Genomic DNA, 60818 nt, shown 5'->3' with positions numbered 1-60818 from the left:
TAGCAGAAGGCACAGCATGAAGTCAGTATCTATGCTATATGATGTCACTCTTCTGTCATTTAGTGAAGCTGCATCCCACGGCCATAAAGGTACCAAAGAAATTACAACTGTAGTGCTAAGCAAATGTAGTTATCCTTCATTCAGTTATATTCACAATGTAATTTAATTATAACTTTGCTAATGGGAAAAGAAAGTAAAAACTAGTAACGTCTTATTTGAAATGTCCAAGCTCTCTTGTGTTCATTGGCCCACCAATCTCTTAGTGCAGTGGTTCCCAACTTTGGGTGCCCAGACATTCTTGGAATAAAACTCCCAGAAGCCTTCACCACTAGCTGTGATGTCCAGGAATTCTGGGAGTTGTGGTCCAAGAACATCTGGGGACAACATTGAGAACCACTGTCTTATTGTTCTCCCTGCTTCTTAGAAAAATATACACTTGTCTTCTATTGCTTTATCACCACTAGTAGGAATCATAGGAGGATCAGCTGCTTGGCTATGGCCACAGGCTGTGATTTAGCAATTACTCCCCCAGTCCATAACTAGTGTTGGTAGAATGAAATGGATATATATGCATAAGATTTGCCTATATTTCTGAGAATTTTCCCCACTGTATCTCTAGCACAATAGCTAGCATCTGCTAAGTACATGCCTCACACCTCTGCCTAAAATCCTTGTCTTTTCATATTGCGAATTATGTCTGCACAGTCACATATGGCTGATCAGGATTGTGCTCATCTGTTTTGCACATGTATAGAAATTGTACTCATGGAGAAACACAGGAAATGAAAATCTATTTATATGGTTGAACATTTGTTTTGATCTTTTCCATGTTTCTATGACCTCAAAAAATTCAGTGGTGCCTCGCATAACGAGCGCCCTGTTTAACGACAAATCCGCATAGCGATGCGGATTTTGCGATCGCAAAAGCGATCGCATTGCGATGTTCTAAATGGGCAAACATCGCATTGCGATGATCAGTAAGTGTTTCGCTTACCGATCTTTGCATTGTGATGTTTTTTAAACAGCTGATTGGCGGTTCCAAAATGGCCACTGGGTGAAGAAAATGGCCGCCCACAGCATTTTCGCGCGGTTTCCTCGCTTACTGGGGTGGCGAAAATGGCGGCCGGATGGAGAATTTCCACATAGTGGTGAGTTTCCCCCCATAGGAACGCATTAAACAGGGTTTAATGCGTTCCCATGGGGGTTTTTTGCCCCGTATAGCGACGATTCCGGATAGCGACGATTTATCCGGAACAGATTATCGTTGCTATGCGGGGCACCACTGTACTCTATATGTATATGCAAATATGCAATGATTTATAGCAGGGTCTCAAACATGCGGCCCGGGGGCCATTTGCGGCCTGCCGGACAATAGTTTTTGACCCCCGCCTTGCCTGCCCCCCCAAAGCGCCCACGTGGTCAAGAGTCAAAAAAAGCCTCACCTCACTCACCAGCTCTCTCCCAAGACAGTGCCTCTTGCACCCTCCATCCAGAACTGCAGCCTGCCAGCCAGCCCGCCTGTCTGCTGGCTGGCAGGCTGCAGTTCCAGATGGAGGGTGCAAGAGGCGTTGTCTTGGGGGAGAGCCGGCAAGCGAGGTGCACTGCTGGCCCTTTTCCCCTAGCACCCGAGCTGCCGCCGAGTGATGCCTGAAAGCGGAGCTCACTCCTAGCCCATCCTCGAAGAGTGCCTCCAACAGCACCTCCAACAGCAGCTGCCGCCACCACTGCCTCTTCCAGGGAAGCGGCTCTTCAGCGCCCGGCGGTGCTTCCTTCTCCTTTTCCTCCTCTTCATCCTGCTTCAGCCACCTTAGCTCTGGAGGCTGCCTGGGCTCGTCTCACAAACATTGCTCCCCTGTCGTGCTGGGGATAGCTACTGCTGAGTGCACCTTTTTTTGAGGGGGGTCTTCGGAACTGGGATACAGTACAGTAGTTGCTTGCTCCGCTTAGCAGAAAATCTGATGTGGCCCAGCCTCAGCCGGACTCTGCCTCCAGCGGCCCCCAGGTAAATTGAGTTTGAGACCCCTGATTTATAGGGTCTATAAACTGCAATCCCAAATCAGAGCTTGGAAAAGTTACTGTTTTGGACTATGACTCACAGAATGTCTAGTTAGTATTTTACAAGCCGTGCCCTCAAAGAATGCAGTAGGACTTACATTTGAACAAACATAGAATCCCTCTACACAACTATAAAACCAACAATGCAGTTTTACCGCGAGCCAAACAATTGACAACTGTGATTAGACTGAAGAGGAGGCAGCTGAAACAGCACTGCCTGAAATTTAGATACAGAGGTGACTTCTGACAGAAATCTCTTCAGGGTTGGGAAGAGGAATCTGAATGCTGAATCCCTCCCATTATTGGCATGTATAATTTGTGGCCCAACAAGCTGAACAAAGCCTCCAGCCATGAACTGCATCCTGCTGAGCGATTCAACCAACCCAGTTTTTCTGTCCCAAGCAGGCAACAAAATGGGACATTTGATCAACCCCTTGGTCCTCCATCCTACACACATAGTTATTTATTCAATTGCACTGAATTCAGTGGGTTCTAAGTTGTACAGACAGTGCCTGGCATATCTTTATACGCCAAGAATAAATAGGCCATACGTAAGGGTATAAAATAAAGCAAATCAGTCCCATATATGCTTAACTCAAATGTATCTCTAAATGTATGTCTTTGCACCCATCCATGTAAGACATATTCATGCATTCTTCTTTTGTTGTGGTGGTTGCAAAATCTCATGCCAGAACTGGTCAAGTGGGAACAAAGGAAGGGAGGCTGCTGCTTTTCTTGTTTTTCATTCATTCCCCTGTTGCTATCTACAATGCAGATCTTCAGCTGGTGGAAACTGGTATAGCGCTATAGCAACATTTGTTTGCAAAAGACAAGGGTCAAAAATAGTTAATGTAAATATATAACAGATATATCATAAGAAATAAAAGAAGCTGCAATTTTCATTCATATTTCTTTTCCAGTTTTCCAGAAAAACTAAAAGTCTCACACTGGGTCTTATCAAGAGTTGGTTTAGACAAGTATTTTGTTTTAAAATGAACAGTTAAATTACACAGGCAAGGAAGATTCTCCCAAAGCTTGGAAAAGTTAGTTTTTCTACTACAGTGTGTAAATCCTCAAGCCAGCAAGGCCAGTGGCCAGTAATTCAAAGAAGTAGCTTTTCTAGCCTCTGAGGTCAGTAATATACTGTTGTGTTTTGGAAACAGAGATGGCTGCCATGGCAGGTAACCACTAATAGATTTATATAATTTGTGCCTTTCTTTAATCCCTTTTAAAAGCCTTTGATAGCTTGTGGCTGTTAAATCATCACACCCACACTGTTTTGTGGCATTGTCAATGGGTGTTCTCCTTACCTATAAATCCTGATATGGATTCATCCCCTCTCTCACACACAAATTGTTCCTTGTGAAATATTGCATAGATTTGTAGGGGGATGGGGGACCTTAAGTAGTTAGGGATCTTTCTTAGCAAGGGCATCCTGAACAATTCTAGGCACTGTAGCACTTAAGCACATCAAAAGTCTAAAGAGGCCATCAGAAAGAATGGAATTGAAGTTTGCATTAATTAAGATTTTAAAAGGAATTCATTCAACTTATATGCCAATATCCTGTTGGGTAGGCTCTGCCTGCAGAGTCAGAATGACATTGTCATCAGTGGCAGAAAAAGCTCCTTTTTCAGTTGCGGGGTGCGTTGAGAAACTGGCAAATAAAAGGCTGATGCTTTCAGTGGCACTTGAAATTTGAACCTGTTAGTTTGTGCTGGGTAAGTGTGGACCTGAAGAAAATGGAAGAAATTGCCCATTAATTAGAAGAGTTTTGCCAGCTGTGTCTTATCAGTGTGTGAGAAGGGACTTCCAGGCTCATAAAACATTCTCTTCTGGTAACAAACTACTTAGGGAGAACTGGTTTTGACTGCGAAAAGGCAGGGGAAAGGAGTGAAGTTACTTTAGCAAACATTACTCCATTCTGGAAGTTTCAGGGTGACTTGGGACCTGATTGGCGGAATACACTCAAAAGGTCTGAAAAGGTGGATGATGGGTATAAAAATGATATGGGGAATTTGCTAAGTCTAGCCTAGTTTCTCTGAGGAGAATGATATGCTCACCAACTGTCTTGCTAATTGATATAAACTCTGCATATGATCCGGAAATATCCAGGAGTTTGGTTCCAGTGTAGTTTAGGATAGTTAGCTTCCTTATATTCGGTGGGAACTGTTCTGGAATTGCCCTTGCCATCAAATCTTTTGAAGGTGCATTTGCTTCACAAACATTTTGACTACTTTTGAACTTTTTCAAACTGACTTTCTGAAAATAATTGTGACTTTATTTCTTTTTCACTTTTTGCAGCATCAACATTAAAATATTAAAAATCCCACAGCAGATTAGTTCGTCTGGAGGAAGAGGGTTTGTTGATACTAAAGAAGGGCCTTTCCCAGTGCCTCTACTGGATCCCTTTAAATTTTGCGGTTGTTTCAATGTTTCAACAGGCAGGATTGGTGTGCAACTTAAAGCATGTAACCTTGTGAACTTTGGTAACTCCCTGGAGGACTGAGGAGTCAGGGTCAGTGTGTTGGGAGACGGTAGTGGGCAGGAAAATTTCCCCTAGACATTGGTTTTTAATCTGACGTAATGTACTGCTGCTGCTGACATTGTTCCGGTTGTGCAGGTGAACTTAACAGCAGGATTTGTCCTATCGACAGAGCAAATGATCAAACCATGTGCACATTACTAAATTTCCTGTCATCAGATGAGAAATGTCAAGGTCAGATTCTTTTATTATTATTATTTTCAATTTACAGAGAATGTGTAATTTAGTGTATCACTAAAATGTATATATTTGGGGGAGGGAGGGAATCTGTTAATCAGTTAGAAAATACATAGGAAAATCCTAAATACTTAGAAATTTTCACACAGGAAGACAAAATTGTTGGCAGGACTGTGAGAAATAAGACAAAATGGAAACTGTCTGAGCTTTACGTCTTTGACTGTCAGCCTGTGCATGGTCTTTTGGTGAATTTCAGAGCTTGGGACAGCTCTTTTATAGTCAGGTTGGCTGAAGAATTCTGGGTCATAAAACAAAAAGTTCTGATCTACAAAAACCGCAAAGTCTTCCCAGGATCTTTCAAAGATCCTGGGAAGAATCCTACCAGTTATGCTGGCTGGGTTAAGTTCACCAGTATAAATTCAGTGGCAAATTGCTGCTACCGAAGAGGTCAATGCCCAGATCTGCAGTTGTGCATCAGATACATTACCGTGCACGTAAAGGTAAAAGCCTGCTCTTCCTCCTTAACATGTGATGACTTGCCACTGAAAATTATGATGATGGACTCATGCCAGCAGAATTTTTCAGTGGGATTCCAGCCATGCTGAATAATTCCTGAAAGAGTTGGATGAGATGTCCAATGAGGTCCATTCCAATGCCACAACACTATGAACTAGAAATGGTTAAGGAAATGACATCATTTTGGTTTATTCCCTTTCTCTTTACTGTCTGGAGCAGAATTCTTGAGACGTTAGGGGTTGTAAGATGTTCTGTATTTATTTGGGGGTGGAGGATTTGCCCCAGGCAGCAGAATGTTGAGGACAACAAATGGGTTGCTCTGTCTTTTTCCCCTCTGTCTTTTCCCAGACTGTGTCAGAGAGAAAAAGTCGCCCTCACGGAAGCAGCAGCAACACTACTCATTTGCCCACATCTTGCTCCCGCCATTAAAGGTGAGCCACGGATCACTATTTAGGCAATATAACTCTGGGCATCCTTTTCATTATGCCTTGACTCCAAGAGGACTCCTCTGAGCCAGGCTCATAAAGCCAAATGCACCCAGTCCACAGCCTCCTCTTCCATTTCCACTGGGGGCAGCAAGAAGTGGCTGAAGATGGTGGTGGTGATGCTGCTCTCTGGAGGCATGTTTTTCTTTCTGGCATGGGGGGGAGAGCTTGGATCACCACTCCGTTGGGAGTAATATTGCCTCTTCTATGCTTGCTTCTGCAGTCTTCAATTTTGCATTGTCCATAATTTATTATAAAAGCACCCCATTGCTATCATGCTTTTCCCCTTCTCTACCCTGCAAAGATGTCTAGAGACTCTCTACCTCTGCAGTACAAAGATCCACATCCTGTGGTTATATGATTAATCCCTGTGTTTTATGTTAGGTGTACATACCACAGTCTCCACCTGACCAAACCAGTATATGAAAATTGCAATCCTCTGTAATTATGGGACTAGCAGATCTGTTACTGTGGGTGCAGGAGAGCAGACAAAGGTATGAGTTCAGCCCTTCTCTGCTTACTTTGGTTTACTTTTGTGAAGGCCTCAAATCCTTCAAGTCAGAATTGCTCACCCAGTGTGGACTTACTCTCAATTTTAGATAGGCTAGGCAAGGAGCAGAAATGCAGGGCATGGAGATCATGCAGTTCTTGGGCATCCTGTGGTATGCAGATGTTTTTTTTTTTTGAGCTGCAATCCAGTGGTGTGATTCCCTTACAGCCTGAGATCTGGGAATGGCTATGAGTAGGGGGAGGATTTCTATGACATTTCACATTTTCTCTGCAACCTACCTTTTGAACCCATAAGCAAATCCAAACATGTTTATGAGCAACATGGCCTTTCTCACCAGATTACTCATGAACATATTCAAACTCACCCATAAGCTCAAAGATAGCAGAAAAAATGGCATGTCACAGAAATCCTCTAGATATGAACAATGTAACAGATGATGCTTTTGTGATGCAGCAGGGGCAGACCCTTCAGCAACACTTGCAAGACACTCTCTCTCTCTCTCTCTCTCTCTCTCTCTCTCTCTCTCTCTCTCTCTGTGTGTGTGTGTGTGTGTGTGTGTGTGTGTGTGTGTGTGTGTGTGTGTGTGTGTGTGAGAGAGAGAGAGAGAGAGAGAGAGAGAGAGAGAGAGAGAGAGAGAGAGAGAGAGAGAAGCAGTGTAGTGTCTCTATGCATTTAAAGGTCAACATTTGTTTTGATGCAACAGCTGCAACACCGCCTCCACAAAGTATAAATCATATTTAAATGGGACATCCTGAAGCCATGAGAATGGGTGCAAAAATCGAGGGTTGCCAGGCTGCCAGCATCCCATTCCTTGAGATTTCAAGGCCAAAGCCTGTGCTCCTGCAACTACATTCATACGGAATGCCCTGGCAAGTGTTGAGAGTAGTGGTAGAACTAAGGTTTCACATAGGACATACTGGAACTTCCATGGCATAAACATGTGTGAACATGGTAGATACAGAGATGATGGGTGTGTTGACTGCTAACTCCTGCAGGAACATGTATGGCAACAGACAGGGAGAAGATATTCAGGAAATGCAAAGGGGCAAGAGTTTGCAACAGAATTTGAAAAAGCTAATTTTTAAAACAGAAAAGCATATTCTCCTTGTGCTTAAACCAAAATGCAAAGCTTTCTCTGCCAATCTTGCACACCAAGATTTCTTAGTGTGCAAGAAATCAAGTGGTTTTTGTGATTTTTTTTTGTTGGCATAGACAACACTTGAGCATTTTTTTTCAGAAAAAGAGCAGAAAACAGAAAAGAAAAAGCACAACTCTCACTGTGTCTCATCCACCAAAAGGAAAATCTCTCTGAAATGTTTTGTTCTTGCTTGCAAAGACTAAATAAGTGAAGATTTGCATGTCTACATGGGAACCATGTGTGTATGTTTGTTTGTTAAGAACATTTATTAGACCTGTTCCAGTCTTGGCTAACAATGCCAAATAGTCTAAACTGGCAATAGTAAATTGCAACATCAGGTTAAGTGCCCCGTATGAAATAGATGCCTGTATACACACATATAACAACATCTTAAAAATCCTGGGTAAATAAAGCAGTTTTCACCTGGCATTGGTAATAGAATAAGGCCCACAGCAGACGACCCTTTCCTATGGAGCCTGCAGAATGAAATGCCTGTTTTATTCTATGGAGTAGGCTAGCCTGCCATGCTTTGCTCTGAATTACTTAGAAGTGCCCTGCTGCCTCCACCCACCTGCAGTTCACCCCAGAAAAGCAGCGAGAAGACCCAAGATCTGTGAGTCTTTATTTAGGAAGGGGCAACCACCACCTAAGGCTCTCTGGACGCTACTGAGCCCTGTTCTTGCCTCCAGAATTAAAGTGTGTGGTATAAACAGGCAAGGTGGCATCCTTGGGTAATCAAAGTATGCAATTAAGCCACATGTTCTGATTCACAAGTTTATGAGATTAAGGATGAGGGAGGAGGAAGACATCAGTTAGCACTGGAAAGAAATACAAACATGTTTTCTAGGGAGCTTGAAACAAAGTTCCATATTTGCATGCAGCCATTACGGTTGCCCATGAATTCTGTGATGGCAAAAAGGAGTCCCACAGTTTCAAATAAAATTAAGTCCCCAAATTCAAGGGGAGAGGGTTGCCAGAGAGAGAGAAGACCACAAAGCAGAAATCATAGAATAATTGCGTTGGAAGGGGCCTGTAAGGCCATTGCGTCCAACCCCCTGTTCAAGGCAGGGATCCAAGTCAAAGCAGATCTGACAGATGGTGGTCCAGTTTTCTCTTGAATGCCTCCTGCATTGGAACACTCAACACCTCACAAGGTCCTTGGTTCCATTGTTGGACTGCTATTCTTTCTCCCTCAGCTTTTTAAAATGGAGCTACAGCAATGAGGTATCATTGGCTGAGAAGGCCCCATTTCCTACACCTTCACAGCCAGTTTCACAGGGGTGTGGAACTGTGGTGTAGTGGAGCCAAGACTCACAGGTCAAAGCCCTGGTACTTTTTGATCAGCAAGAATGGCATTGACAGGTTCATTCATTCATTCATTCATCTAGACCACTCAACAGTGAAATACTATTGAGGGCAGTTTATATATGGTTGGATTATTTACAAGTAGGAACTAAACTTCTAACAAGAAAAAGTGTGTCAAAGAAGCAAGAGAGGCAGACAGCCATATTTACACTAGTTTTATTCTGCTACCTCTAGGAATTTATATGCCCAATCTCTCTTCTTTCTACATTGGTTGAGATAGGGCTCCACAGAATCCCAAGTAGTTCACTTTGTGATTTCTCCTGCCCAGATACCTCTTAGAGAAACATTGTCCACAGTAAAGGACAGCGACATTAGCAGGGGTGGTATGAAAGGGATTATTCTTTTGTTTGCTACTATGTTTGTCATTCCTTGCCTCACTTGACAGAGAAACGGTAGCAGGTTTGTCATATATTTACCATATGGGCCGGGCTTCACTGTTTAGTAGTGGGGTGCGTGCCTGCACTGCCATAGCATGTGATGCAGCATGCTGAGAAAGAAAATGGAGATGCCATAGATGCCTTTCCCAGAATGCAGCTATAAAAAAAAGTAAAATAATTATATATTTTTTAAAAGGTCAGTATTATCTGACAGAAATTCTAGGGGTTGCTTTTGTTCTCAGACTTGTTTCCTTGTCATTAAGAAGAGGGTCAAAGGAACACAATATCTCTTAAGTTTTTTTTTCTTCTACATATCTATGTAAACTGGACATCTTTGGAACAGCACCACTATGAAGGAACTCTGCAGACTATTCACTCATAACTGCCAGCTAGGCTTGCCGACCCAGCAGCCTCCTGTTCCCTGAGATGCCAGGGTCAAAACCTGAGACAAGTTAGCACAGGGGTCAAAGGTGAATGGTCAGAATGACCTTTGAGTTTGTGGGTAGAGGAAACAGGCAAATGAGCTCAGAAACCAGGTAGACCCCAACTAACCAATATGGCAACCCAAAGCTGGGCAGGGGGAGTGGTTGAAGGAGACATTTTTGGTGGCTGGCCATGTGTTGTAGAGCTGGTGCTCCACCGACTGTCTCACCTCAAATGATATGATAGGTTCATGATAGTTTTCTTTCCCTATCCATTTTTTCTGGCTTTTTGATATGCCAATGTTATGCAACACACATAAAACATGTTTTTGAGGCTTTTCATAAACCTTAATGCCAGCGGAGAACGGGTGGAGATGTATACCAGGCTTCAGAGACACCTCACACACAAAAATCTCATGTCTTTTTCTTTAGTTCTACTTATATTGGGATATGTCTCACCACCTGAAGAACCAGAGAATCAAAGTGGTTCCCTGAGATCTGGCAGCCTTACCAGCAGCTGAAATAACTTCAGTAAACTAACATCTGTCTGTCTTTTTTTGTCAAAATACAAAACTAGTTCAAAATGCCTCTCTTTGGTCACTTCAGACACCCACTGGTGCATCATTCCCAAGGCGAGACTGAAGACCTCCGCTTTAAAGGACAATTTTGCTCATGCTGTTTACCATCTGAGACAAGGGTTAGACAAAACCAAGATGATAAACCTCCTACACAAAAGCTGAGAAGTCAAACTTGTACCAGTACATTTAGAGCGAGGTTTACTATTATCAAGAAAATGAAGAAATGTGGCCTTTATTGCCCTAGATATTCCTAAAAGTGCTTGAGGGGAAAATGATTATCACAGGCACAAAAGACAAATGCTTCCGCTCTCATCCTATAGTGAAGGAAAACAACTGATCGCAGGTCAAATGGCTTCTTTTTGGAGTAGAGCTGTAAACAGAACCCTGATCTTCTGGTTTAAACATTCCTCAGCCTCTCCCTCTGTACCACACACTGTGTTTGTTATGTCACTACAGGACTTGGGAAAACATCTCAAGGTCCAAACACTCCTGCATCCACCCACATTGTGCAGAGGAAATCCACAATGTAAACTTGCAGTAATCAGTAGCTTGTGCCTCCACTGAAAAAAGCAAGCAAGCACATGCACACATTCTGTACACTTCTTATAACACAGAACAAACACTATCATTCGGTCATAAAGGAATTGTACAACACAGTCCTGGATACGCATTTGGTGTTTACTTGGGAGAAAAGGGTGCTGCAACTTTATGGCATTATAAGAACCTGGTTATTTACAGGCTGAATGGACACTAAGAAGGGTGCAGAAGCAAGCATACAGGTAACCACATGGGTCTTTAACACTAAGAAGGATTAGATGGGTTAACTGCACATTTTTCAGCAATCAGCCAGCCCTCCTGCGTGTGCTATGTGTGCACTCTACCTCACAAAGGGAGACATTTTGTGCAAATGGTGGAAACCTCAATGAACAAAGAATGTGCTCCTTATCGCATTCTGGTGCTTGAGCCAAGAACTTTTAAAGGTGTTCGGGTAGAATATTAAAAGATGTTCCATCTGGTGTAGTGGATAGTGTGACATACAAGGAATCTGGACACCTGGGTCCAAATCCCTGCCTAGCCGTGGGAAGGGTGGCTGAGTGGATCGGATAGAACCATCCGTTGAATATATCACTTACAGCAAAGCCCAATTAGGCTCACTGTGACTTGGTTCCAACTTGAGGAAGGGAACAACAAAATACAACCTCAACAGGGGTTTTGAGACAACCTATCTTGAATGGCCCTGCCAGCCTAGCAGTTCGAAAGCATGTAAAAATGCGAGTGGATAAATAGGTATAACCTTGGTGGGAAGGTAATGGCATTCCATGGCTAGTCGCGCTGACCACGTGACCACGGAAACTGTCTTTGGACAAACGTTGGCTCTATGGTTTGGAAACAGGGATGAGCACCATGCCCTAGAGCAGTGGTGTCGAACTGTGGCCCTCCAGATGTTCTTGGACTTCAACTCCCAGAAGCCTTCACCACCACCTCTGCTGGCCAGGATTTCTGGGAGTTGAAGGCCAAGAACATCTGGAGGGCCACAGTTCGACACCACTGCCCTAGAGTCAGACATAACTGGACTAAATGTCAAGGGGAACGTTTATCTTTACTTATCTTGACTGGCATAAATAACAAAAACTCGTCACATCCCTACATGGGTATTTGCATGCACTAATCATAAAACATAATGAAAAAAGTAATATTCCCAGGTGTTTATGAACAGCTGTATCAGGGTTGTTTTTATGTGAGGTTTTGCTGACACAGAGGAACACGTGTATGCAAAACATCAATAAAACACATTAAAAAGCCCACATCTTAATATAATTCAAATGATTACACCAGGATTGCTTATAGGGGGGTAGTGGTTCAGTCAATGCACACATGCACTTTCATGGCACAGAGGTGCAGAAAAAAGTGGTAAGCTGGCTGAAAAGACAGAGAGGCTGACTTGAACTAGGCACACTGCTGTTTCAGAATTTATTTTAAAGGTGAATCTGAGAATTCAGGCAGCATGCATTATCAATTATATAAGCCAAAGGACAGCAAAAAAGAGGAATAGTGAAAATCCATCCAACCCTCTGGTCATTTCATTAGGGAAGATAAACAGGGGAATAAATGTGATTTTCCACACAATTCATCATCCTTGTTTTGTTACACAGTATTTGTTGAAACACTCAGGTTCCTGCCATCCTCGGTAAAAGGGACCAAGGGAACTGGACTGTGAGAAGGATGCTCTGCCTGTCTCTGGTGGGCCATCAGCCTCAGACCTGGACCCCCCCTCAGTGGGGGACCCTGGTGATCGAATGGCCCAAGGGAGAAGAGAGTGAGCAAGAGACTACTGGTGGGAGGACGGAGACACAGGTTGATGAGCAGCACTTGGGGGATGGGGAAGAGGCTAGACCGGGTTGGTGAGACCCATGTTTAAAGGAAGAGAAGGAGAACTCATCTTCCCCATGGACCTGGAGGGAGGGGAGGGGACAGAGATGGGAAAAGAGCCCTCCCCCATCTTTTGTGCCCTCACGGAAGACCATCCGCTTGTGATATAGGATTCCTGGGAATGGGTCTAATTCCTCACAGACAGAGGAAGAAGGGTGAGGAACTGGGCCCATTCCCAAGCCCAAGGAGCCTATATCACAAGAGGGCATTCCTCCCCGAGGACAGAAAAGACAGAAGTGCCCTGCTGAACCTTGGGTCTCCAGTCCCACCCCAATCCAGAAAAGGAGCTGACAGGACGCTGGGCAGCACAGCCCTGTCTCTTTCTTCCCCAAACAATTGAATGGTTAGGAAGTATGGGAGGCGGCCACCACCACCACCACCACCGCACTTCCTGGAGTGCCTTTGTTCCTGTCAAAGGGATGCTCTTGGGTGGGGCCCCAGAAGTTGCAGGTGGCTGCCTTCCACACTTCTTGGACTCTGCATGTGTTAGCCATGTGAAGACTCCTCGCTGAATTCTTTGTCCTCTTCTGTTTATGCTGTCTGAACACAATACATGGGAGTGGGGTGGGGGTCTGTCGTTTTAAAATGCATATTTTTCTGTAGGAATACTTATGAAGCTCCCTGATCTGAATATTTCTCTGGATTTTGGAACTCCACATTATTCCAATGCATTAGCGAATACCATCCCTGTCATTTTTTGTTTTATTTTAAATTTTTTAAATTTTGGGGCTTGTCTCAAATCTTTGCAAATGTGCAATCCTTTTTAGTTTCCTCATTTGTGTCAATATAAACAATTTGGGGCAAAACCCAACAGAAACTAAACAAGCAGAGAGTGAATTTAACTTTAGAATTTTTTTAGAAGGAAGGAAGGAAGGAAGGATAGATAACAGAACAGAACAAAGCCTCGGCCGGCCTCAATAGTGTGAGAAGTTGGGGGGTGGGGGGTGAGGTTGAGATGAGGCACAGGGCAGAACAGGTGGCATCTCTTTCACCTGATGGGGCAGATGGAGCTGGGCCACCCTTCTGGCCGCTGCCTTCTCAGGAGGTCGCCAGCAGGATTGATTAATATTATTTATATGCCACTTTTCACCCCATAGGCAGCTCACAGCAAATAAAGCAACAGATTTTAGCAAGCACATTTAAAAAATGGTTAAACACACATTAAGATTAAAAAACAAGTTGTTTTTTTAATTTAAAAGATTTACAAAACTGTAAGATCAAAACCAGGATGAGGGCACTGGCATCAGTGAAGAGGTAGCTTGTGGGTTTTGGATTCCAGCTGACCTGCCATCTAAAGTAGACCTTGTCTAGAGGGGCGGGGTAGAAATTGAATAAATAAATAAATAAATAAATAAATAAATTTATTAAATTTCTTTTTTAACTGGTAACTACAGATGGGGACGAATCGCCATTTTGGTGACTTGTCCTGCTTTGTGATCTGTCAAAGGTGACAAAGCACGAAGTCCCCCCCCCCCATGAACCAACGAAGCACAAATGTATTTGTTGATTTGTGGAGGGGGTTAAACAGCCAGAAGCTGCCACCCCCATCCACCCCACCGCTGATGCCCCTCTACCGACACCTCCTGCCCCCGCCAATGCCTCCCACCCACCCCCACTCCCACCATAACCGCCACCACAGTGCCGACACTGCTGCTATGGCCTGCAGTAAGGGACACTGGCTGGCCTTTGTAAAGATTTCAGCTGCGGCTTCATTTAGGGTAGGGAAGCTGCAGCTTCCATCTTTGCAAAGGGGCAGCCTGAATTCCCTTAAGGCCACCACAGCGGGTGGCGATGGATGACGGTGGAGGCAGCAGCTAAGGTAGGGAGAGGAAGGGGGCAGGGGATACGCTGTGGGGATGGGTGGCTGCCTCTTGGCCCGCTGATTACCTGATCAGTGGGACCATAGGCAAAATGGGAAAGCCATGGGAAGAGAGGGAAGTCTAGCCTCCCTCTCTTCATATGGGGGAACGAATAAAATTGGGGAAATATTTGTCACTTTATATTCGTCAGGGTCTCTGGAACTGATGAATATGAACGGATGAAAATTTAACAAATCAGCTATTTTTTTTAATGAATATCGTGATCTGTTTTTTTTTATTCATCCCCATGTCTACTGGTAACTAATGTGATATCATTTAAGCAATTATGCCCCCAACATGCATGGCCACATGTTTTTTTTTATTCTGCCTGTCCTTCCCTCAGCCTTCCATATACTTGTTGCTTTGCCTCCTCTTTTCAATAGGAGAAAAACTTCAAATGACAGTATTTACTCTGGCAAAAGCATTCACATATGCTGAAACAATTCAAAACAAATTGATTTTACATTTGTTAAAATAAGAAGTGCTCACGAGGCTCTTCAAGATAACTCTCATGGTCAAACACACACATACACACACAAAGTTCTCCCTCTTGTGTCATGCAGCCAGGAATTTTTATAACACTAACCCAAGTTCAACCAAAATTCTTATTACCAATGTAACCGAACTCTCAGTATGGAGCAGATCAATCTATGGCGATTTGCCATTAAAAGTTGCACCTTTTGCATAAATGTGCAACAGGCTTTTGGCCACTTCCTCTGTAGCACAGCCACTTTCGCTTAGCTACTAAAGTAATGTTGCCAAGCGGGCACCTTTGCCTTCCCTCCCAGGAATAATGCAAGATGAGGCTTTTATCCCACCCATCCCCACTTTAAACCAGTGTGAGTCTGACTGGTCGTCCTGTTGGGGGCCAGATCGGAATTTTTGACTTGCTACCGGAATTGGCAAGATGGTGGAGGAGATTTTTTTTCACCTATCCCACACTGGCATAGGGTTACTGTTTGTTACATGTTGTTGGTTGCTGAGTAACTTGCTGAAGGTTACACAGCGGGTAGTGCCGAAGGAACTAGGATCGGTGAGTGCCCATGGAACACCATAGAACTGATAGCGCATCCGACCTCAAGGCGCTGCGGAGCATGAGGTTACAGTGTCGGGAGGAAGGACGGGCTGAGGCCCCCACCGGGCTGAAGGCTGCCAAAGAATGGGGACTTACAGGCCAAGGGGGAGCTTGATATTTTTCTGGCCGGGGTCATGCTGTCTTAAAGACCACAGAACAATGGGGGCATTGTACTTACCTTTATAAGATTGGAGAGGGGGTCCTGTGAGACGTTTGGCTCCAAATCTGTTTCTACACTACCTCAGGGCCCTGATTTTCCCTGGCCAATAAGTTACCTGAGATGTTCTAATCTAAATAAAGTGTAGCCCTAGTTTACCCCATCAGCTGCATTTTGCCTCTTTATTTCAGGGTGAGAGGGCAATGTCCGGTTTCAAGGATCCTCAAAGCCAATACATTTTGAGAGGAGAGGACTAAATGAAAATTTCTTGGTTTTGCCCACCCCTCTTGCTCAATACCAGGCATTATTAAAATAGCCACCATGGAGGCGGTGATTTGAAGCAGGAAGGCTCCAACTCCATGGGCTTCCTCCTCTTTTTCCTCACTGCTTGCGAGGGGATTAAGAGAGGAGGAAAGGGTGCAAAATGAAATGCAGTGTCCTGAGCCTATCTGGCTGGAACCCAGAATAAGAACATGACACCCGGCACCATTTTGTTGCCAGTTCCAAATATTATTTTTAAATATTTGTCAGTCTTCTGCTGGCCCTAGAGACTAACCTCCTTCTCCTGCATAGGAGACAAGGTAATGCCTTCACAGTTGTTCAGAACAGAATCATGAAACATATTCTCGTCTGACCAGATTCTTCCTCTGAGCCCATCTGTGGCTTCCTTCTAGGCAAAGAAGACTCCACTTTGTCACCCATCTTTGGCTTGTTTATTGTTTGTGCATCAGAGGCAGGAAGGTTTATGGGAAGCAGCTTTTTGACTCCTCTGAGGGTATCATTAGCTCCTGTTTCCCAAATATGCTGTTCAGGTAATGAGGGTGTATGTGTTGGTATTCTGTTTAGTTAAAGACATCTAGAGGCCCCAAGGCCTTGGCATCCATTTATTAAAATGAATTATCTGTTATTACTGCCTTTGTTATCTTAGCATTAAAACATATGCATGCCACATTTTGTACTCTACCATCTCTGAGGGGAAGGAAATGATGCACGATTTACCTGGGATGAAATGATACTGTTTCCATGAAAGGATGCTGGGATCCACCCTCATGTACTCCTAAATGGCCTCAGGTAGGTAGCAGACTTGACAAACGACATGACTCCTAATTAGGCTGGAGCATTCACTGCTGCAAGATCTGGTGATAAAACAACTACTTCAGCTGGCTGGGAAAGAATGAGATAAATTTCCAGAAGGCAAGTCCATCACCGGAGATTACCAGCCACGATAACCGAATGGAACCTCCATATTTAGATGCTTGATATACATGCATGACAGATGTCAGGGTGAAAACAAGAGGGATGGTTGTCTACCTTATGTCCTGCTGGAGAGCTGTCTCAGAAACATTTTGCCTCTGAAGCATTAGATTGATGGCCTGATTAAATGCAACATGGCTATTTTTATAAACTCTTATTTTAGGAGTGGGCAACTTGTGGCCCTCCAGGTATAACTGCAGTAAGCTGCCAGCTTTAGTTGTCAGAGCTGATGAAGAAGGATGATGGAAGATGAGATCTAAGAACAGCTAGAGGGGCCACATGTACCCCATCTTTTCTATAATTTAATCCAGTGCTGCCCATCGGGTTTTGAACTTGTCAATTGAGAGTCAATTTTCATAGAGAGCAACAGAAAATCAGGACAGTGCTGCAGCCAAGTGTGAATACTCTAATGTGGTGGTCTCCAACCTTTTCCCAACTGCGGACCAGTTTTGGGGGGCGTGGCACGCTTGCAATGCGTGTGGCATGCCCACAGGGGGTGGAGTGTGCTCACATGCATGTGCGCAGCAGCACTTGCAGGAGTGCTTATGCACATGTGTGCAGTGGCACTCGCAGGGGGGCACTCACAGGGGGGCAGGAGATGTGTCCATGACCCAGTCCTAGGCCACGGACCACTGCCAGGTCACAGACCAGGGTTGGGGACCCCTGCTCTAATGAACCTTGGTTCAAGAGTCCAAGAACATCTGGGTTAACCAAAGTGCGGAACCACTGGTCTAGGCTACTGGGTAACCTGAAACAGCTCTACTTGTGGAAAGGGGTGAAGATTGCACCATAAATAACTCCACTCTTTCTTCACTTTCATTCCAAACCCTTTCTTTTTTTTTTTTTAAACCCATCTACCTTCCACAACCCTTTGGGATAACATACCAACTCATTATCTTTGGCTTTTAAGGTCATGGGAGAGTCACAAGATCTTGGCTTTCATTTCAAAAGCAAAGCATTTGTTATTACTGGTGTGGAGAAAAGCTTGAGAACAGAGAGGCAACATGCTTTAACACTTTCAGACATGTTTTTCTTGACCATTTCCAAGGCATTATTTTCCACTTTTCGTGTTTGAGTTTGAACTGATCTCCATGCAGGATCTTGCAAAGTCAAAATGACTTACAAAGTTGTGTTTCCAGATGATTTACAATTTCCTGTTTAGGTACAATATCCAAGGAGAGCCGGGGTGATGGAGTAGCACTGGGAAGACCTGTATCCAGATCCTTACTAAGCCATAAAGCCTCCAGGATGCCCTGATACGAGCCATTTATCTTTCAATCTGACCTACTTTGCAGGCTTGTTGTACAGAGAAATGGGGAGGCATCATGTGGCCTACTCTTTAAAGGAAGGAATGGATAAAATTTAAGGACGTGCAGAAGCTCCTGACTTGCTTCATATCCAAATAAATGGTGCAACAACAAAGACTGAAATGACTGAAATCAGACCTATTTGCAAGATAAATCCATAGAACTGGGCTGGGCGGAATGGGGACAATGCACTTGTCTGGAAATTATCACCACTCAAAAAAAATCTGTGGTGGCATTCCAAATCGGGCCCAGAACCCTCAAAGCTCAGCTTTCCCATGGAAATGGGTTTCTATTTCTGCCCTATCTCTATCCAGCTCTCTTTCTTTCACTCTTCCACACCTAGGATTGCCATATTAACTGATAAGCGTTGCAGTCATGGGAATGCTTAGTTATAGCAGAGCTGCCTGCAAATACAAAGCAATTCTAATGAATGCTGATGGGGCATTATGGGTACTGTAATCGAAAAAAGGAACTGTGGCGATCTACCCTTTGTTGTCCCTGTTTATTTGGGCCTCACAAAGGAACACACGCCCTTTTTCGCTGCCACCAGGTATTCTCCTAATACCAATTTATGTCCCACACAGGTGCTGCCAACACTAAGGGTCATAGAACTTAGGAAGCAGGGTTTTTAAATAAATATTCTTTTATTATTGAACAAATCAAAAGGAAAACCACAATAGAACTGTTTCAGGTGTTAATGCATATTTGATCATGTAGTCAATCACTTTTATTCTGAACTGCTGTATGCTTTCAATCAATATTTCTCAGGTAGTGCTTATACATTCATTCCTGCTTGTTCAATGTGTTTTAAACTTCTCAGTTTTCTCTCCTAACCCCCTCCTTTGTTCTCCTAAACCCTACTCTCATTCCACATCTTCAACTGTCCCTAACACTTTCTAACTCTTTCTAATTCTAACTGTCTGTCTCTCCAACTCCCTGTCACTCTAGCTCCGCCCTCCTGCTCTATCCTTGGCTCCTCCCCCTTAGTTGCTGTGATGGACAGGCAGGAATGATGTCACCTTTTTGCATTCCGCTACAGGAACATTTCCAAGCTCTGATATTATCCATCTTACTGTATTTCCTGTTTTGGCATGGAGTCGGCATTGGCAATGCTTGCAGCTTCTTCCAAGTCAATAATTTTATGATTCTATGAATCCATGACCTTCATGAAAAATCAAATTACATTTTATCTTCCATGAGCTTCTGAGAACTTGGTTAAAGGCTGCCCCAATGAAAGGACACAATGGCAAAAACACTGCAAATGTTAAATTTCTAGAAAGAGGTTTCAAACAACGATAGGGAAACTATAATATCCTTTTTGAAGAACTATTTCTGTGTCTATTTGTCTTGGTATGGCTCTTTGAATTGCTTACTCAGATATTTATCTTGAACTAGTTTACCATATGCCACTGTTAAATTCAATATGTTTTCTGTCAACTACATTATAAGCCTAATCTTTTATCATGAATATGTGTTGCTTTTTGTTGTAGTAGTGATTCTGCTTGCATTGCTTTTTGGGGAGAGGGTCTGGCGTATATGCATATGTGATTGTCTATATTGATCCACAGGAACAGTAGTGGGTGTGTCCTAGACTAGAGAGATGTTGATGATAGATCTTTCTTTCTTTCTTTCTTTCTTTCTTTCTTTCTTTCTTTCTTTCTTTCTTTCTTTCTTTCTTTCTTTCTTTCTTTCTTTCTTTAATTGACATAGCTCTGAATTGATATAAGAACTTGTGAGTGCAATGCTTATATGACAACACTGCACTGGAAGAGCATAACTTAAAATGTTGTTCAGAGGAAAGACAAGAAGCAGTCACTTGAACATGTTCCTGCTGTATTGGCATAACAGTTTCTGTGCTGAACTTGTGTCTGGACCTGATAATGGACTGGATGAGGGTTAATAAACCGAAACTCAATCCAAACAAGACAGAAGTGCTGTTAGTGGGTGCTTCACCGGACAGGCTGGAGGGCCATTTCCTTGCCCTGAATGGGATTACACTCCACCTAAGGGACAGGGTCCACAGCCTGGGGGTGCTCCTGGACCCCAGTCTAACTCTGGAAGCCCACGTGGACTCGGTGGCCAGGGGTGCCTTCCTTCAGCTGTGGAAATTGTACCAGCTACGGCCCTACCTGGATGAGCAGAGTCTCATGACAGTTACACACGCACTGGTAACATCTTGTATAGATTATTGCAATGAGCTCTACATGGGGCTGCCTTTGAAGACGGTCCGGCGACTGCAACTGGTTCAGAATTGAGCTGCATGGCTGGTGAGTGGTGGGGCTGCTAGGGGTCATATCAAGCTGATTTTGATTAAATTACATTGGTTACCAGTTGCTGCCCAGATCCAATTCAAAGTGCTTGTTTTGACATACAAAGCCCTAAACGGCCTGAGCCCTGGATACCCGAAGGACCACCTCCTTCCATATGAACCTACCTGGCAGTTAAGATCTAACCAGGGGGCCCTTTTGAAAGAGCCATCCCTCTAGGAGGTAAGAGGGATGGCTTGTAGACAAAGGGCCTTTTCAGCAGCTGCCCCCAGACTATCGAATGCCCTCCTGAGGGAGAATTGTCTGGTGCCAACGTTGGTGACATTTTGGTGCCAGGTCAAAACCTTCCTGTTCCAGAAGGATTTTAATTGAAATAATATCAACTGTGGGTCCTGATGGTAATTTTTAGAGTATCTATTTTAATTGTTGTATCTTTTTATTGTATTTTTACTGTATTTTTATTGTTGTAAGCCAAGAGAGCTGGACCATAAAAAAGCTGACTGCCGAAGAATTGATGCTTTTGAATTGTGGTGCTGGAGGAGGCTCTTGAGAGTCTCCTAAACTGCAAGGAGAACAAACCTATCCATTCTGAAGGAAATCAACCCTGAGTGCTCACTGGAAGGACAGATCCTGAAGCTAAGGCTCCAATACTTTGGCCATCTCATGAGAAGAGAAGACTCCCTGGGAAAGACTCTGATGTTGTGGGAAAGTGTGAGGGCAAGAGGAGAAGGGGGACAACAGAGGATGAGATGGTTGGACAGTGTCATCGAAGCAACCAAAATGAATTTGACCCAACTCGGGGAGGCAGTGGAAGGTAGGAGAGCCTGGTGTGCTCTGGTCCATGGGGTCACGAAGAGTCGGGCACGACTAAATGACTAAACAAACAAAACAAGCCACCCAGAGACCTTTGGGTAGAGTGGGTGGCATATAAATTAAATAAATTAATAACACGCTGCACTGTAGGATATACCAGTACAGTGGGAATAGCTCTTTTAAAAGAGCCTTATCTCCTCTGGATATTTTTTAAATAATGCTTTTCCTGTGTAGTGCTGTCAGATAAGCACTGTAGTTTTAGAACTTGTTATCAGTTCAGTGCTATGACTGCTATGTAGCTTATAAAAATATATATTTAAAAAGTCAAGGGAAAGGGGGTTAATAATGACAGTGAAAATCATAGCAATTTGAGGTGTGGTATGGACTCTTGCCTTGAAAACTACTTGTAGTAATTACACATTCCATGTGAACAGCAGCAGCAATCAGCCTGGGACAGCCTCCCTGTCTAATTGTACCCCATATTAAATGGCTCCTATATTTCAATAAGTATACATAGGAAATTGATACATCTGTACTTATTGTTGTTGTTGTTGTTTAGTCATGTCCGACTCTTTGTGACCCCATGGACCAGAGCATGGCAGGCCCTCCTGTCTTCCACTGCCTCCCGGAGTTGGGTCAAAATTGCTTATTTTGTAATTTTGTACAAAATGTACTTATTAGGAAGCAGCAATTAAGTTACTTTCATGAACTATGTTTCCAACAGCCAACAGTTTAGCTGTAAGATTCTGGGTGATATAGTCCGAAAAAGTAAATTTTCAAGCTTATGAATCTTACTTTCATAATACGATGTAGCCCATAATAGTGAAACAAAACAGTTGTTAAAGGGGGTGCAGGATTAGGAAGAAGGTGGTACATTAGCTCAGCATTTCCTTTTATAAATGTGTGTGTGTGTGTGTGTGTGTGTGAGAGAGAGAGAGAGAGAGAGAGAGAGAGAGAGAGAGAGAGAGAGAGAGAGAGAGAGAGAGAGAGAGAGAGAGAGAGATGGCAAAGAACATTAGGCTAGGACATTATTTAATTACAATATATCACAGAAGTGAGTACACTCCCTCACATTTCATAAATATTTTAGTATATCTTTTCATGTAACAAGAAATAACACTTGGCTACAATGTAAAGCAGTGAGTGTATAGCTTTTGTTGTCCCCTCAAACTGACTTAACACAAAGCCATTGTCTAAACTGCTGGCAACAAAAGTGAATACACCCCTAAGTGACAATGTCCAAATTGGGTACAAAGTGTCAATATTTTGTGTGGCCACGATTATTTTCCAGCACTGCCTCTTGGGCATAGAGTTCACCAGAGCTTCACAGTTTGCCACTGGAGTCCTCTTACACTTCTCCATGACAACATCACAGAGCTGGTGGATGTTAGAGACCTTGCGCACCTCCACCTTCAATTTCAGGATGCCCCACAGATGCTCAATAGGGTTTAGGTCTGGAGATATGCTTGGCCAGTCCATCACCTTTATCGTCAGGTTCTTTAGCAAGGCAGTGGTTGTTTTGGAGGTGTGTTTGGGGTCATTATCATGTTGGAATACTGCCCTGTGGCCCAGTCTCCAAAGGGGGATCAGGTAACAGTACATGTTGGCATTCATGGTTCCCTCAATGAACTGCAGCTCCACAGTGCCAACAGCACTCATGCAGCTCCAGCCCATGACACTCCCACCACCATGCTTGACTGTAAGCACAACACACTTTCTTTGTACTCCTCACCTGGTTGACACCATCGGAACCAAATAGGTTTATCTTGGTCTCATCGGACCACAGGACATGGTTCCTGAAATCCATGTCCTTAGTCTGCTTGTCTGCAGCAAACCATATGCGGGCTTTCTTGTGCATCATCTTTAGAAGAGGCTTCCTTCTGGGACGACAGCCCTGGAGACCAATTTGATGTAGTGTGCGCCATATAGTCTGAGCACTGACAGGCTGACCCCACCCCTTCAACATCTGCAGCAATGCTGGCAGCACTCATACGTCTATTTCCCAAAGCCAATCTCTAGACATGACACTGAGCACGGGCACTCAGCTTCTTTGGTCAACCATGGCGAGGCCTGTTCTGAATGGAACCTGTCCTGTTAAACCGCCGTATGGTCTTGGCCACCATGCCGTATGGTCTGGGCAATCTTCTTATAGCCTAGGCCATTTTTATGTAGAACAACAATTCGTTTTTTCAGATCCTCAGACAGTTCATTGCCATGAGGTGCCATGTGGAATGTCCAGTGACCAGTCTGAGAGATTAAGAGCGATAACACCTACTCCCCCCTCACACCTGAAACCTGTGACACTAACGAGTCTCATGACACCAGGGAGGGAAAAGGGCTACTTGGGCCCAATTTGGCCTTTGTCACTTAGGGGTGTACTCACTTTTGTTGACAGTGCTTTAGACATTAATGGCTGCGTGTTGCGTTATTTTGAGGGGACAGCACATTTACACTGTTATTCAAGGTGTATACTCACTGCTTTACATTGTAGCCAAGAGTCATTTCTTCAATGTTGTCACATGAAAAGATATACTAAAATATTTATGAAATGTGATGGGTGTGCTCACTTCTGTGATATACTGTATAATAAAATATTCAATCTGTACCTCTGAAGGAACTGACACCTTTTTTCCTGTGATTTCTTCAGTGTGCCCTCACTTTCCCCTACATTTTGCTTTTCAAATCTGATGACAATGTGTCTTCTGTAGGAGGTTCCTTTCACATTTTCATGGATATATAGGATTTTTATAAAACTGGGCAATAAAAACTGAATGGAAAACCAAGAACCAGCTTATATGAATATAATTAAAAGCCCTCATTCATTCACCCATTTATTTATTTCATTTATAAACCGCTCCATCAGTGCAATGCACTATTCTGAGCAAACTAAAGGCATAACCAAACACACAATAACTAAAAACAATAAAAACAACAAGATAAACATATAAAAACAAAACAAAACCAGAAAGCACAGTGTTTCATAATGGCAGGCAATGGTAGGGGAAAAAAAACACCCCTATGTGTCTATGATGAAATGCATCCCTAAAGAGCACCATTTTCAGCAGCCTCTTGAACGTAAGCAAGGGGGGAGGGGTTTCCAGAGAGAACTCAACCAAGAGTTGGTTCCGGGGGGTGGGTGCCACAGCCAAGAAGGCCCAACTTGTTTATGTCTTCCTGGCCTTTTTTTGGTGTGGACACCCAGAGAATCATTGCCTGGGTAACCTGGTGACACAAGTAGATGTTCCTGAGGAAAAGTGTTCCGCCATCATTGCAAAAATGCTGTTATTTATTTATTCATAAGGACCAGCAATGTACACGGGTCCTTTACACTGGCCCCTGCTCCTCATTTTATCTCCCATATAAATCAATAAAGAAGACTGAAGCAGGTCCGAGAAAAAGCCTGTGATATTGTCTCAGGACTCTGAAAACATGTTAGGAATCATGCATCTCTTGCTATTACTGCTTGTGGCTATAGTCATATATTGTGCCAGAGAGTTCCATATTAATGGTAAATTATGACAACACATTCAGAAGCTAGGGTAGCCATGCCTAATCATCATGTGCCATCAGTTAAGTTCTGATTCATGGTGACCCTTTTCAGGGTTTTCTAGGTAGAGAGTACATAGAAGTGGTTTATCATTTCCTTGCTTCCGGAGGTGCCCTGGGACCGTGCAGCTTGCTCAAGACCACACGAGGCTGGCTTTTTTCCCAGGAGGCATAGTGGGGAATTGAACTCCCAAACTTTGGCTCCACAGCCAGAGACCTGAACCACTGAGCTATCCACCAAGCTTAGTATAACTTTAAGCGGACATAATCTTGCACAAAGGTGTGCACACCAGCAGTTATCCTTTGCATTCACATGAAATCTTGACTTCAAGAAATGACACTATGGAAAAGCAAGAGTGAAATTAGTTCTCGCTCTTTGACACCTTGGACTAGCCCTACAGATGATTATTGTCACACACTGAGCCACGTTTCTGAAGGAAGGAACGAGAAATTGTTGCAGAACAGAATATGTCCATTTGCTGATGGGTCCTGGACAATATTGTATAGATCAATTTTTTTAAAACACACACACAGCCCTTTCTGCCTTGTGGTTACATTTCCCACGTGAGTGTGAGTGTGTAGATCAAGAATCTATCACTATCTACTACCATTCCTGCCCCTTATCTCTTTTCTGGGTCATGTTTGGGGACTGTGGCACTTAGTGCTTCTTGGGTGCACAGGTGGCTCACGGGCTTTTCTAGGAGTCATCTACGTGAACTGATAGCAAGGCCCAACAGGTTTTTGCAATATCTACACTGCAAGTGCGTATTAGTCATTCTGATCCAAGAAAAGCTATCTTCCTCCCCACTGCCCCACAGGAACTTGTCCACCATTACTGGCCTTCTTGCTGAACAACCTCCCTCCCTTCAAAAGTTCCCAAGGCAAAGGTACCATCCAATAGAAAGATGGAGTTTCTGTTAATTTTAATCAATTGTGCCTGATTAATTACAGGACTGTCCAGGGAGTGTTTGCTCCTTTGCGCCCCATTGCAAATTTTCTGGGACTTCCTTCCGTCGGCAACAGCTACGGCGGATGCTGTAATTACGTAGAGGTCCCACTTTTGATTATTTCACCATTATTTGACACTGAATGACAGCAAACATATCTTTCGGTGCTCTTCCTTGTGTGAGTCTTGTTTCCTTTTTAAAAAATGCTCATGCAAACAAACTCATGAAACAATAGCACCAAGCAGGCGTGCCAAGGCTCTTAAAGACTGTAAATGTCAAAATCATCCAACCAGATTTTGCTCCCAGATAAAGCCTCCTTTTGCACCGGAGCGCAGCAAACATCCTTGTACTTGCTGTACTTGAAGTGAAAACTGCGGGGCTCAGTGTTCGGTGGCATCCATGCCCCAATGTTTTCTTTGCCTGGACTCCATATTGCCCTGTTGGCTTCCATCGCCACCTTCCCAGCACTTACGTGCACACAAGGAATGGAGAGGCTGCTGCGCTTAGCTATGGACGATCCTTTTACACAGCAGGAGAGGCAAAGCTTGGCAAGAGAGGTTGAAAAAAGTGCTGCGCCTTTGATCTCTTATCAAAGGAAATATTACTCTCCCTCTTGCAAGACCAGAGACTGTCAAAGGTCAGGGGCGTGGGCGGTTTAGTTGTCCGTGTAAGCTGTTGCCATGGTGTCCAAACCAACACACAGAAACATTGCTTTTGATAACAGACTGGCCTGGGACATTCCAAAGCAAATTCCTGTCTCTACCTGAGAAATGTGTTTTCTCTAATTAGATACCACCAAAAGCAAAAGCAAAGTCTGCTGCTTTATATACCACCCCATAACACTTAAAGCACTCTCTGGGCAGTTTACAATTTTAATTATGCAGGCTACACATTGCCTCTCCCCACCCCCCAACAAGCTGAGCACTCAGTTTATGGACCTCAGAAGAATGGAAGGTTGAATCAACCTCATGCTAGTTACAGAAGCCCAGGATCAAACTCAGATCATGAGCAGAGTCTTGACTGTCGTACTGCAGTTTAACCACTGCGCCACAAGGCTCCACCATTGAGTCATGCTAGAAACCTATGGCCACCAAATGCTGTCCACAGGAAGCAGGCTTGTACAGCCTGTGAGTCAATGTGCCAAGGATATAACCCATCACCTTTGTCTTGTGTTTCTATGATGTTTCAACCAGTGGTGCTGCCATGACAGGATTTTAGGACACAAATCTAGGGTATCACTTAGGAAAAGGCATAGGACATACTCCCAGATATGGCGAGGCCAGTTAACCACATTTTGAACTAACATATGTACATATAGATAGTGATGGGTGCACATAAGACACACATCACCATCTATATGTATGTACATATAGATGTACATACGTACATACAAAGTCTAGAGTTTGTATCAGATATCACATAACTATTCAGGAAGCAAGCAAGGGAACAAAAACAGACGGCTGACCTGTGCTTTGTAGGTATCTTGACCTGGAGAAAACAGCAGGTGAAGTTACAAGTCACATCAGCCTAAACTCCATTGGGAATGACCAGATGAAAAAGAGGATAGGGTCTGTGCCCTTAATAATTGCTTAAAAGCAGAAATTTTGGGAGTCCTAACTTCTAATACAAGCTACACCTGTGCAGGTTTCTTTCTCCACACAACTCTTAAAGCCAAAGTGACCCTGCTGTCCTTTTCTTTCGGCCACCTTTCTCTTAAAACCGATTCTATAAATCCCACTGACTTGACTGGCTTTGCTCCAGTTGGGCCCAGCAGTTGCCTCCGGACCTCTGGATGTAACAGAAAACAGAATGTGGACTGTCATTCCTTCCCCCCCTTACTGTCTAAAATGGAGTGTGTTGGTATTCTTACTTACCTTAGGGATACACTGCTTAAGACTGAAGTCCCAGAATCAATGCCTCCTGCATATTGAAACTCCAGACGTTGGCGGCAGGGGGGGGGGAGAAGGATTTTTGGCCTCAGATGTTGTAGAATAGCTTGTCTGCTGCTTTTGTTGATTGTAGGTGAGATACAAAGAGTGCCATTGTTTCAGTGGCTGGCAGGGCTGCCCTGCAGAGAGAGACAGCATTGCTCCAGGTCCAGGTTTCGCTCACTAGCTGGAGGCCAGCCATGTGAAATCGCTCAGCTTTGTTTGTGGAAAGTATATAATGAAATAAAAGACATACTGTCATTTGCTATCCACATAGAAGGAGGAACTCACGTCCACATTGTTAACTGGGAGATTTTTTAAAAAAGAGAGTGGAGATTGGCAAAATGGTCTGTAAAAATGCATCGCTAAGGAGACATGCACACCAAAATGCATACAAAGGTCAATGTAAACTTTGGAGGGGAAAGCCCAATAATATGAAGCATGAACGGGATGGAGCAATGTGAAGGCTGAAAATGAGATTAAGAGACCTCACATGTTCATCTGTTTAAACTTTAGTGGTGATCATGCAGCTGAATCCAGCATAGGTGACCTTCTCCCAAGATTTCCTACAGAGGGAATGCTAATGTTGCTTCCAGCAGCCAGATTCTATATCTTTTTCTGTGTAATTTGCCCATGGTTCTCATGGATAGCCCGTCATTAGTACAATGGGTGCACTTCACCCTGAGATCTTATGGTAAGACACCCACCCCCAGGCTCGATCCACAAGCAGCCCTATTGTTCCCCTGGCAAATGTGCAAAGCAGGGAGAACCTGTTCTGAATTCCAGCATGATAGATTATTCCTCCATAAAAAGGAACAGCAGAGAAACTTTAGAAGTGGCACATCATGTCAGGTTCTCTTCACCAAGTCTCAGTTTATTGATCTGCTGCTAGTCTGTTCAGCCCCTCCACGTACATAGCCTTTAACTTTTTGGATGCTTCCTGTGAGAGGTGAAAAGTGGGGGGCCGGCACCTTTCCCTGATCCCTGGGGAATCAAAAGAAGGAACGTCTTCAGGGTCTTAGAGGTATTCTGAGCCTCTGGATGCAAAGCAACAAAGCCTAGAGCAAAGTGCAGGGAGTGGAGCTGATAGCATTTCCGTGTATCTGCTTTGCTTCTCTGCTCGAAGCTCAGCAGGTTGAAGGCAAATGGGAAGCCTGCCAGAACACACCCAGCCCTTCCAGGCAGTAAAATGATCCTTCCTCTCTGCCCCCCAAGCGCTTTCTAACGGATAAAAGGGGAGGAAGTGCCAGCTCGCACATTCAGAGGGACTCTCACTCTCCTTCACTCTCCTGAGCCTCCTCTGCTCTTTGCTTCCTCTTGACCGACACTTGCTGAATACAAAGCCCTGCTCGAATAGCCATGTCACAGTTCAATTACAGCTCTCGTTCGGCATCTGGCCCTAGTGGGATCACTCAGGTCCGGGTCAGCTCTGTCTCATCCTCTCGTGGAGTAGGAGGGGGAAGCAGCTTTCGGAAACCTGGGGGCTTTGGCAGTGCCAGTCTCTACAGCTTGGGCTCTGGCGCCAATAGGATTTCTTTCCACAATGCCCCGGCTACATTCAGATACGCCAGCAACCTTGGAGCTGGGTTTGGTGGTGGACTTCCATCGCCAGGCATTCAAGAGGTCACCATCAACCAGAGCCTTTTGTCCCCCCTCCACCTGGAAATTGACCCCACCATCCAGAAGGTGCGCAAGGAAGAGAAGGAGCAGATCAAGACCCTCAACAACAAATTTGCAAGCTTCATTGACAAGGTGAGATGTGGGACTTTCATTAGCTTTGCTTGGAGCCAACTGGAGGTTCTGAGTGGCTTGCCACCTTGAAGCTTGGGGACTACATTCTCAGAAAGAGTCAGCAGCCTCTACAAACCCTCCTCGTAATGTTTTGTCTGAGATAGTGTCCTGCGTGCAGACTCACAAACCTTTATCTTAAGACTTCAAATACAGTGTTCAAGGTGACTCAGTCATTCTGTGGGCAACCTTCTTTATTAATTGTCTGATTAACAACAGGCCTATCTGTGTTTCTATCCTCAGTCACTGAAAGGGTGTCAGCTTTTGACCCAGCCTGTGTAAAAGGTAACATCCATCAAATATGGCAATACCTCACTTTATGTTGACAAGATGACAGCTAGCAGATCTGGCATAGAAGACAAAAAGAGGAAGGGGTCAGGTAGGAAGAGAGAACACCAAACAATGAGAAATTAGTGAGTTGTGACTGCAGTTTATGAGTTTAGAGTTCTGAAGCCACATATTGAATTCAAGAGGGTCACAGAAATGGACCTAATTGGAATGTTTTGTCCCATTATGGGGACAAAAGCTTATACCTGTTTCCCATATTATCTGTCAGTAGGGCACCATGAAGGTCTGTAATGTTTTATATTCTACCTCAGAGGGATATAGTCTGTTCACCTGTTCCTGTTCCCTAAAACTTTTCTTTAGGTCTGTGAGGTTGTCCCTAACTGGGGGTTGCCCCTAACCTTACCCTATTAAATTCAACGGGTTTTACTTCTCAGTAAGACATGCGTAGGATCGCACTATTATGAGTACCTCATCTGTTATCCTGTAGTTGTCTCACATTCAATACCAGTTATTTCCACAGTGTAATATAATAGGGTTTCTGTGTTATTGACCCAAAGGGACCTGCGGGAGATTTCATGGCTAGTCTAAGCTGATCTTTATGGGCATCTGAATTTAATATGCCATGTAAAATATTACAGTCATACTGAAGCTAAGTAACTTTATCTAGTTGCTTTCCCTACTTACATTTAGTTCATTCAATAGACTATTTTGATTATGAAAGATTTGTAGAGGAAAATGGGCTTTGGTTAGTCAGGGTGATCTTTGCTTGAATCACTATATTTCAGTCTTACCTACCTCTTAAGCAGTGATATATTTGGAATGGCAGGTGCTTATCATGACAGTCCCCATAGCCATTCCCATATAAAAGGAGTTTTTAAAAAAACCACGCTGGTACCTGGAGTATTCTATATCAAAAATTGTAGAGTGGGGCGTTTGTAAAATTAATGGCTCTTGACTGCTCCCTCAAAACCCAAACTATGCACAAAAACTTTGATCATTCCTGAGGAGATGTGTTTCTTCCTCAACTAAGATGAATATTGCAGCTCAACTCAGAGGGGAATAGAAAGGGTTGGAGGAGGGGGGGGGATGATAACATAATCTCAACCCTGCAAGCCCCAGCTCCACTACGTGACTGCTGCTATTGTGAAGTGAAAATGCAAGGAAAAAGATATATGTGTTAAGATGGGGCCTATAAGATATCTAAGAAAAAAGCAGAGAAAAAAAATAGATTTCAATTCAAGTTTAGAAAAGTTACTTTTTAGATTTGCTGCCGGGGTAGGTTAGATTTAGGGAATCATAGCCCCTAAAGAGTAGCTTTTCTAAACTTCAGTTATTTCCTCTAGCTCTGTCTCTTGGTCTTATCCACCTGATGGATCACTATGCTATGAGAAGGTGAATTTATAGCATAGCTTCTTTGTCCAGAAAGCTGCAGCCTTAGCTTTCTCTCTCCTACACTTGGTCTCTTTCCACCCACACCCTCAGAATATCAAGGTATCTAACATTCTTCAGAGACTTCTTTCTGTACCACCATATTTACACCGACCACCATTCCTAAGCACCAAGGGCCATGTAGGCTCCTCATTTCCCCCCCAGTGTCATGGTGTTTCACTTCAGGGCAGAAGCACGGCAGATTTTTGACCTTTCACCCCCTCCCCCCTCCCGGGTGTCTTTCAGGTCCGGTTCCTTGAGCAGCAGAACAAGATGCTGGAGACCAAGTGGAACCTGCTGCAGGAGCAGAAGACCACCCGGAGTAACATTGCGCCCCTCTTTGAAATGTACATTAGCAACCTGCGGAGGCAGCTTGACAGCCTGCTGAATGACAAAGGCCGCCTGGAGGGAGAGCTGAGGAACATGCAGGATCTTGTGGAGGATTTCAAGAACAAGTAATGTGTTTTTATAACGGTTTCTGCTGAGGCTGGGAGGTATGGGCAGCCTCATCCCAAGGCATCTTCGGCTCTCCTTTAAGGAGACAGTGCTTTGAGTAAAACAGAGAACCCAACAATTTTTTTTGAGAGTCAGTCCCATTGATTTCAGTGAGGATGACTCTAAAACAAGCATGCACTGAATTGCCAAAAACCTATGTTTGTCTACTCTGAAGTAAATGCCATAGAGTGAGGCACAGCTTGCTGCTGTGCAAGTGTGCGCGAGGCTTCGGCCTTGGATTATTTGCGTGGTGTCCCTCAGCAAGGGTGTGCTGCCTCTTTCAGTGTACGCGGGAGACATGTTAGCAATGGAACCACACCGAGCTCCCTAAGAAGAGGGTGGAATGAAAGTACAGTAACATAAAGGCCTACTCTTAAAGGTGTTCACTGAGAGCCATGCTGGTAGTTGGGGCCGCCACTTAGCATAGAAAATCTCTTCCCATTTACTCATCAGTTGGGATAGGGATTTTTTATTTGAGGGCAATGGGATTCTCCACTGATTAATGTAGTTCCCACCCACCCAGCCAGCCTTTCTGATTGTGAACCTGCTAGCTATGAATCCTGCTCCTTCCCTTCTGGGAATTCCTCCCAAATTCTGTCTCTGACTTTGCCACGCTGAAATTAAATTCCTATGCCTGCCAATAGAAATGAAAGAAATTTACTGTAGCACTAAACCATTCAGGGCAGGTGGTTTATTGCATTCCATTTTTTAAAAAAAGAGAAAACAAGATAGGCCTTGGATGTCTGAGAAAAACAGTCAGGTTGATGATACCTGCAGTAAAAGTGAATGGATAATAAAAATTTTCAAATGGTCAGAATGGAGAAGACGATATGAAGACCAGTGGAATGTAATGGCCCCAGGCCAGTCCCAGCTTCTCCCGAGTCCATGGGTCATTTAAGTATCCCTGGGCTGAGAAGGCTAAAGTGAATTCTGTGATTCCCCAAAATTAGATTGTATGCCTATGTGCATGTGAATATCACTGAATTTGCCGTCTCTTGGCAAGCAGGAGTAGTATTTTTTTTCCTTCAATCTTTCACCAACACAAAATAAAAAAGTTTTTGTTTGTGCAGGGCCAGCTATTCCTATCCAGGTAGTAGGAGAGCTTGGCAAATTTACGTTTCAGATTATGACCCCTAAATTCTGGGATTATGACCCCCAGATTCTGGGAGTTGTAGTCCATAGAAGTAACTTTTTCAACCTACGGCTAGCAGTTGGAAAAGTGCCAAAATCGTTGCAGGAATTCCTCAGGGTCATAGCTAGAACTCCTTAGGGCAATCTTACATTATATCCAGAGGAATCCAAGCATGAATTGCTGAACATCGATTTCACTCCTAAAAAAAATCTGCAAATTGGTATCTCATCTGGTTGAATGTGTTAAAGAATTCGGTATAGGGATGTATACTCAGGCAAAAGATAATGGCATATGTGAGGGAAATGCCTGCATTATGCAATAAACAAAAGCTAGTTATTTAAATAGAAAACAGCAACAGTCTTTTTTTAAAAAAAATCTGGTTTACATAGCTTAGATAAGTAGCCATGGAGATTCTTATGAGTAGTTTGGCCAGTTGTTATAAATAGTTTTGCAAGTGACCTCAAGCAAAGCAGTAGGACTGTGCTTTTCCTTTTCCTTTGAAGCATTGTGGTGTTAAGTCAGGCAGACCATGAAATGTAGCAATTAAGAATGAAAGGTAGGAAAAATGTCTGTCAATCACCTGGAAAAACCAGAGGAATGGAAAGCCGTCAGGGGATTGTTTGATAAGAAGACGTCTGCAGTGCCCCAATGTGATTTGACTGCACAGAGAAGGCATTTGGGTGAAGTGTTTCTGCCAGAGCTAACGAAATATGGATGGTCATCATGCACAAGTTGCTGGTGAGCTTTACCTGGCCTACTGGCTTCCATTTTAGTTACCTTTATTTGGGAAGGAAAGAATAACTAAAAGATTCATACAATGATAGAATCATAAAATCGTTAAGTTGGAAGAGGTCTACAAGGCCATCAAATCCAATCCCCTTTGTCGAAAGGGGAATTGGAATAATTTGACCTGTTAAGCTGGGAGTTAGTAATAGTTACAAGCCTGTTAAGATAAGGAGAAGGACTCCATTCGACCACCATGAACAGAGTCACATTTACATAGTTAAAAAGAGCCAAACATTCTCATTTCCTTTTGTCACTAGTCAAGTGATGCAAGTTTTTGTAAAATCTGGCCTACCAAGCAGCAGCACTTGATAGTGTGCAGTCCTCACACTTGATGTGTATTGTGGAGGTGGAAAGGGCAGGGTGACTTCTGGGCGGCCTGTATCCATTCTGTGAGGCTTCAGGGAGTGGTTGGTGTGCAGGATCTGTCCCTTTTACAACCTGTGGTCTGGACGGAGAAGATGTGACACCCCTAAGAATGAAGGAAGGATTGTGCTGGAGGAGACCAAAATCCAGTTCTACAGTGACCAAACAGGTGCATCTGGTAGCCCACAGCTGAAGTATATTTGTAATCTTTGGGGAGGAACATCTGTGAACCAGACAAAATGAGTACACCCCCAAAATGGAGACCAAAATCCCAACTCCCAGAAGCCTTTACCACTAGCTGTGCTGAGAAGGGCCTTTGGGACTTGCAGTCCAGGAACATCTGGGGGCCCAAGTTTGTGAACCTCTGAATAGATCCAGTTTGGCTCACATCTGAAGCACAAGGCTGGACTAGGTACTTATTTTATCTCTCCCAATTTATGGTACGGTATATATTTTCAGCCCTCGTTCTTCCAAGGAATTTAGGGTGTCATACCCAGCACCCTTTATTTCTTCTTCTCAACGATCCTGTGAAGCAGGATAAGTTGGGAAAGTGTCCTTGGCCCAAGAAGCTCCTTCATGACTGTGGGAGCATTTTGCTCCAAGCCTCCACAAAGCCTCTCTGCTAGCTCTCTGCTTATTACTATACCACACTGATTGTACAAACCTTGAACTTCAGTCCTGCCCAATTTACGCATGGTGTGATTTAAAGCAGTAGGAATGGTTACGGTTTTACTACACAGCCAGTAGCAAAAGGTGCGCCTTCATAACCCTTCACTGGAGGTTACCTGCTTTGTGCAATCAATTCAAAGAGTACACTAGTGAGTGAAAGGCTGTACTTCCTCCCCCCCCCCATTTATTGGCATTAAACACCCAATCTGTACCCCACCCTGCATTTTGCAAAGGCCACTCCTGTGGTTATAAAAAATAATGCCATGGAGATGAGGAGGGGAAAGGTTGGTTGGCCGTTGGTCTCAAACCAGCATTCCCCCGGCCTCCCAGGGAAAGTCCAACAAGGGCCAGCCTCTCATCCATTTGCCTCAACCAGCCACACCCAGAATAGTTAAAAAATATACCAGCTGGCCAGCCAGCTCTGAGGGAAGGGAAAGCAAACAGTACTGATAAACCCCCAGGGTGTGTCCCCGCAGAGGAGAAAAGTCAATAAGTAGTAATCCCTTTTCCAGGTGCAGCCAACGTCTGCATAAATGGTATAATACATGGCAGAGGGAGGGTAGAGTAGCTAATTGTTTTAATTGACCCTTTTAAACAGCTCTCAGTGCCTTACAATTCTCTGTGGGTGCTTTCACATGGGAGATGCGGAAAGCATATCTACCTACCTGCCACTTTTAAACTATTCTTTCTCCTCTCTAGAGAACCCTTGCTTTGTCACTAGGGTGGGACAGTCCTCATCAAACTATTAGGGCCTGCTCTGCCATGAGGCAAAGGGAGGCCATTGCCCAAGATGGCAGCTGCAGCAGTGGAAGCCTCTACGTCCCTTGGCTTTTCCCTCTCTTGGAGAATGGAGTTGTATAAACACCACACTTAGCCCATCTTTTGCCCTCGTAACTAGCCAGTTGCCCGAAGAAGCGTTGGAGAATATTACCCCATTTGCCTGTGTTGAAGTAACTCAGGCTGTGCCGAGAAACCTGTCAAGGTGCATTTCTGCCACAAAGGGTTGCTTGAATGGAAGCAATCTTCCTTTAAGCAAACCTTCCATCTTCTAGGGAATCACTCCGGCTTGGCCCCCAAAAGTAGAAGCCATACAGCTGGACCAAAAAAGTGCAGCTTGAGCATGGGTCAGGGTGAGGAAGGATACCTTTTCCTCATGTGTCTTATGATGACTGGGAAACAGATTGCACCAGACTGCTCCACAAGCAATTCAAATTGTGATTTATTTCTCTGTGTGATCGAGCACACCCTAAGTTTCAATGCCAATCCACTCAGCATCTAAAGGTGGAGAGGCCCTATCCTGTCCTCCTCTTGAGGCAGAAAAATGTCCTGGGTTGGCTGAGCAAACTACAATTTTAGAGATGTTTAGTATGTGTGGCACGGGGTGGTGAAGGAAGTAGTTAATGCTAACAGGATAGACTTGCAGCACACAATAGCCCATTTGAGAGATTCTCATATAATAAATAAACTGAGGAATAAATAAACCGGGCACAATAAACTGGGGAAGCAATGAAGAGAAATTAAACACACACTGCTATCAAGCAGCCTTTTGAGAATGCTGATCAAAGAACAAATATGATGGTAAACCTGAATTTGAAAGCAAGCTTAGCTGCTTTTATTCTTGTGGTGAGGTGTGTGTATCACATTCACTGTTGTTGTCAAACAGACTGGTTAGTGTCAATTTAGGAGAGATTTAGGAAAGCCTTTCTTCAGAGGCTTTTATGTACCATAATACAAACTTGTTTTATATTATCAGGTTCTTCGGACTTTCTTAAAAGCACTGTAGCCATCTTTTAAAGGAGAAAGACAGGCTAAAAAGCAAGCAAACAAACAAATTTAAACATCCAAAGTGGCCTGCTTTCTCCATAATGTTCATCTTCACACCAAGCTTGTTGGTAGAAGCACCTACTGTTGGGGCTGCTTTGGTTGCTACTTACTCAAAAAGACAATAAAAAGGAAAAGGACATAGGTATAATCTTTGCCTGTCAGTTCATACAATACACTAGTCTGTTGTGAGGAAAGCTATATGACCTGTTGACCAATGTGCCTCACCCAGTTTGGGAGACAGTGGCAAGGCCAGCATCACTTAGTTTATCTCTCAGCCTAGCTTAAGGCACCTGCTACACCTGTGTGTTCCAATGTTTAGAAAAAGATGATGTTTCAGTGTGAAAAACTGCTGTCAAGCTAAAACAACAATGTGGTTTGAAGCGCGTCTCTCCCTCTTTCAACCTGGCGTAGGTAGCCTTGCTGAGGCTACAATGGAAAATCATACATTTCCTGTCTTAATGTTGCTTTGTAGAAGGGTAAAATATAAGTATATTATTCTATGCTGGGCAGTTTTTGATCAGAGTTTACCAACATTGAGAACATTTGCATGAAGAAGAATGCAAAGCTGATAGATTTCCTCATCGTTATTGTCCCCTCATCATCTATGGGTTTTACGGGAGGTATAAGCCCTATTCATGCATTCAGAGAAGGGTTAATTTGAAAGGGTTCCAGTCCTAACCAGTTCCTTTTGCTGTCACCATGAAAAGAAGGGAAGGGTAGAATGGAGAACATTTGCTACACAAAGATCCTCTCTGTGTAATACAGAACCCTGATTTTTCAGGATCTCCAGTTGTGTGGAAGGACTCTGTATGTACCAGACGCTTTCCTGTTCAGAGAGTCTCTGAAGAGAGCAATAGGCAGGAAGCAGCACTAGAATTCTCTGTCTCTCTGGTCATACTTTCAAATTTCTCTTTTTAGGATGCCTCTATTCTTCTTCATCGTATTTCCTATAATACTTTTATTATTATTATTATTATTATTATTATTATTATTATTATTATTATTATTATTATTATTATTATTATTATTATTATTATTATTATTATTATTATTATTATTATTTCCTATAATAAGAAAAATTTATAATGACAGTGACTATAGTTTGCCAAAAGGAAAAACAGACGTGAAGCTATAAAGGGCCCTTTTGAAGGTATTAGGGCTGGATAAAAGTCCATTAAAATGAGGAGATGTGTCATGGGGGAAGGTTGGTTTCCGGGGAGTGGCTCTGCCTTGAGAGGAAGAGCAGACCTTTGAACTCTTCATTTCACCTGCCAAACCTTCTTGCTGGAAGCCATTGGTGTGCTAAGAGGAATGTGGCAGTCCTAGCAGATGTGGTTTGGGCAGTCCCAAAACAAGAGAAAAAGATTGTTTTGTACTTTGCCTTTTTTTTCTGGAACAATATTAGTAAATATTGAAACAGAGATATTTTGCAGATTGTGGACCTTTAGCCTTAAGGTTGTTGCCTAACCAGTTAGCCATCCTAAGAATGAAGGCGGGGAAGATGGTGGCAGTGCCTTCCTGTTTTTCAAACCACATTGCATTGTTGGCTGTCTCCTGCATAGTGAAAGATCACCTGTAATCCTCAAATCCTTCTAAGCTGGGGGAGTGGGTGGGAGTTGTTTGCCTAATTATTTGTCTTCTGTTCTTCATGGGAGCTTTGTTGTGTTCACTATGGAGGACTGTGGGAACTGTCTGGCATTTTTATTTTGAGGACATGAAGTGAGGAATTGAGACTGTATGGCAGCATGATTACCACAACACTTTTGCCTTGTTGAAAAGTTATCCCACTGTTCAGGGGAAGCTGAGCATTTAGTTTCCATTGATCACTGTTTCTTGTCTTTCCCCCCTTTTAATAATGAAGGTGGAAGAGTTTTGTTTTAACTCCCAGAATCTCCCAGCCAGCTCTGTGGAGCTACTGGATTTTGGAAAATGTAGGACAACCTCTCCTGATTTTTCTAAGCTCTGCCAAATAACCAAGCAGCTTACTGTTCCTCTCAGCAACTGGTCTGGCTCCAGAAAATAGAACATGGCAACAACATCCTTTTTGCCAATCCATAATATCTGTTTGGAAAGTTGATAAATATTTAGGACCCTTATTTGCAGGTTGTTTCTTGAAGACCATGAAAATATCTGCTATACTGTATTCCTATTTGTCAAGACTGCATACTGTAGCATGTGTGGAATAAGAGGACTTTTAACAAGAGTAAACGGAGGCCTATATGGTCCTTGTCTTTGGATAATGCTGGCAATGTCAACCCAATGCCAAAAATTGGGTCAGGGTTTAAAACATAGGGGATGTGGTGGCGCTGTGGGTTAAACCGCAGAAGCCTCTGTGCTGCAAGGTCAGAAGACCAGCAGTTGTAAGATCGAATCCACATAACGGAGTGAGCTCCCGTCGCTTGTCCCAGCTCCTGCCAATCAAGCAGTTTGAAAGCATGCAAATGCAAGTAGATAAATAGGTACCCCCTTGGTATGACGGTAACGACGTTCTGGGTCTAGTCGCACTGGCCATGTGACCATGGAAACTGTCTTCGGACAAATGCTGGCTCTATGGCTTGGAAACAGGGATGAGCACCACGCCTTAGAGTTGGACAAAACAGGAGTAAATGTCAAGGGGAACCTTTTACCTTAAAACATAGGGACTCCATATGTTAAACAGTTGAGGTGCAGCCAGTGTCTATGTCATACATATAAACACTTATTTGCATTGCAACCCTAGACATAAGCCTCCTCTGACCAGCCACCCTCTAGAGATATGTTGGATTAGATATCCCATCATCCCCATCCAGCATGTCCCCATTGCCATGAATAGGCATGCACAACTGGTTGTTAAAACAGCTTAGTTTGAAGTCTTGAGAAATTTAGAATTATTTATTTATTTAATTTATTTATTGGACTTATATACCGCCCCATAGCGCTACAAGCACTCTCCGGGCGGTTTACAAGTTTTAATTATACAGGCTACACATTGCCCCCCCAGCAAGCTGGGTACTCATTTTACCGACCTCGGAAGGATGGAAGGCTGAGTCAACCTTGAGCCGGCTACCTGGGATTTGAACCCTAGGTCGTGAGCACAGTTTTAGCTGCACAATTGTTCTTCAAGGTGTGTTTATTCCTCCATAATTGGGAAAGCCAACATGGTGATGGATCCAGAAAGATTGGGGGGGGGGGAGCCTCCATTAATAATGTTGATCTACTTGAGAACAATTTTTTCCTTTAAAGGTATATGCTGTGAATGTATATCTAGCCTTTACTGTTAATGTATGCATTAATGTTCATATTTTATTCCTCTGCCCCAACAGATATGAAGATGAAATCAACAAGCGCACAACAGCAGAGAATGATTTTGTTGTGCTTAAGAAGGTGAGGAGCACTAATTGTTTTCTTAGAGTTTATTTGTTTATATGGCAATATTGAGTGTTCTATGTCTCTAGCTATGTCTAGTTGGTTGATAACCACTCAAGAGCTTCATGTAGCAATTTAAAAAAATGGCAATACCATGTGCTCACTAGACATGAGTGAACAAGCACTGCTAGACTGGTGAAGAAGTTGAACAGGTCAATTAGACCCTGATCTTGATATTTTCCTCAGTGAGTTATGCATCTGGCTGCAGATCCCAAGATGAGGAGTTCAGTTCCCCACTGTGCCTCTCACAAGAGCCAGCCTGAGTGGCCCTGGATAAACTGTACAATTCCAGGGTGCCACTAGAAGAAGTGAATGGTAAACCCCTTCTGAATCTTCTCCACCTGGAAAACCTTGGAAATGATTGCCATAAGAAATTCTGCAGACTATTATTATTATTATTATTATTATTATTATTATTATTATTATTATTATTATTATTATTATTATTATTATTATTATTATTATTATTATTATTATTATTATTATTATTATTATTATTATTATCTGCTATGAAGTTTCATTCTGTAACTTGCCTCCACACTGATTCGCAAAATTTGAGAAAATTGTCTTTATGTATGTATGCTGTTTACATAAACAGTGTACAACAGTAATTTTTTTAAAAAAATCATACTGTTTGGCAGATATTACTGAATTGTCTACATTAAGCAAAAGTCCTTGCTCATCGGTCATTAAACATTTGAGGAAAGAATTCTAATGTTGCTTTTTCCCTGATAAGCTAATTTTCTGTTTGCAAGTACTTAATTATGCAACCTTCACCACCGCCTAAGTAAGAATTGTTCTTGCGCCCCACTGGCTGTTGGTGCAGACTAGACCTCAGAAAGCTCAGAAAGACTAAGTCTCCAATTTAAAGGTGGTGGTGGAGGTAGGGAGACCAGAAGAGGATGATCACAGTTCCTGAGCAACTCTTCCGTTTCACTGAAAGAAGGATGCTTAATGCTATGCCAGGGTGACTTTTATTAAAAAGAGACATAATTTAAAACAGCAGTTGGGCAATTCTAATGCGAATAATCTGGCTGAACACAGCACTTAATTTCTTATTATTTGGGTTGGGCACCGAAAACAAGGTTTCCATGGTGCAGATCTGAGCTTTCTCTTCTCTTGTTTACAAACCAAACAGACAGGACCAAAAAGGAGGACAGAAGTCACACTGAAAGGAGAAGTGACATTTAAGGTCAGATAGGTCAAGTGGCAATTCTGGGAATGAACTAAGGGTAAAAGCCCACATTATACCAGAGTTGGGGGAATTAGCTGAGTTATATCCTTCAGACATGACTCAGGTAATATTCCTCTGATTTTTTTGTAGTTGGCCAGGTTGAGAAGGGCTTTTGAGAACTGGAAATCAGGGCCACAAGTTCCTCACTGCTCCCTTGCAGTTGCTTCAATGCTTTTCCTTTAGTTCATTACGGTCCTTGACACCAAAGGGCATATTGTGTTCTCCACCCATAAGTCTGGAGAAAAGAAAAAACCCTATGAGCTTGGTTTTTGCCTGAGCCTTGTAGCTGCTCAAGGAGATCCCACCGCTGCCACCATATGGGCTGGCAGAGAACCATCCCTCCCTGCTTGCTCTAGTCTCAGCAACAACTGTATGTCTTCTGCCCATGATTCATTCCTAGAGATGGGCACAACACTGCTGGTTTGGGGGTTTGTGCTGGTTTGGCGGATTACCCAACAGCTTTTCTGCGGTTTCGAGCCTCCCCTTCCTATGGGTACCCACTCAGAGGCAGTGCCCAAAGGAAGTGAGGCAGGAAGCCGGGGTGCTGCCTCTGACTGGGTGCCTGCTGGAGGGGGGCAGGACACTGAATTGCAGTGCAACCTGTTGGCTGAACTGGCACATACCTCTGAACTGGCGGTTCATGCCCATCTCTGTTCATTACCTTTTGTGCAGGTTTGTGGTTTTGGATAGAGCTACATGGTTTGACCATTTGCCTGTAGGGCACTGCCAGTTTAGGAGGAAGATACAGTCACTTTCACTGTGGAAGTGGTTAACTCAGAGGACTCAGTGGTGGGATCCTCCATCAGCTATACATTGTGGCATCCTTCTCTTCTCCATCTTAGTCCCTCATTCCTTCAAAGGCTCACTTGATTCTCTGGTTATGTTTTTTTTTTCTTTCCCCAGGATGTTGATGCTTCCTACATGAATAAGGTAGAGCTGGAGGCCAAAGTAGATGGACTGACTGATGAGATAAATTTCCTGAGATCACTTCATGAAGCAGTAAGTAAAAAAAAAAATCTTCATACTCTCTAATCCTTTTAGCACATAGTAGGCAAAAAGCAGTGAGTTTGGCGGTCTCTAGCTCTCCATTGGAAGCCTTCAAGTGCACCCCACTTAACTGCAAAAAATATGATTGTGAGTAAAAAATTGGTTATTGTTGTGGAAGGCTCCAGCAGTATTTGAATGGAATGTGGTTGCCTTCTGTCCAACTAAAAAAAACCACCCAAACAAATGCAAGTGGTCCCTTCTGGTTTAATTTTTTCACCTCAAGTCTAGGTCATTCTGAGTCATCTCCAGGCTGCAATGCCATGTGGACTTTTTATACCTGATGCTTCTGTGAGGACCATGTTGCTGGACTTCAGTGATTCCCAACCTTGAGTCCCCAGAGATTCTTGAACTAAAACTTCCAGAAGTTTTCACCACTAGCTGTGCTGGTCAGGATTTCTGGGAGTTGTAGTCCAGGAATATCTAGGAATCTAAGCTTGGGAACCACTGCTCTACCTGCATGGCAGGGAAAGGGGGAGCAGAAAAGCATTGTCAGGTGACACTTCAGAATACCACCTCAGTTTGCGCAGGCCTTTAGGAGCAGTTATTTTCTCCAACAGAAAATATTGCAAGCATTATTTCTGGGTTTGGGATTAATGCGACAGCTCATCTGTGCCATGGTCGATAGATCAGATTAATTGCTGACATTTTCAGCAGAAGTATTACCGTACTTATTCTTAATATAGCAGAAGAATGACATTTTTAGGTTTGGTTACATCTGTCCAATCTGTCTCGATCTCTATTCATGGTAAAAATTAGGACAATGCATAATTCAACTCTTTGGTTGGAAAAAAACAATGTATCATTTGCAGAGGCCTGTACAAAAATACTCTTGAAGGATTAATTTTTTTAAAAGTATTTTGTGGAAAGCGCCACTGTATTCTAAATCAAAGTACTAAATAGCTGGGTTTTTTTGTTTTTGTTTTGTTTTGAAAGACAGCTGTGATAACCTATGTAAGCAGAAGCAAAAAATAGATTTATGGTGCTTTTAAGACAGTGTGAGCTTTCATGGATTACAGTCTTCTTATGGCTGAAAAAGTGGAATGTAATTAATGAAAACTTATTAAAATAAACTGCATTTAAAAAAATTAAAGTTCCACAATATTTTGTTTATGTTTTAAATAGGAAAGAGATAGACTAAAGGTGTTTTGTAGGAAAATCCAGTTCCCATATAACAGTTCAAGCCTGCAAAGCTACTGAGTGCAAATAACTGTTTATCCTCTGTGCTAAAAGCTTCTGGCACTTCCAGGTATACAGTGTCTGTTGCTGCAAGGTCAGAAGGCCAGCAGTCATAAGATCGAATCCACGCGATGGAGTGAGCTTCCGTCGCTTGCCCCAGCTCCTGCCAACCTAGCAGTCCAAAATCATATAGAACTGCAAGTAGATAAATAGGTACCCACCACAGTGGGAAGGTAACAGCATTCTGTGTCTCTAAGTCGCACTGGCCACGCGACCATGGAAACTGTCTTTGGACAAACGCTGCCTCTACGGCTTGGAGACGGGGATGAGCACCGCCCCCTAGAGTCAGACACAACTGGATTAAATGTCGGAACCTTTACACCTTACTATTTGTTGTGCCCACATCTGTTTGATTCATTGCCTCAAGCCTGCTTGTCAGGCTCAGCTTTGGCACTCCAAAATGTCCTGGGGTTGACTCCACTTTTTGTTACGAGCAAGACCCTAAATCCTTTCTGAGCATATCTGTTTGGGATGGTCTGGTGATTTTTGTGTGTGTAGTAGATAATGAGTCATCAAGATGTTTACAAGGGATGCAGTTTTAATACAGATTTTCTTGAGGAAGGCTGAGCTCAGGATTTGCCATGCTTCAGGAACAGAAAGAAAGTTTTTGGTACTTGTTCTTGGGTGCAACTAGCACAAGATTTCCACGGGGCATTTATCCTCACCCTTCTTTGTGTGTGGTGGGACACAGGAAGAGGCAGGAAATATAACAAGGTTCACGGGTTTGTTGTATGGGCACAGCTGTTTCATACTTCCTGAGTCTGCCAACGAAATGGAATTAATTTGGCTTTGGAAATCTGTACAAGTAGGAGAACAAGGAAACTGGAAACACAGGAGGGTACAGCTGGAGTCCTCCTTTTTGCCCCACCCCTTAGATACTGAATTGACTAGGCAGGCAAACTTGTCGTCAGGAACCAGATCTATCTCAGTCCTCACTGTAGATGATTAACATTGGCATGTAATTATCCCTACTTTGGCCTAAAGGATACTGAATACCCAACATACCTGTCTATTTAATTTTCCAGGAATTGCGTGAGCTGCAAACACAGATCTCCGATACATCTGTCGTCCTTCAGATGGACAACAATCGTAACCTGGACTTGGACAGCATCATTGCTGAGGTCAAAGCTCAGTATGAAGAGATTGCCAATAAGAGCCGGGCTGAGGCAGAAAGCTGGTACCAAAGCAAGGTGAGCAATGCTGGGAAAGATGGACTCTTAAGAGACCGCCGGCTGGGAATACCCATCTGTCTGTCTGCCCTGCTACTTTTCACTCTCGTACTTCTAGCCCATGCAGACCACCAGAGCCACATGTTACTGTGTAATCTTCCCTCCAGTCCCAGGGTGAGAACAGTGTGGGTCGATGCTGTGCCTGGGGGGAACATTCATTTTGGTGGGAAGGGGGCATCATGAGGGAGCCTTTTGGAGAATGTTTTCAGGGAGCCAAAAACAGCCATGAAGAGATGAAGGAGCCAGCCATAAAATCAGATGGTGGAGCCTTGAATATATGAGTTCAAATCCCAAACTCCACCAGCTGCCTTCTGAAACCTAACGTTCTAATTACGGACATGAATATGGACTGTTCCTTATAATTATTTTCTTAGGCTCTGCAAGCTACAATCATAGGGATGAGCAAATATGAAGTGCCGAGTGCCAAATCCACCCCATCGGTCAATTCCCAAACCATTGTTGCGTCATGCCCCTTTTGTTAAAAATTTTACCTGACTTCCCCCCCCAACAGGTTGTGCTCCTTGGAGAGTTCTTGGGGGGGGGCACATTTGGACTGGAAAAAAGTGTTGATTGTGGAAGGATGCAGGTGTGTAGGGTACAGCAGGGGCTGTGCTACACCCCAGGCGGCCCATGGGCTACACAGTTTCTCTCTGCTATTCTAAAAAGCACAGCAGAATATGGCCAATCACCAAGAACCAGCCAGAAGCCAGAGAGCGGAATTGTGTACTTATAAGTCCATCTTATAAGTACACAATTACTTGTAATTGAATGTCTCCACAAGCCAAAGGAGACATTCACACTTCGCTACTTCTCCAATTTGCAAGAAAAGAGACTGGTTCAAGGCCACCAAGTGGACTTCCTGGCTGAATGAGATCAAAAACTTTGGGTCCTTTTAAGGAGAAAGACAGAGTAAAAATATTTTTAAATAAATTAATCAAATTTAAAAAATTGGATCTCCCCAACCTCCCTTTATGCCTTGATGGCTCACATGGCTGGCTGTTCAGAGGTGGGGCTGTACTGAAAGGGGGTGCTTTCTCTCATGGATCAAACAAAATGGCCATGGTCCTAGAACGTGCTTGGGGTAGAAGAAAAACCAGTTGCCCCTTATCCTGGGGTCATCGGTGAGAAGGGTCAAGATTATCTCCTACTCCAAATCCTGCTCGCCACATGGAAGAGAATGGCTTCCACTGACATTTATGAGGAAACATAGAACAAGACTGGCTGCCATTCAATTCCATGGTGAAAAATAAAGCATGCATGGCAGCCAGTATTAAAAGTGAAATGCCGCCTTTGGCAGTGGTGAAGTCCAATAGTACATGCTGCCCTTGACCCGGGACTGCTCCGCTTCCAGAGACAGGGCTCGAGGGTGGGGGAATGGGGGGATGTGTTGTCTGTAAATGCACTGTGGAAACGTCTGCCATGCCCATTCCAGAGGCGCCCTCAGCAACCTCTTTTCTCTGTGTATGTTGTGGTATCCCCAGTATGAGGCCCTGCAAGTCACCGCTGGAAAGCATGGGGATGATCTGCGGAGCACCAAGACTGAGATTGCAGAACTGAACCGCGCCATTCAGAGGCTGCAGGCGGAGATTGACAACGTGAAGAATCAGGTGAGCCGCGGTCAGGAGCTCCTTGGGGTGCTTCGGTGTTCGCATGATGGAAGGTTTTTGTGCTTCTTTAAGAAAGATGTCCATGCTGAGTCAACTGATTAAGTGGACGTGTCTGTGAAAGCCCAGGTTAAAATATAGCCGTTAGTCTTTACGGTGCTGCAACATTTTTGTTGTGTTTTTTTCTCTTTCATGCTTTTGCCTGATAGGGTTAGGGTGGTGCTAGAGATAGGGGAGCAAATTGTTTGGTTTGGATTGTATTTTTCTCATATTTTGGTGTGAATGTATTTCTTATGTATCTCTTATACATGAGACAGATACAGGATTTGGGGACACTCTGCAATCACGCTTGTCCTTGTGCTCTGGCACCTGCACATTTACAAACATCACTACCAGGTTCTACGGTGAAAAGTGGGCAGAAGGATTATTAGGGAAAAGGTGCATTAGAAAAAAAACATGCATGATGGTGGGGACATATAGATTAGGAAAGCTGCATACAAAAATATATATGCTAAGGAACGCTGCATCAAAGTGATGTATGAATATCTGTGGGAAGTACAAAATTCACAATTTTATGTGAAAACATGATGGGAAAAATTTAGCAGTAGAAATTCACCAAGAGTGGAAGTCAATAACAGGTTAACCCATCTGGAGAGGTGTCTGCACTCCTCACCCTTCCTTTGCATTAACTCCCATGATGTGCTTTTATTAGCAGTTGCCTAATTGCTAATTGACTAATTTAACCTGCATGCATTTCTCATTTATCTGATCCCTTTTAATGCCCCTTGCAGCTGTCCATCACAACAGTTAGCCTGATGCATGCTGGAAGAAGGCAAGCTAAGGTTATGCCCAAAATGTGATTAGAGGAAGAGAAAGAGCTTTTATGTAAGATCAGAGAGATCTTGAAACTGATGGGCTGACATCCTTTGTTACCTCTGCCTGCTTTTTGGAGTTCCTCCATCCATACACATATCATACCTTGAATATCTCAAAGATCTGCAATTTCTTTTAGCGTGGATAGTCTTTCCTGCTGATGCAGACGTAACTATTCCAATACCATCACTGCGTTCTTAGTTGTTGTGGTCAGTTTGTTACAGGATGGCCAGCATCCTGATAATGAGGATCTCTAGGGTTAGTGAAGTTGGCCCTTAGGCAGCAAACGCCAGGACATAGAAAAACATAATGGCAACATTTCTCATTTTCATCAATTGAGGAAATAACTAGATGTGAAGTTTTTAAAGCCCTAGAAGATAGCTCCACTCCAACTAAGAGCAACGCCTTCCTCCCCCTACTCAAAGTGTTTTAATTTGTGCGAATGTTTTAGTATCTTTTCCCTTTTAGTAGGAAAGCACACACATATTGCAAACACAGAACGACTGGTTGATTCTTATGAAAGGTACAAGTAACCCATTCAGTGCTTTAGATTCTTAAACAGAGCAGTCATCATCCTAGTTTTAGCAACTCTGCAATTCCAGAACAGTTAGTGCAACCCCCTCCCCAGCAATTTCACATAAACATTGATGATTTTGCTTTAAACATTGTTTTTGGTGATACATGAACTCTGCTGAGAACAGCAAGAGGTTCTTCTCCATCCTTGCCTGCAAGGACATAAAAATTTCAGTTTCTTGTCCTTGTATGAAAATGTAAGTAAAACAAGCAAAGATTTGCATTCCTAGCAGACATACATACACTTTGCCACTGGGAAGACTGGGCTTGAAATCTTGCTAGCTTTACAGGTGGTGGCAGAGCTTCCAATCTGCTGGGGCAGCCTCGTAAACCAAGAGTTGACATCCTTGCCAAGATGAGGTGGCAAAGTTGGACCTTGTGGAAGATCCTAGCAGGCATGCAGACATATATTGAGGCTAATAGCATAGGGGGGTGGGGGCATGATCTCAAGCCAAGAGATGGTGTAGGAAGAATAAATAAATGCCATTTTTCTTCCCCTGTCATTTGAAACAGGAGTTACTTGCAGGGATGTTGGCAAGTTTTTGGGACCAAAGCTCAAGTCAGAGTCTAGATCTTTAGGTCCGAATCCCAAGCCTCGAGTCTTGAGTTGCTTGCCCCACCCCCTGAGGTTTGAGGCTTGGGGCTTAGACCCAAACACTTGGACTGTATATGTGCCACCCATCTGATAGACGGGCACATATGCAGAGAGAACGGGCATTACTTCCTTTCCCAGAACTGGCCACTGCCTCTGTGCCTGTGCCAGCCTTACAGCTAGGCAGCGGGCATATGGGCAGAGGCAGCAGCCAGCTCCTGGAAGGGAAGTCATGCCTGTTGCCTCTGAAGACGATGGCATGGCAGTGGTGGCAGGAGCATGTAGAGAGGCCCATCCTTAATAGGGACTCAACAACATGACTTGGACAAATGGATGTAAGTTGTGAGCTAAGTCCAAGTATTTAAAACAACAACAACACCCCAAGTCAAGTCGAAGTTGAGTTGCTGGTACGACTACCTAAGTCAGACTCAATAGTGAGTCATGACTTGTGAATCTCCGTAAAGTAAGGAATTAACCATTGCATGATCCATTCATAAAATAAGGAACTAACCATTGCATGATCCATTCATAGATCTTCTATGTCTGTTTGGGCCCTTGGGAACCACAATGCTGGGTATGGTTAGGTTTTCTTCTCTCTCTTTCTCTCTCCCCTGCCCCTGGCAGGTTTTGGCACTTCCCCTAGTCAATGGCATGAAATGAAAAAAAACTAAAAGAAGTAATTGTGGTGATAGTTGCCCCCAAGGACTGGATATTTCATCATGATTTAACTAGAAAGCTTTCACAAAAGATGAGAGATAAGCCATTGTGAGTCACTCCCCACGGTGTTTGTTTAGCTTTAAGGCAGGGCAGCTTCAGCAAACATCCAAGACAGAGCAATGCAAACAGCCTGGCCCACAGACGCTCACTTTTGAATAATGAATGAGAGTTTTGAAGCCCAGATGTTCAGTATACACCCTTCCTCCATCGTATTTGCATTGCACCCAGGGGTTAAGCTTGCAGAAGACTACAATACCATTAACTGACATGCATTAGTCATTGTCCTATGAAGATTCTCAGTCATCCAGGTGAGGTTATCTGGAAGTTGAGTCATAGCAACTGGACCTCTTTCCAATTAGGTTGAAACGTTTCACTACTCATCCAAGTAGCTTCTTCAGTCGGAGGAGAGTTGGTAGGAGACCCCTGATATATCCTCCACCTTGGTTTCACTTCCCCCTGGTTTGAATAGGTTCATTAGAAGGACAAAGGACTGGGGGGGTGAGGGATAATTCCACTTCTGCAGTCCTCCTCCACCCATTGTCATGGATCATTAATGGTTGTTAACAGTGGTCTTTCTGGTGTGTGGTCTTGATCTTTCTGGGGATGGATGAAAGGACAGCATGATAAATAGGAGCCTATTCAGACCAGGGGGAAGTGAAACCAACATGGAGGATATATCAGGGGTCTCCTACCAACTCAGGCTGAAGAAGTCGCTTGGATGAGTAGCGAAACGTTTTTATACCTAATAGGAGGGAAGTCCAGTTGCCATGACTCAACTTCCAGATTAGTCACTAACGTTTGTAGCAAAAGGCTAATAATCTTTGACTCACAAGAACAACCATCTGGAGTGTGTAAAGGCAGTGCAAAGGAAAAGTGGGCATAAGAAAATCCCTTCCCCTTTTTTCAGAAATATCAGTAACTTGCTGCCTATTGGCCTGGGTTATGTAGATATTGAATTGACGTGTGGATCCATTTAGGCCAAGGTAAGTAAAGTGAGGTTCACCAGGTATCGGTGGACTGCAACGCCCATGAGCCTCAACCTGTATAGCTATGAGATGCTGTGGCTTGTTGTCTAACAACATCTGGAGGCATGCAATGAGTTGGAGTCTAATAACACCTGGAGGACAGACCATTGGTTGTTCTGATCCAAATTAATATCACCTCACTTGGATGGCAATGGCTCTCCATAGTCTCAGGCTGAGAAAGTTCTTTCTCATCACTTGAAGCCCGATCCCTTTGAATAGAAATGTCAGGGGCTGAACCTGTGGCCTTTTGCCTACAAAACAAGGGTTTGGCCATTCTCGGCTTTAGTTCGTGCCCTGATTTCCAAAGTCACCTTTCATAGAATAAGATCACTGGTCTATCTACGCAAGGGAAATGTAACCAGGCATGGAGTCCATGTGGCTCTTCAGATGCTATCTGGACCGCAGGGAGTAACAGCACTAGACTGTGATAAAGGACTGTTGCCATCTAATAAGATATGGAGGGCCAAATGGTCCCCAACTCCGATTTACTCTTCCTGGTCAGTAACTCCTCAGCACAGCTGTTGGCAAAATGTGGTTCTCCAGATGCCATTGACTACAGCATCCCTGGTCCCTCACTCTTGGCTAAGCTGGCCAGGGCTGATGGGAGTTGTAATTTCACCACATCGGGGGGATGCATCTCCCATCCTAGGCTTAAACACATATTTCACGCTCACGCTATCCCTTGCCGGAATGATAATCTGTCATGGGAAGGTCCATAACCCTTTGTTACAGGGTAAGTATTGAATATAGAAGGCACATTTTCTTGTCTTTGCCCAAAAAAAATCCAGTTTTTTAAAATACACTGAAGTATCCTGTTTTTTTTTTTAAAAGTCAAATGACCAGATGTCAAAACAGCAGATGTTTTGTGAGAACATGTGCATCATTCTTAACGCCTTGTCTTTCCAGCGTGCCAAGCTGGAAGCGGCCATTACCGAGGCCGAGGAGCGTGGGGAGCTGGCGATCAAAGATGCCAAGGGAAAACTAGAGGAGCTGGAGGCTGCTCTCAACAAAGCCAAGCAAGAGATGGCCCGCCAGCTGCGGGAGTACCAGGAGCTGATGAATGTCAAGCTGGCTCTGGATATTGAGATTGCCACCTACAGGAAGCTCCTGGAAGGAGAAGAGAGCCGGTGAGTGCCATGATGTGAGGCTCAGATCCATGTCTTGCAACTGGCTTATGTCCTTACAAAGCATGGGAAACTTGTGCCGTGCTACAGAGATAATGAACACCATCCTTTCGCCGACTTATTATTTGCAAAATGGAAATGGTGTAAATGTTGGTGGCAAACTGCTGATCATTAATGAGGCGCTGAGTGCCTTTCTGGGCATGTTCCTGCTCTTACAATTGGATGTCTACCCAAGAATGCAACCAGCACCTTGTTAATGAGCGGAAATTTACCATCAAGACTTACAGAATTTATCTGATGCAGACATAATGATAGGATTTGGACCATTGTTTTTCACCTGCAAAGTTTATTAGTTACTTAATTGACTGAAACTCATTAGGTTAATTGGTTCAGATGTCTTGAATCAGATGATTGTGGCTTGCTCTGGTTCAAGGTATTTTCTGGTGATGACGCAAAGTATAGAAAATTCCAAACCAACGTGATCCTGCTCTGTGCCCGATCCAGATCTTTTTTTGGTCCAGCAGCTGGACTGGTCTTTTTTTGGAACTGGGCTGGAGCAGCAAGGGCCAGATCACTGAAGGTTCACTTTAAAAAGATTTCATCCAGCTAAGTGACCCTGAAACCAATGGCCAAAATCCTGTTTCTTTTTTTTTCCATGTGTGTATCAGCCCATTATGAGTTCAGCCCTTGTTTCCCTGTTGTTTGACCAAGGGGATGTTCATGGAAAAGGTATGCTTGTGAAGCAGTCACTCCACATTTGGTAACAGGATTCTGGCCTCTGCTTCAGTGCAGGATAGTAGCCATTCACTTTCAGAGCTGCCCAATTAAGTCCTAGAATGTGATGCACGAGGCATCATTTATAAACAGGAGAAGACAGATCTGTTATCAACCTGTAGCTTGGTTTGTGGGACATGAGGGTCCACAGACATCAAAAAACAGGACCCTTGGTGAACACACTGACATGGCTCTTCCTAAGTACCTCCTGGAGCTGGAACATGGGCCTTAATCACTTGCAACCTCCTAAAGATAGACAGCTGTCTCCTCTGAATAATTTATATTAACAACAATTACTTTTGTGTGGTTTCTTTGTCACCAAGAGATAAAATCCTCAGAACATGATTAGAAAAATGAGAACTAACCTCTATGGTTCATCTCCTTTCTCTCTTTCTTAATAGGCTGTCTGGCAATGGAGTTGGATCTGTGAGCATGAGTGAGTTGGCTTTTTATTTCTTTGATTCCATTTTTGCTACCACAGACCTCAAACCATGTGAAAACCTGACCGACACAGTACCCCTGAGGACAAAGATGAAAAATGCAAGTTACCACTTAATGACAGGTATCTATAAGTAGAGGAGTGAGATGTCCATGATATTTTATACATATATAATGGAGATATGTATATATCATGGATATCTCACCCCTGTACATATAATAATAAGCATGTGCCAGCAAGTCCATTCTGACCTACGATGAGCCATTTTAGTGTTTCCCAGGTAGAGAATTCTCAGAAGTGGCTTATCATTCCCTTCTTCTGGTGGCATCCTGGGATTGTGCAGCTTGTCCAAGGCCACACCGGTTTCTTCTTTCAGGAGGCACAGTGGGGGAATTGAACTCCCAACCTTTGGCTCCACAGCCAGATACCTAAACCACTGAGCTATTCAGCCAGCTCTATAGCTATATGTATATGTATATATGAATATATTTTGACCAAAATCTTATTGCAAAATACTAAGTATGTAACAACATGGCATTTGCAATTTGCTTATTACCAGTTCCATGCCTATTTGCTTGACCGGTTGCATGCCCTATTATTATTATTACTACTGTTGTTTTGACTTATATACCGCCCTACAGTACTTGGGGCACACTTTAGGTGGTTTACAGCATAATGAAACAAGGAACACTTTGCTCCACGGTGAGCTGGGTACTCAATTTACTAGCATTGAAAGAAGGGAAGGCTGAGTGAATCTTGAGCTGACCACCTGAGCCTATTGGGATCAAACACGGGTCATGAGCATAGGCTTGGCTGCTGTACTGCCGCTTAACCACTGGGCCATGGGGCACCTAGATTCCCTTGCACAAATTGCTGCGAACTTGATTGCTAAGCACAGTAGGACTGTTACCATTCCAGATGACAGGGATGCCCAGTTGGTTCTTTCTTGGAGCCACTTCTGTTGTTCAATCAGTGATTCAAAGACTGAGTTTTTACACACAAATTGACCCCCGCCCCTGGTTATCCTGGTCACATCCCAGAATAAAAGTTGTTTATTTGTATAATTCAGTGACAATACACCTTCAACTCCAGAACTCAGGACTGGTGGCAAGTTTCCAATAGATAACGACGAAACAAAGCAGAATAATCCACAAAATGAATGTGGAGGTGAAGAACTGGAAGGCATGGTTAGCTCTCAAACCTAACCAGAGTAATCAGGGATGATGGGAATTGTACTCTAGAGACATTTGGAGGGGCACTGACTAACTGGTAGAGTCATAAGTTAAATGAATGAATGAACGAACGAACGAATGAACGAATGAATGAATAAATAAATAAATAAATAAATAAATAAAATTTAAAAAGGCCTGTATCTGCCTCAGACTGGCCACTGAACACCAGCCTAAAGAGCAGTGTTTTAGAGCTCCTTGAGAAAGTACATAGGCTTGGATTTTGGGGGACATGCATTTTTCAATGAGAAGAAATTCTGCCGCAGCTCCTTCTACCTCTTTTTCTGGGGCTCGTTGAGTGAGTGATCCCAACCAATAAGAGTTAATGGGGTGAATGGGGTCCATCACTACACTGAACGTGGCTGCATGATGTTGTGTCTGATAGCAAGGGAAGAACCCCACCACCACCACCACCTTTTCCTTGTTGGTCAGGAAGTCTTCCTACGGAAGGCCATAGAGGCCAGGCTGGGGTAGCCTCTCAGCTGCAACCCAGAGTGTCTCTGCTTTCACCCACTGCAGCTGTGCTCAACACCAGCGGTGGAGGCGGTTTCGGCTACGGAGGAGGACTCAGCTTGGGGAGCGGAATGGGCAGCGGAGGAGGCCTCAGCTTCTCCTCTGGAGGTGGCGGCTCAGGCAGCGTGAAATCGACCTACAGTGTGACCACAAGCACAAGCCGGAGAAGCACCAGAAACTAAGCTGAAGCACGCCAGAGCCATCAGTGCCTGAAGGAAAGGAAAGACGTGGCATTGCAAAGAAGATAACGGGGAGGGAGGGAGGGAGGGTGTGTGCGTGCGTTTTTCATTGTCTCCCAGCAGCCAGGCTTGAAATGCTGATACTGTACTTTCCGTGACCCTTGCCCGCTTCAATTCCACCACAAAACACTAACTTCCAAGAGAACCTTGCTGTTTATTGCACTAACAGCACAATTAACCTGGAGAGTGAAAATTGGAACCAGCCTTCCCCAACCCCTCACCTTCCAGCATGCTGGCCTACAATTTTCATTGCCCACAAGCACTGTGGACATTATGGCTGTCATTCAGCATATTCTGGTGGGTCCAAGGTTGGAAAAGGCTGTTTAAAACTGTACAGATCTATTTCACATCATCTATTTTGATGCAGGAATTGCCTTCTGTAGCAATTGCTCTGACCCCCTTCCTCCCTCATTTTCCATGGAAGTAAAAAAAATATGAATGTCACAAAAATAAAATTGCGCATTTTTTTTCCAAAATCTCTCTCTCTGTCTTGATATGCGTTGACTTCCAGTTCCACCCTGCAACCACATTAGACTAAGAACAATAACAGCTTTCATTGGTTCAGCATTTATTACACAGTGCTTTTATATCCTAATACTGTACTAAAGAAGCCACTCCAGCTTGTTAGTTGCTTTTGGTGGCTTTTAAAGTTGTTAAGTGGGGAAGAGCTGAGCAGAGAATTAGATTTCCAGATTTGAGAGTGGGAAGTATGATGCCATTGAGAAAACAACAGAAAGACCTGTGTCTGGAACACTGGGAATTCCTTAAGGGGCCTTCCTGCAACACTTAGTAATCCCTGAATGCCAAATGCTCTCGATGCCTCTAGCCATCATTGATTTTGACAGCAACTAAAGGCATCCATGCAGAGCCCCAGTTCAGCAATCGTAATGCCACTGTTGCTGCTCCCTGACTTGTGCTTTGGAACTAGCAAATTTATTCAAGGAGAGAGCTAGAAGACACTCTCTGCCTGACAATGTTTGATAGGTTCAAAGTATCAAAGGGGAATCCAAGCTACCATTGTAAATCTAGACCTGGGATTCCCAAACTTGGGTCCCCAGATGTTCTTGGACTACAACTTCCAAAAATCCTGGCCATCACAGCTGGTGGTGAAGGCTTCTGAGAATTTTAGTCCAAGAAGATCTGGCAACCCAAGGTTGGGAACCATTGATAGAGACACTTTCTATAGGATTTTCTTTCTTTCCCCCTTCCCTTCCCTTTCCTTGGATATCCCAGCCTGAAAAATGTTCTCAGTTTCTTCCTGTGAAATCCCACACATAATTCCTTATATACTGTGCAGAAATTGATCACATTCTCTGCAGGATACCTTATCAGCCCCTAGATTGATCTTACCTACTGCTTCCTTGGCAGGACTTAGTTTGAAAATCTTGCATTGAACTATGATGCTCTGTGTGATTTCTTTATCGCTCTGTTATTGTTCCCAATTTCAGGCTCCTACAAGGGTCAGTTTCAGTGATTATGTATACTCCATGCACGAACTCAGTCTGCAACTACATTGACAGATACTTCTGGATTTCCTCCACAATTACTATGGGTGAATTCAAAGTATTTTTCAATGACTACATGATGCAAAGACCACCACAAATCAGCCTAGACTTTTTGGCTTCCAATTCAAAGTTCTTCCCCTTGCCTCTGGGGGCTTCTACTTTTTAAAAGCTGGAACAGTTTGAACAAAATTCTCCCAATATAATTGTTGTTTCATTCTACAAGAAAAGGGGCGTGATTCTGGGTGGTGTCATGGTGACGTATTAAGCTGTGGCATTATGTTTTAGGACAGCAGGAACACACCCTTTCTTTCTCCCTAGTCTCCCAGAAGTATTTTTTGTATTTTGTAACAACCACCACCACCGAATTTAGTGCTATATCAGCTTATCACTGCATTGATATATTAGTTTCATGTTAGATCATCTCTGCATAGAAAAGAAAAAAAACAATAGATAAGAAAGGAGAGCTGGGGATTGCTGGGCAGGTGGTATCAAAGGAAAGGGGGCTGTGGGCACCTATCAAATTGCATCGGATTGAGGACACTGGCACTGAAAAAATTCAGGGTCTTTGTGATCGCCTAAGCCAAATGCAGCTGTAAAAGAGACAGTGAACCAAGCCACAGGAAAGCTGAATCACTTGGATTCTGCTTGCCAGTGTTATTGCACCTCAACATGGTGAAACTTACAGGCCTGAAATTGACAAGCGTAACAAACATGTACAAAATCCTGCAGGAGGTAACACTTCAGGTGCAAGCAGTGTGGGGCTGTCAAATTTAATCTTTGTTCAGAAAATTGGGGGGTGGGGAAACAGACACACAGCATGCTCAGCATTTTCATCCATTGCGGAGGGAAGCCCATCAAAGTGACATGTCAACTGTTTCCAGGATTTTTAAAGATTGCCATGTACTCCCTGTGTCCCTAATAACAGTTGTGTCTTCCTTAGCCTTAGAAAAAGACTGACAGGTCAAGAAACATCTCTGCAATGGGGGCTTCTATGTGAGTGCCAGTAGCAGGTGTAAGAAAAGAAAATTGCTGTAGGCTCTGTATTTGTGTGGTTTTCTGCCTGCTGAGTCAACTGACTTTCTACAAGGGATGGTTGTGCACACAGCATAAGATTCTTTCCAAACTTTGTGTATCTCCACTGTACAGTTCAGTTAACAGACTATGTGTAGGTACACACACACTTCCAAGATAGCACTTTTCAAAGAAACTGGATTGGTCAGTGCTATGCTGGCTGGTGGCTTCCGGAAGTTTTAGTCAAAATCAGTAACTTTTTCAAGCTCTGTGTTCTGCTGGATCTTTTTTGTTTCTGAATTAGTTATCTCCTCCTCACTGATTACATCCCAAAGGCTCACTTCTAGACTCAGTGCATTAATATTTTTGTCCTATTAAGACCTACCCAATTCATAAATCGTGCTAAGTTTATTCGGACTTAACTGTCATATTGTGTAAAGGATTAGAACCTGGAATAGCTAACCACCATCAGCATTGTTCTGTCACTCTAAGTGCACTGATCGCTAAAGGTAAACACTGATGACTCATGCTGTTTTATAATCTGTATTCCATTAGAAATGCTTCTTCCTTGTAAGGTAACAATGAATGCAGGGGGCTGGATTTGTGAGACAGGAGTGCAGGCTGTCTGTCTATTTTTAAAAATAAAATCCAGCCATTTCTCTATCACAGGTACTCTTTCTCATTCCTACCAACACATTTATATCTCACCCACAGGTTACAAATGTTACTGTTTTGGACTACGATTCCCAGAATTCCCTTCAGCCATTATGGCCAGTGTCCATGCTGGCTGAAGGGATTAGGGAAGTTACAGTCCCAAAAGTTACTTTACCTTAGTTCTAAGGAATTAAAGATCCATGGTGCCTATCTCCCCTTCTGGTTCATTCTCACAATTAGACTAAGGTAGACAAGGATGAGATACCCAATATCAGTTGGTGACTTTTGAAGCTGGGTTGGGATTTGAATCTAGGTCTTCCTAGTCCGAACCTGACACAGTAGCTATTACACCACAATGACTCTTAATAGCTTTGTGATGTTCCAGAAAGAGTAAGTGTGTTACTTACACTTATGTCGTTCTGCTTGCCTATACATATTTATGACCTGATGACTATGCAACAGTTAACATCAAGTGACAGAATATTTGTACTGAATATGAGTATTGCTTCCCATCACCTAGAATATAATGCATTCCTTGGTGAAGTCAGTTCATGCATTCAGTTGCTGGTCATCAAGTGTGAAAAATCAAGCAACATGCGTGACCCAGACTGAAGTCAGTTTCAAACAGGAGATTTTAGAAATGTCTATGGAAGGGCAGGGGAAGTAAAGATGATGACACTGCCAGAAACCTGCAACTGCCTGTTGCCTCTTTATGGGAACCACACAAAAAGGAACACAACAAACCCCCTAAGTTTCGGCTACCCTTATATCTAGCTGTTATCAAACAACAGTTGTACACATGCTGAGGCACATTCTTCATGGTCACTCACACATTCTGTGGCTGATCCCTTACACTGAAAACACTTTTCTTGCCGGAATCTCAGCTGTCAACAGCAGAGGGAGGCAACCAAGGAAGTTGAGGGCATGGAAAACACATCCTGTCAGGGAAGACGTGATGACCTGCATGTCTTTCTTGTGTTATCTGCTCTCAGGTTGGAACTGACTTACATCAACCCTAATACGGCTTTCAAGATGAATGAGATATTTAAGGTGGGGCTTTACCAGCACCCACACCCCGAGTGAGCTTTCACGAATGAGCAGGGGTTGAAACCCAAGGCCTCCGGAGCCCTACTCCATCATTCTATCCACTACGCCAGTGGTTTTTAACCTTGGGTTACTCAGGTGTTTTTGAACTGCAACTCCCAGAAACCCTGGCCAGCACAGCTGGTGGTGAAGGCTTCTGGGAGTTGCAGTCCAAAAACACCTCAGTAACCCAAGGTTAAGAACCACTGCACTACACCACACTAGATATCCTGTGTATTTATCCTGGAGTAAATTAGGTGCCTGAGAGTGTGGATGTGTGTGAGAGAAAAAATTAAAATATTTTTACCCTGCCTTTCTCCTTAAAAGGGACTCAAGGCCGCTTACATCATTAAAAAGATAATATTTGAAAGCTAAAAACAGTAAGTAAACAAATATTTATAAAGAATTAAGCAAGTATTGTATTAAAAATGGTAAATAAAATCAATGCTAAAACACATTTAAAACAACAGATGACAATTCATTTAACACCCCCCCCAGACCACCAGTCATTAAGGAAAAGCCTGCCTGACGAGAAAGGTTGTATGCCACAGGAAGGTAGATTTCAGGTGAATATGAGAAGAAACAGCGGCTGTTGCATAGCTATCTCTATTATTCTGTGATCCATTGCTGTGACTCAGTTCCTTCCTGAATAGTCCTACCTCTCCTATAAGCCAATGATTTAAGTATGCCTCTTTGTCAACTACAGTGGGCCCTTGACTTACAGACGGCTCGACTTACAGACTTTTCGAGTTACAGACTTCTCTGGCTGCAAAATTTAGATTCGACTTGCAGCCGGAGAATTGACTTACAGACCAGAAAAAACCCAAAATGGAACAAAAATAGAATAAAAACCGCTGGTTATGGGATTAATCGGTTTTCAATGCATTGTAGGTCAATGGAGATTCGACCTACAGACTTTTCGACTTGCAGCCACCATTCCAATACGGATTAATTCCTTAAGTAGAGGGTCCACTGTACTTCAAACTAAAGGAAACAAATGGACTTTCATAGTTTCTCTTAGCCACTTTAAATTGAAGCCAGCACTTAACAAAACTCATTTTATATCAGCAACGATAATATCAACAATTATACAGAAATGGCAGCTTGAAAAAGAGCTTGATTTTCATGCCCAGGCTCTCCAAGAACTGACACTCCACACATATTATCTCAATAATACTCATCACAGTGTTGCAAGGCAGGTGACAATCAGAGCTTAAAAGAGACAAATAACCATAACTAGTTCCCTGTAATATATGTACTGCATAAGGAAGAGTTACCTTACTGGTTCAACAGAAATGTCTTCTAGCTGGTTTTAGAAATTACTTTTAAAGGACTCCTGATATATCCTACCAACTCTCCTCAGACTGAAGAAGCTACTTGGGTGAGTAGCGAAACGTTTCAACCTAATTGGAAAGAGGTCCAGTTGCCATGACTCTACTTCCAGGTAACCTCACCTAGATGACTAAGAATCTTCACAGATGTACTTTTAAAAGATATTTCAAGGTATTTTGTGTTTTTAGTATTGCTTCCTTTTACCTTTTCTCAGAGTGGTATTTGATCCTTTTTAGTATTTGTATACTTGTTGTTTTTAGCTTTAAATATTGTATTTTAATTATGTAAGCCACCTTGGATCCCTTTAAAGGAGAAAGGCGGAGTAATAAATAAAATAAATACATCTTAATAGAAATTTAGATACAGGATGGGGGCACTCCAGGTTCTTCCAGGCATCGGGTCCATGGCATTAAAGCATTGTCCTGCAACCTATTACGTGCAAACTTTATTTCACCATCCTTAATTGGTGCTGGTTCTTGTCTCCCTGGGGAGGAAGGATGCCAATCCTAATGATAACATAATGGGTAATTGCAAAACAAATGGGAAAGCTGGAAATGGTACATGAGGTCATAATTATCCTCTCATCACCACCTTTCTTAACTTCTCATGTCTCAGCCAGCTGTCATTGGCTGGCAAGATATCTTTTGAACACATGGTAGTGGTGATTATGGGATAGGAAATAATTATAGTATCCTTTGGTTTTAAGCTCTAGTCAGAGCTTGGGAAAATAACCTTTAGGGGTCATGCACCCCAGAATTGCATACAGTATCTTTTCCAAGCTGTTCCTGGAATTTTTTCTTGTGTCTTCCCTCCTTTCCAGATGGCTGACACTGAGGACAGCTAGCAAGGAGAGGAGA

At 43.4% G+C, this 60818-nt stretch overlaps 1 protein-coding gene across 1 annotated transcript; it reads left to right on the top strand.

The window, feature by feature from the left end:
* Positions 1-23269: 23269 nt before the first annotated feature.
* LOC110070020 (keratin, type II cytoskeletal cochleal) lies at positions 23270-54852 on the top strand. The gene is made up of 9 exons (XM_020777609.3): positions 23270-29502; positions 31501-31709; positions 39826-39886; positions 42066-42161; positions 44471-44635; positions 46156-46281; positions 50965-51185; positions 52358-52392; positions 54144-54852. Exons 1-9 carry the CDS (start codon positions 29110-29112, stop codon positions 54317-54319), a joined length of 1482 nt encoding a protein of 493 aa, XP_020633268.2. The 5' UTR covers positions 23270-29109; the 3' UTR covers positions 54320-54852.
* The last annotated feature ends 5966 nt before the right edge of the window (positions 54853-60818 follow it).

The sequence above is a fragment of the Pogona vitticeps genome, chromosome 2 (assembly GCF_051106095.1).
Source record: "Pogona vitticeps strain Pit_001003342236 chromosome 2, PviZW2.1, whole genome shotgun sequence".
Taxonomy (NCBI): Eukaryota; Metazoa; Chordata; class Lepidosauria; order Squamata; family Agamidae; genus Pogona; species Pogona vitticeps.
This window is presented reverse-complemented; position numbering and strand designations above follow the sequence as displayed.

What these genes read in the sequence shown, in the direction of transcription:
- LOC110070020 (XM_020777609.3), top strand. Translation starts at nt 29,110, where the DNA reads ATGTCACAGTTCAATTACAGCTCTCGTTCGGCATCTGGCCCTAGTGGG. An exon ending in TTGCAAGCTTCATTGACAAG is followed by an intron (nt 29,503 to 31,500) that starts GTGAGATGTGGG and finishes GGTGTCTTTCAG; the next exon opens with GTCCGGTTCCTTGAGCAGCA. An exon ending in TGAGATCACTTCATGAAGCA is followed by an intron (nt 42,162 to 44,470) that starts GTAAGTAAAAAA and finishes TTAATTTTCCAG; the next exon opens with GAATTGCGTGAGCTGCAAAC.